The sequence below is a fragment of the Numenius arquata genome, chromosome 4 (genome assembly GCF_964106895.1).
Source record: "Numenius arquata chromosome 4, bNumArq3.hap1.1, whole genome shotgun sequence".
NCBI classification, from domain to species: domain Eukaryota; kingdom Metazoa; phylum Chordata; class Aves; order Charadriiformes; family Scolopacidae; genus Numenius; species Numenius arquata.
Genome location: NC_133579.1, coordinates 62,625,330 through 62,697,418, shown reverse-complemented (window position 1 = coordinate 62,697,418; position 72,089 = coordinate 62,625,330). Strand labels below are relative to the sequence as shown.

General features: G+C 42.4%; 1 protein-coding gene across 1 annotated transcript; it reads left to right on the top strand.

Annotated features, from left to right (window-relative positions):
• Positions 1-29,267: 29,267 nt before the first annotated feature.
• Positions 29,268-68,442, top strand: NEDD9 (neural precursor cell expressed, developmentally down-regulated 9). Its single transcript, XM_074146475.1, has 7 exons — positions 29,268-29,335; positions 45,119-45,559; positions 60,929-61,030; positions 62,234-62,335; positions 62,779-64,002; positions 64,341-64,430; positions 65,829-68,442. The coding sequence occupies exons 1-7, from the start codon at positions 29,324-29,326 to the stop codon at positions 66,336-66,338; spliced, it is 2,481 nt and encodes an 826-aa protein (XP_074002576.1). The 5' UTR covers positions 29,268-29,323; the 3' UTR covers positions 66,339-68,442.
• Positions 68,443-72,089: the final 3,647 nt, after the last annotated feature.

The window sequence follows — 72,089 nt, the reverse complement described above, 5'->3', positions numbered from 1 at the left end:
AGAAAGAAGCCAGGCTGAGCGCGGGGAGGCAGGCCACCCTGGAAGCCACAGGCCCGTGTGAGCAGGCCCAGGCAGGTTAATGGGGCCAGCCACAACACCTGCGGGCCAGGCCCAGACTCAGGGTAAACATTGGCCTTTCAAAACAAAAACAAATGAAAGGCTTTGGGTTGCCCCAAATGAACATAAATATTTACCTCTAGGAATCCTTTTTAGGTGTTGTTTTTTGGGGTTTTGTGTTGTTTTTTTTTTAAGCTAACAAAGAGCAGGCTAGAAGTGAAGGGGCTCTCTGAAAATACCTTAAAGCTTTATTTGATTTAATCCTAAAGCAAGAGGGTCTAGCATCTGCTTAAGTCATATGAATACATGCATTTCTTATCAGCAGCATTAGAATGCCATTAAAGAAGATAGATTGACCCGTCTGCCTACAAATGGTAATATCTTTACTTGCTCATAATGTCTGCTTATTTCTCAGAATAATTTTAAGGAGCCTTATTTAAATTTTATTCTTTTTCTCCCTTCTCTAATTCATGACATTTCCTTATGCTCATGATTATTTATTTGGCATGGCATTTTGTTGTAAGAGAACAGCCAAGCCCTGTGTGCATACATAGCACAGAATTTCCACTGTAAGAAAGCTGGGTTTTATAATTTATAGATGGCATAAAAAAAAAAAAACACATTTAAAAAGTAAATAACCTTAAGCCTAGAAAAGTGGAGAGGTGTTACGCGTGTGATACCATCACCTTCAGCTTTTAACAACTGTTGCACTGGACCCTGATCCCAAGATAATGTCTTGAACCTTTCTCTGCCATTGAGCCTGTAAAAAACCATCTTGACTATATGCAGCTGACCCGCTCGAGGGGACTGTGATGCCACCAGCAGTTGCACCCCAAGCCTGTTTAAGGCGAGATAAGAAACACGTGAGGTGGTTGGTCTCAGGCTCTCTGCCCTAGAGTTTAGACGCAGCCCCAGCACCATAATTTTGCCCCCAGCCACCCAGAACTTCACCCAGACCCTGGCTGACTTTTTTCGTGGTTGAGCCCAAAGCCGTTTGCGATTAGCAGAAAGACTTACTCTTTTCACGGGGTTGCAGGTCCCGTCGCTCTGCTATGAGCACACCATAGCTGTCCAGGCCAAGCAGGAGAGGCACGCGCCCACCCCTCACACCAGCAATAACAACACGGGCCATTCCTGCCTGCCCACAGCTATGCAAACCCTAGCTGTTACTGGCACCTGGAAAGGGAACTGGTGGCCAATTCCCTCTCAGTTAATGAAACATTTGAGCTACAGCCATTGTTTATTCAAGGACCTAATAAGAGCTATCTGTGGCTATTTTCTACTTAACATCATTAGTTAAACAGAAATTGATTGCAGATGGAGAACGGCCATTGTATTTTATTACCAATGACTTGTTTCCTAGCATTTAAGGGCAGGTATAGGTTGGCAGAATCTGTTCCCTCGGGCTGTAGACACTGCAAGGTGTGGCCCCGCTCTGTGTTTACAAGGTATTATCGCAGCTCATCCTTGGCTTTTGCAACTCCAGGCATGTCAGCAAGACTTAAAGGCTCTGTGTGAGGGAAGATGAGAGGAGTTTGGTTTCTCTGCTATCAGCCAAAGATTGCTGACATGCTTTAACTATCTCTTAATAGAAAAGCTATCCACCACAGGCAATTTCACTGAATTTCACTGAATTTTTTTTTTTTAGAGTTGGAAGGGACCATATAGATCATCTAGTCCAACTCCCCTGCTGAAGCAGGATTGCTTAGAGAACGCTACTCAGGACTGCATCCAGGCGGGTCTTGAAAATCTCCAAAGAAGGGGACTCCACAACCTCCCTGGGCAGCCTGTTCCAGGGCTCTGTCACCCTCACCGTGAAGAAATTCTTTCTCATATTCGAGTGGAACCTCCTATGTTCCAATCATTGCTTGCTTTCAACAGAAGACCTCAGCAGCCTTGAACAGAGATGAGTAAAAAAGAACCTAAATGGCCTTTATATGTTTTAAGTCTTTCAAGTGAAACTCAAAAGACATCCCCAGCCTGCAAAGTTTAGTTCAGCTGGGTCTTGCTGCTCCGCCTCTGCTGCGCCAGACCAGGGCCAAGGAATTACGCCTGCAATAACGGGGATGCAAACTTGAACCCTGTCAGGCCCATCTTTCTGCATTAATACTGAAATTCATGTAAGGTCCCACTTAAAATTTTCATCTGTTGCCTATTAAAAATGAGACCAAGCTAATTAAAACAAGCAGTGGGTGTTCTATCAAGCAAATATCTTGAGAAATCTTTACTGGCTCCCAGAACATAGTGGGAAACAGTGCAAAATACTGCTGCTTAAAGTCTTCTCTGATGCCTGTCTCTCAGATTTCTCTGCCATCAGATTTCCCCATTCTCTGGCTTTTCTCCTTTGCTACTCAAATGACAGGTGACTCAGGTTCCCATTCTCCAAGGTTCGGTGTACCCTCTGTTTACAAGGACTTTAGTAAATGACTCCCACTGGTAGGGTCTTGTAGGACCTGATTTTCTGCATTTAACTGTACAGTATATATACAGCTTTTGTAAGAAGTTACTGGCAGATCTCTTGTACAGTGTGCTTTCACCATCTGACAGAGCTTCCCTACCCAGCCTGACAGCTGGAGTACACAGGAACCACCTTATTTAATACAAGTAACTGTTCATCTAATCCATGTCCTGGTTTTGATGTAAAACCAGCTGCCTTGCTAAAATACAAATAACCCAGCAGTTTCCCCAAAGGGGAAGCTCATCCCTAACCTGCATCATTTACAGGTCAGTTCATGCCTCAAGTCTGAAAATTTATATCCCTTTCAGTGGCTTGTAGCCCACGCTTACCATAAAGCCATCAAATACCTGCTGGTACCCAGATTACCACGGGGACAGACAGACTCTCCTTCTGGACTTCCCATAGTCCACTACCCTGAACCTTTCCATCCTCGCTGCCCATGACCATCCATGAAGCCTGGAGGTGGCAAAAGTGCACTTATTTCTTTCTTTACCTTTTTTTCTTCAAACAGAAAGTTTCAGGGAAAATGTTTTCAGAGAGCTTTCCATACTGCCATATATAACAACTGATGTAGTTAATGCCTGACATAGGTTGTAGTATTTTAAATACAAAGCTCAATGTTCTCCTGACCCTCCCTAATGTTATACTACATTTCAGTCCAACAACTGATTGATGACCCAAATTCAGATCAAATTTGCAGCAGGTGATATGCAGGATGTGCTTTCCAGAAAATCCATTTAGCCTAATTAAATCCCCTGGATTTTTCTTTAAACATGGCTACCATCCAGTACAATGGCAAATACCAAGTGCCATAATCAAAACTTTTTTTTCATGTGAACGATTTTGTATTATTTCTCAGTAAAAAGCAGCATAAATAAATTCTTATTTCTCAAGACTAAAAAGTATATCTGACATCACAGTCTACACATTAACAAATGTGTTAGCACTGCCTCCTGTGTGAACTTGTACAATGGTATGCAATTTGTTAGCTTGTTCAATACCATTATGATCGACTTGTGAATTCAGATTTCATGAGAGACAGTTTTTGTTTGTAAGCAGCAGGACTGCTGGCAGCGTTGTGTATGTTGTTTGTGCAACTGTGTGTGGTGTTTTGTGCAATATCATCTGCAAGATTTTATTTTAGGACATCCCCCCTTCTGCCCCAAAATGTGACTAGACTCTCTAAGGGTGAGAATAGATTTTACAGTAGATGATCGTGACCTAAAACTTCATGGGGCCTCAAAATAAAATTCCATCTGTAGAGAACGAATAAAGAATCAGCTGCAAATACAGTAAGATTAATGTATTAATCACCTGCTGGCATGGCACACTCTGGGAAAGAGGCTAATTAAAAGGGATTTGTGGAAGGTCATCTAGGATTGCCTTCAACTAAGAGCAGTGGCAAGATATCTGGGTTATCAGGGATTTTTAAAACTTTTAATTAAGGTTCTAGAAAACAGAAGTTGTAACAAGAAACTGAGTCCTCCAACTTCATCTACACTGGAAATATGCTCTTCATATTAGTTCTGCAAGCATTTATGGCTTTAGGAAACTTGGAGGATCAAAGACTGGGGCTCTATCCTCTATAACCTAAATCCTCTTCCCATAAACTATCAGTGTAATGACTTCCATTTACATCACTGACAGGTGGAATGTGGCCTGATGAGGGAAGGTAGAAAAGTCCTGCTGATATTATCAGCTGAAAAATCTGATACACAGGACTTGTTTCTCAACCAAAACTCATACCTGCCCTTTTGATGGCAGCAGTTATGAATTTTGCCCAAAACACATGGTCTCAAGTTTTTCAAAAGAAAACTAGAGAATGAATCTGGAGGCACGTCCTTTTCCACCTCTTGTCCATTTGGAGACATGACTGTGCACTTCAGAAGGTGCTTCATATGCTTGATTTTACCTGCTACCAAAAAAAGCTAGCTCTGTCCTTGCATGCAGGGAAGGAAAGAGTGCACTTAAAAACATTTCTACTTGTGATCAAAACTGCATCTAACAACAAAGAGATGCAGTTGCAGATATAACTGTTTTCAGAAGTAGGTGTCCTTCAGAATGCCATTTGTAAGAAGAGATACAGACTGGGTCACTGAGGGGGGAGCCTCCTGTGAAAAGAGCTCTGGTGCTCCCTCGAGCCAATCTCAGTCAACCTCAAGTGACAGTGTCCACGTAGGAAAGCTGCGTTCCCACACTTTGGACCATCACTGGACCTCCCGCCTTGGCTCAAAGCCAAAGAAGCTGCATTGTCAGGGCAACCCCAGCCCACATTTCAGCTGAGAAGGAACAAGGGGTGGTACAGAAGAGTAAATTCAACAGCTAAGCCTTACTCAAAATACAACCTGTCATGACAGAGCCTCCTGGCTGGAAATGGAAATGTCTTACGCCCCCGAGCCAGAAAAAGTAGAAAACCTTCCTTACAGAAGCAGCAAGAAACAAGACAAAGAACCTTTTTTCTTTGCTCAGTAACAGCCAGGAGTAGAGATACTTCATGGTTTTGTAATGCCCTGAGAGAGCAAAAGTAGCTTCATGCACAGATGTGGTTTGGTGGGATGAATGATGATGTGCATTTAATTTATATTTTGAATTACTGAAGGATGATGACTAGAGAGGGTCATCAGCCATGAAGTTCAGATTCAGGTCTGAAACAGCTCCAAGCATTTCAGAGCACAGAGTCATGGGCATGGGGCTTGGGTTTTGCTTCAGGTCACTGGAGAGAAAATGGTCAGCTACACAATTTAGCTCTGGAACCATCCCCGAATTTGTCTAGATTCATGGTCTTGGCTCATACCCATTAGTGGTAACAACTGCGAAAGAAAGCGCAAGGGAGAAAGAAAAGATAAAATAATGGCATAAATTCCAGTAGCTCCTGGAAAAAAATACATTTGACCTTTATTATCTACTAACTTCTAACTCTGACACTTAGCTCTGGTTTTTGCTTTTAAAATATTGTCCCTGGCAGAATGAAGTCCGAAGAGAAAATAGACTCTGGAAAAAGTGTGAGACTCTGGGGAGACAGTTATTTACTGGCAGTTTCACAACCACCCCTGCACTTCTAATGAAATTTCATTTGTCAAATTCAGTGCAACTTGGTGACAAGCCAAGCTTATTCTGCCTGCCTTTTAGCTTAGAAACATCCTTTTGGTCTCCTGCTCCCAAGCAGTGCCTTTATTTCATTTAAGAAAAAAAAGAGCTGCAGCCTGTAGTTAAAAAGCCAGTCTCAAGCTCTCATGGACACAATTTCTGATTTTAATATGAAAAAGGAGTTAAAATTTTGAACTGGTATTAACACCATGCATAATAAAGCACGCTTCTCACCAACAGTACTTCAAAGGGAAATATATTCAGCTTTGGCAAAAAAAAACCCCACAACTGGTTGTGATTTTATATGGACTCCCACTGTCTGGGATGAGGCCATCTAACAGGAGTCTGGACCAAGCATCCTTCCAACGTAGGATGAAATCCACAGCTTCTAAAGGAGGAATGGATCTTACTTCTTATTGATGTTTTTTAATATGTGAGGCCTGGTTTGTGTACGTAGCTTGTGTTACATTCCAGTGGTGGGTAAAACAGCTAAGCTATTTTGATTTCTCTTGGTTAAAATACTCCTTTAAGCCTGTTGAAAGTTTTTGCATGTTTAGGTCTTAGGGTAGAATTGTCAGCAGAAACAGTCACAGGTTTTGTTTGGTTTTATGGAAAGGGAGAATTTAAAAAAAAAAAAGAGCTAGCACAAACATGAGAAACAAATTGATCACACTTCCCCCATTGTTCAGGAAAAAAAAACCGAAGCAAAAAAAGACAGTGATTTATTTCAGACAGCCTGAATAGCTGGAGACAGAGAGCTGAAAAATGGCAAGGAAATTGCCACCCTAAACAAGTTCGTTTGAGCAACTTGATGATTTTTTTTTTTCTTTCTGCCTGAGTTATGAGTCCTTGGAATGCACATACCATTGATTTGCTTGGTAATTTGCACACACAGCTCTTCCTGAGGTCCTAAAGCCACTGTATATCCTAGAGTTGAAACATTAACATGTTACAGAGAAATAGAGTCCAATTGTTTGCCACAGTCAGGATACCTAACCTTGCATATCCATCCTGCAACTAAAATACGTGTGCTGTCATGCACACAACAGTGAACATGAGGATAAATCCGCCCACCTGCCCTTTGCTGAAGCTTGAAACTTCTGTACTAAACTACCCAAATTCCCATGGAAGCATCATCACTGTGGTATCAAACACCTCCTGGTTGCACATTAGGTGGTGGGACCATCCTCTATCACATGGGGCCCCTTCTTCTTCCTGACAGAAATGTTGTTTGTGCAATGTGCTATTTTCTTTCAATAAGGAGGTTTGTTTGCATTTCCCTCTAAAATACAAACATAAACAATATAAACATAAACAAACATCAATTTGGGTGGATGGCTTAGGTGCGAAATTGCCATGTTCTGCACAAAGCCAATGGTTTGCACCCTGAGAACTCAGACCTGAGCCTGGAGACACTGAACCCCATTTTCTTGTTCATTCATCTCCAAACTGCTTTGTGCCTAGCGCATGTTAAATACTGGTCCTACAGCAGACTTGTTCATCACAACCACCCAGAACCCAGGCCCAAGAGGAGGCTATGAGGACTATGCCTCTCTTTTATCAAGAGGCCCATTGGCTAAAGCTGATTGCTGGGACACCAGAAACCAGAGCTAAAACTTTCTTTGTCTGATGTGAAACAGGTGCTTGATGCTGGTTTCCCAAACTCAGGCTGCCTTAGTCACTATGTTACACTCTGATCTAATTGGATCAGAGACACCCACCAAGTTCCAACAGGTAATCAGAGATTACCTTGGCCTTAGGACCACTCTTTTTTCAGCTAGTTCTTCATCCACCCTAGGAAGTGGGCAAACTCCCTTTGAACTCTTCCTCAAATACCTTACCAGTCTCAGAGGCCAGGGGAGTGACCCACTGTAACTGGCGTTACTCACAGCCTCCATCCTGTACCACCAGTGTCCTCTCATCTCCACGCCTACCTCCTCCTACAGCAGCACAGTTCTCAAATGGAGGGTCTGCTCTTACCTTTCAGGGTGCATGGTGGGCACCCTGATTTCTAGCAGTAGTGGATTAGGTCCAGCAACTTGCACAGCTCAGCCTCCTGTCCAGTTGAATTTAATCTTAGCAAACTAGGGCTGAAAGAGACCTCATGAGGTCATCTAATACCATTTTTTGCCCAGAGGCAGGGTCAGATATTCCTAGGCTAACCCCATACATGTTCATCTAACATGGTTTGGAAAGCGTTTGAGAAAGGAGAGCCCATAGCCTCATTCAGATACCTGGTTCAGTACTTTATATTCCCAGAATTATTTTTTTTTGTCTTATAGTCAACTAACTAACCTTTGCTTCAAATTTGTTTTCTTCCTCTCCCACCATGTATGAAAGGAAATATTAACCTGGTCTAGAAATACTGAAATTGAATTTCAAAGTTAAATTTTCCCATTGAGGCCAGGAGTTAGTAGCCAGCTTTGCAAAACAAAATAAAAGAGAATTGTTTTAAAAAAAGTCATTTCTTAATGCTGTGCCACCGTGTATGGGGCCTCCTTTTGGAGCTTTGCTGTGGATGTGGCAGGTCTTTGTTTGTTTTGAAGGCATAAATTAGGCAGTCGGTCAAAGATGGGTAGGAAAAGCCTGAGGCTGGAGATTACTATGTAGCTTTCTAATTAGACTGGAATGAAAATAGGTCTAAATCCATTGAGTATACAAAATACGTTTACATACTTAGTAATTGATAATAATTATGGTTCCCTAAAACAACAGTAAATGCCTAGTTGTTATTTTGTAACCTAAGGCAAATGAGCAGGGTATTTGTTTTACTTAAACTGACAAAACTTGTAAAACAGGACACCACAAAGACATTCCAGAGCACAGGGAAAGCTGTCATTCTATCTGCTGGCTAGTAAAAAAAAAGAAAAAACAACCAGGAAAAAAAAGAGATTCCATAATGTTATCCTACTTAATAGTTGAGGAACTGCACATATCACTTGCTGGAAGGATCCAAGGAACTAAACATGAGCTGAACAGTCTAACTCAGTTCTACCCCAGTGCAGTATAAATAGTCACGTACACCAGCAGCAACAGAAGAACGAGCTTATTCTTGAGAAACCGATGGAAAAGTCTGACCCTCATTTCCTTATACAGAAGAAATCACATAAAAGCAATCAAGCTGAGATTCAAAATATCTGAATACGGACACAAACTATATGATGAACATGTGTTAACTGTCAGCCAAAAAGTACCTAAAAATCCATCCTAGTTATCTAGGGAGGGAATAGGAAACAACATGTGGACATTTTATATAATGGATGATTGTTAAACGCTGACCTTATTGTTGAGTTCTGATTTTAAAAAAGAACTCAATTATACAGGAAGAGGAGAGATTTTCAGCTGCAGGAATAGAAGCTATGCAAAAGCATTACCAAACCCACAAGTCTGGTTAACATGTAGAGAAGTAGAGATTTGCAATAACACATATGTTGAAAGCATGACAACAACCGCATGTATCGCCTTGCATTTAGTTCCGAAAGTCAGCTGCCAATGCAGCCTATGTAAATGTGCAGCAGGAAAAAATAACACTTGAGGGAGTAGTACAGTTTGGTAAATTTGTCAAATTGATTCTTAAATAAATCTACAAAATGTCTACCTGTATGTGTGTGCACCTGTGTGGGGTGTGTGGTTTCCTAAGGCAATGAAAGCTTAAGGGATAACACTGTGTGTGTGTGTGCGTGTATGTATTTCTAAGGAAACTTCACCATGTGCGTTGATGACCATTTATCTGAACTTTAGAAACTCACAACTCTTGACTTCCAGGGAGCCAAGGCTGGTAGCTCATCCACAGTCTAGCCCAGTGGGATGAAATTACAAATTGCCCGTGAAGTCCTTGATGTACATAAAGCAATACCACCAAGAAAACAATCTCTTTGCAATGCAGAAATCCTCTTTGTAGCAGTTATGCAGCTGCGAGTTGATTTTGCATATTGAAAATGTTGGGGATTTGTCGGGGACTTTGCAAAAGGAGATGATCTGTCTGCACAGTGGAGTACCCCTGCATGCTTTATGAGCCAGCTTCTTTCTGCGCTTTTTGTATTTGGGATTAAAGCTTGGCAACAGATGTGGTTTGTAAGTCTGGGAGATATTTAATTTATGGGCATTCTCAAAGCAAACCGCTCAGATTTCCAAAGATTTGGAAGATTCATATGCATTTAAAAACACTTTATTGCATTTCTGTGGATGAGTTCCAGATATTATGATGTCCTGCAAATGCTTCTAGCTACCTCCTTTATGGTAGCCTGGATTTTAGATGAGGTCTTATTCACAACAGGCATAGGTCCTTTACAGCACTACCTGAGAGAACAAGAACTCTTCTGCTGGGTAGTGGGACAGAGCCGTAATCTTGTTTTGCTAATGTGAATTAATTAACTGTTTCAGCTGTAAGCAAAGCTATGATGAGTAATAAATACGAACTTCTTAGTCTTCTAGTGATTGGTGTTTACAGCGATGGACACTCGTAAAAAGACTGGCCTAGAGGAATGAGAAGTGCTAGCAGTACAAGCACTCCCTGGAAGAGGGAGATGTAGATCAAGAGCTTACATTTCTTTACATGTTTAAAAAAAAAAAAAAAAAAAAAAAAAACAGAAGAAGAAGAAAGAGGAAAGCCCCCAGTTGTTATAGAGGTTTTATTCTCTATCATTTAAAAATGCAGGAAAATATGTTTAAAATCTTGGAAGACAAAGTGAATAAAACACTTTCACACAATATCTGTGCTCTTTTCACAACTGGAAATGGGGTACTTCCTCAGACTTAGAAATCCCACAGTTTCACCCTCCTTTTGTGCATGAGAGAAAAATGAAAGAAATCAGGTAAAAATACCCTAAAATACAAGCATGTTGTTTCTCTTCCTAGAAACTAAATAATTACATTGAAATAAAGGTCACCTGGCTTTGCTTTAAAATCTCAGCCAGCAAAACTTAAAACAATTTCAAGTAGAAAAACATGAGGGTTTTTTCAGTCTGCCTCAGTATCGTTACCTGCAGTGTACAGATCATTTTAAATACGCAGAACTTATTTGCCATTGTGTCACTATCCTCAGGATACTATGTTCCTTTGATTTCATACACCAAAAATCTGATACACTGCAGTCAGTAGTGAGGCTCCCATAAAGAGCTGCATGAATGCTATTTCCCATCCCATCTGCCTGCCTTTTCAATATAATGGTACATTAGTAGGAAATACAATATTCATAGATATAGCATGGAGCAGAACGAAAAAGGGAAACATTTTTCTCCATTGTCTTAAAGGCTTCTTTCACTAGTAAAGTAGGAAATAGGTAATTTCTATAATAAGGTTAATTTACCTCATAGATAAATATCTTAAGATATACAAGATTAAACAGTTTTGTGTCCTAAAGTAGCAATAGAATCATAGAATCATAGAATGGCTAGAGTTGGAAAGGACCTTAAAGATCATCTAGTTCCAACCCCCCTGCCATGGGCAGGGACACCTCTCACTAGAGCAGGTTGCTCAAAGCCGCATCCAGCCTGGCCTTGAACACTTCCAGGGATGGGGCATCCACAACTTCCCTGGGCAACCCGTTCCAGTGCCTCACCACCCTCACTGTAAAGAATTTCTTCCTTATATCTAATCTAAATCTCTTCTCTTCCAATTTAAAACCATTGCCCCTTGTCCTGTCACCACTCTTCCTGACAAAGAGTCCCTCTTCAGCTCTTCTGTAGGCTCCCTTCAGGTATTGATAGGCTGTTATAAGGTCTCCCCGGAGCCTTCTCTTCTCCAGGCTGAACAACCCCAGCTCTTTCAGTCTGTCAATCATTTATAAATTTGCAGAGAGGAACAACACAATATAGATATATTCCCAAAACTATGTAGAAGTTGGATATGAGTGGTTCGTATTCCAGGAGAAACGAAGGCTTGCCATTCTACAAACACCTGCAAGAGGCAAGGGGAAATTCTTAAGTTCCTTAATACTTAGGTTTTGCTAGGTAAGTTGCATTTCTAAAACAGTTTTGGAAGAAGTGGGAGAAGGTAGGGAACAATGACTTTCAGCAAACAAATCCTTAGCTTTAAAGAAAACCTACACAGGAAAAATGGTGACCATCTTGAAGTTTCTAGATCTTCCTTTGTTCTGTCACCCAGAAGGGGATCAGGTTAAATGTCTCCACATCCGTTTACTGCCTTTTAAATGCTGAACTAGAATGATGGAAAGATTCATAGGTGCAACTTTTGGAAAAGGGGCAAGGGGGACAACTTTTTCTCAGGAGCCACCCAGAAGCCCATCCTATCAAGGACTACAGAGAGCTTCTGACCACAAACAGCTGTGTAAACTCCATCTGATTTTTGTCTTTTTGCAGAGGACTAGCAACAACTGCAGAAGCCAAAGATCTAAATGGAAGTAGAAAGGAAAAGAAAGAGACAGTTTTTGCTTGAATCTCTAAGTAGAGGCAATTGAAAGGTGGGAAGCAGCATGCACTATAGGTCTGGTATCTACTGCAGTCTAGTAGCAAGACACTGGACCTTAATCCAGTTCAAATGAACAGAAGTCAGTCATGGATACTGTGAAAGTAGAAGCCCTTTCACACAGCCATTTCTAAAGTCCAGATCCTTGGCTAGTGAAGATGTGTGTTGATTCGTTCAAATCGGCAGAAGTAGGATGATTTGCACTAAGGCAAAGGACAAACCTCAATTTTTGCACCCACCCTTCAGTCTGCACTCCACATCAAGTGAGGCTTTATTTATATTTCAGATAAATTAAGTTTTAGGGGTTGTTGTTGAAAAAAAACCCAAGCATTTGTGGCCGTTGTTTTTTTGCACTCAGGAGGATAGTTTTTAATTTGGAATCTCCAACTCAACCTTTCAGTAATCAATATAATATGGCATAAAATAGGAAATAAATCTGTCAAATTGATTTCACATTCTTTGAGATGTTTGCTGCAAGATTACATACCATATTAATCAGCACAGGTGCTTGAGTAAGACTTGGTCACTCTTTCTCAACCAGAATATTTACCTCTCAGTTGGACTTACAAAAGAAGACAGACAATTTAAGATGAATGATGATTACCCAGCATGAGTAAAGAAAGGAAATACCGGTGCTTTGTATGAAGCATGCAGTCAGTACTTACTGACTGTGTTAAGGTACGTTTATTGTATTTAAAAAGCAGGGGGATGTTTTACCATATTAGTTGTAAATGGGATAAACTGTAAAATTAGTATTTTTACATGTGGATATACATTGCCCATGTGCAGACATTTTAATATTCATTATCAATTAGAAACTAGATTACTGAAAGCAGGAATCCTTTTCAGAACGTACAGAATCCAATATTCTGTTATTCTGACTGAAAACACCTCAGTTGATGAGTGTTGAATGATCACTGATGATCATTGAAATCAGCTATGACACTTCAAAAATAAAGTAGAATCTCCATCTAGAGAGAGTTTTAGCAATCTGGCCTAAGGACTTCCATAAGACTTCTGTAAGAGCTGCTGCACTCATTAGCATTTAGATATTTACACGCCAGACTAGTAGGAACAATTTGAAATGTAACTGCTCAGAAAATATTCAGAGACAAGAATGACCTTGAAGCAGATTCTGAGAGTACTAATCAAGGGGAAGAGCACCCAGTTCCCTTAGTAGCCTTAGGTCCACATGAAATTAATTACACTATTCATTACACTATTAGCAGAACAAACCAGTTAAATGTATCTAGAATCAGGTGGGCTTCAAACTGTCAGAACCGTTTATTAGAGCACAAAAATGGAACAACACTGCTGACTTGGTGGAAAGGTCAGGGTGATTTTCATCTGTGTTTGATATTCTTTGAACTTAGAGAATGATATTAGAGAGAAAAGAGATGCTCACATGCTAGCACATCAAACTGCCTTGCTGTTGAACTGAGGGCCTGGCACATTAACCACAAGATCCACCCATGAGTGGGAGTGCCCTTGAAGCTCTTTCACTGTTCCAGGAAGAAGCTGCGCAGTTGAAGATTGGGGCTGTAAATTTTAGATTAGATATAAATGTTGCAAACTGCCGTGGGTAGTTTTGGAAGATGCACTGTGAAAATTCACCTAATGCAAGATTTTAGAAACTTTCCAGTGTTCAAGGTTATAAATGATTCAGCAGACCTGAGGTTATGATTGAATAAAAAAAGAGCTGGAGAATGTATCTTGTTCCTTTGGGTTAGTGCAGACATGCCCTGAGCTAGCCCTTTGCTTTTGCAGTCCCCACGCTACCATGTCTGTCAACTTGGGGTTTTTTTCAGTACAAGCTGAAATTTTCCAGAAATATATTCTGTACGTAAAAAGTTACCTTCTGTTAGAAGAATGAGATGATACCTGAGATCCATCAACAACTACTGTCTCTTAAGTCACCACATGTGGTCTCCAACCATATCAGGAGAATAATGAGCTGTTTAGGTCAGAAGCCATTTTGACATCGTTGTGCAACCCATTAAAAATCCAGATGAAATCAAGACCAAAAGCAAATTGTTGTGAAGCCCATGCTTCACACTCAAAACTTTTATGGGAAAAAGAACCCCATTTATGTATGATGATTATGCTCTACACATTTTCTTTTGAGAAAAAGAGAAGCCACTCTAGCAAAGTCTAGTTAGGTACCTGCCACAGAGGATTAAAGAGTTGAGATTTATTGAGGCGGCACCTTTAATATAAGCAGAAGTCAAAGCAAAAGGTAAGGGCCAGTTTTACTAAGCACTTGGGTGAGAATCATTGTGATGCATGTCTCCATTTGTCTCTCTGTCCTTGTAGTTATTGCCCTGTTATCCCACTGTGCAAGTTAAACCTGAGTCTAGCCTTCCTGGTGGGCTAACTGCAGATCAGAAGACTAAAACAGTGGGTTTCACCCTTTTGTGAAGAGTAATGGTGAAGCATTTCTCACAGCTGGCACTACACAGCAACTCATGTCCATGTTAGTGCAGCTCTTCATCGCAACTTACAGAACAGGAAAACCACATCCTTTCTGAATGTGAGCATATGACCTAGAAACTCCCAGTGTGAGGTGTGATTTTGCTCTAAAAAAACAGAAAGACACATTTAGTAGTGGCAGCTAAGCAAGGTAGCTAAATTGCTGCTGCAGAGTGGGATATTGATGCAGAGGTTACTGAATCACTAATGAAATTTAGGTGTATTTTGTTTTTAAGTACAGCAGAAATCAGAAGAAACAGAAAACAACTGAAAAGAGTACTTTCCCTCTACCATATCTTTGCTTTCTGTGTGCATTCCTTCAAATGAACGGGCCTTTGAGAAGTCCTGGGAAAAACTTACTGGCTACTTTGAGCATTGAGATGCTTGACTGCAATGAATCAATTTCTGTTCCTTGCTGGACCAGGGAAGAGGCCACTTTGTATTTACAGGATGAAAGTGGCAGAGGTCGTGGCCGCCTAAGCAAGCAGGCTGTGACAATTTCACAATGGATGAATTTTCACTTGGCTGAACCTTAGGGACCGGAAACTGACCTAGATTTCCCTACTACTATTACCGCTCCCAGAATTCCTGGACCAAAATTTTACCTGGAAACAGCTCAAACATATTTTGAAGATGTGATGATTATTATTTTATGTGTTTTCTCCCCGGCATGTCTGTTTTCTGAGAGAAGAAATGGATTTGTGGATAGGGGAGACGCAGGTCTCAAAATTCAGCTCAGCTTTGCTGAGCCAGGACATTCAGGTATCTTGCCCACAATCCAAACAAATGTTCAGGGTTGGATTCAAAAGGCTCAGGCACACAACCCTCAGCCACCCATGCAAGGGTAGGCATAATGTAATATGAACTATTGGATAACCCTGCCTTCCTGGAGTAGCAGCTATATGTCAGCTGGGATACCCTAAGATAGCTGTCCACAGACTCCACGATCAGGCAACCCAGTTCCATCCCTAGCAGACCTACATTTACTTTGGAAAATCTACCCCTCAGACATTGACATGCTTAAGTGAACCGAACCTCCAAACCAATTTGACTTTTTAGAAGCACAACACAGACCCAAGAGCAAGGGAAATTCCAGCTAGGTGCTATTTGTAGCATTACAACACAGCCAAGGATATAATGAGGGAGGTTCAGTGAAGATACAGTAGCCCCATCGAGTGATGCTTGTGCTCCCCTATTAAGCAGTGTTGTCACAGCCGAGTAGCCAATTCTCCCTGCCATTCAGCTCCCCACTGCCTGTACTTCAGCTGCTTTGCACTTCTTGTGTGATCATGAGCAAATCACCAAGTGCCTCATTTTTCCTTCCTGCAAAATACTGATGATGCTACTACTCTGTCTCAAAGAACAGCCAGCAGTTCAGAGAATGCTGACCTACCACATACACCAGGGAAAAACCCGTAGTAGAGGATGCAGTAAATTTTGTAAAATGCAAAGGACTACATGATCAAATCAGTGTATTACATCTCTGCCATATATAGTTCTGGGTCCATATATAATTAAACACTGGAAGATGTTCTTTTAACCAAAATTCAACCAGTGTGGTCAATAAACCATTGACAGGCTATAATGTATGTAATCCTTCCCTTATTTTCCTCTGCTAAAGAACACAGCTAAATGAACTAACTTCTGCAGTACTCCTTTTCTCATGTCAGTTGTGGTTGCTGTCCAGAGATGGGTTTATATTAGCATCTCAGCACTTGTTTGCTAACCTCATCTGGTGCAAAAGTTGCACTCTCTGCAATCAATTCATTTTCAAAACCTTGAAGGAGAATGGATCATAGAGTCATGAATAACAGGAAAAAAATTCAAGGGATGACTTCAAATGAAATGGAGCCATGATATGAGTAAAAAAGCCCCAGATTGTTTTGAAAAGTAATCACCCAACCTAAGAAATAGCACAAATTGCTTGTAAATAGGTAATGGAGAGAGAAGAAAGTAAAATTCATCCAGCTCATATTAGCTGTTGGGCTCTGAACTTTGGAACTTATTATGGCTATAAAAAGACAGGAGACAGTTGCTGCTTTGAAGGCTGGATTCACTTTTAAGTTAGATCTTTTCATGCCATGTCAAATTTTTCTGTATCTAACTACATCATTCATTGTGAGGATTTAGAATTCATCTATATGTAGCAAGTCAGAATTATTACCCTACACATACAAATACAACTGTCACCTACTTCAACATAAGCTTTATCAGCTGGATTGGTCCCAAGAGGCAATAATCACTCATAAAACTGAGCAGCTTCAGTATAGCTTGCGGGTTCTCAAGACCACTGAGATCTTGCACGAATCAAAGACAGATGCAGTCTTTAGCATGTATGGCAAGTTTAATTAAGTGATTACATCATATATAGCTATATGTATATGTCATGTATAGCTATAAAAATAGCATGCCTGATACATTTTAGATTATCTGGGGACACCTGCTTACATACAACACACCAGAAATCTAGAACCATGACTATATAAACGTCACATGCATGTTTGTTTTTGTTTTCTGAAATGCAGAACAAACCCTGCAAGAGAAAACAACAACGACAAAGCTACACAGAGCTGCAGGTAGAAAAATTCCTCTTTGCATCAGGTGTCTTTCATTGTATCACTGTGCAAAGAAAAAGCTGAAAGATACAGATGCACTTTTTATTTATCCATATATTTGGGTGAAGTAGTGATAAATAGCAAGAGGGGATATAAATTCACAGGATTTTAAGCAACTCTTATAATGAAATAATGAAATAACCACTGTCAACCTTAAAGAAGAGAACTGAGGTCAGGGAACAGAGCAGCCTCAAAGCCGGAGGGAAAGAGGCAGGAGGAGCACTTGCTACTCACCATATGAATGGCAAGCAAAGAGAAAAGCAGACCTGACCTTTCAGGGAGACCTGGAAACAGCCCCAAGAGCACTGGTCATTAAAACAAAACAAAACACACAAAAAGGCATTAAGAAAACCTCACTCCAATGGGAAGAGGAAGTGGTTTAAGGGGATTAGCTCCCAAAAAACAAAGCTCCACTCTTCCTCAGACTGCTGAGGAGTCCCAGAAATATTCTCCTATAGCATTGATGGGGCTGTGAAAATGGACAAATGTTGGCAACCACTCAACAAATGATAGTAATAGAAGGTGACATCTCTGGACCTGAACCAGCTAGCACACAATTGTCTCATTTCCATGGTGTGTCAGATTAGATTTAGACTTTAGCACTTTGCTTGTCTTGTGCCGCTATCTCCTTTCCAGAGCAGAACACAGAAGAACATTTACAACTTTACACTGACTTTGACCTGCAAACTCAAATGCCAGCCTGCAAAAACTGGTGCTGAAACATTTCTTTTCCCAGCTGTGACCTTTTTGCCGTCCTTCTCTTTCATGTCAGTCCATTTCTTCATGAGTGGCTCTCATGCATCTGTATCAGAAGCATTTGAGAAGATTCAGTGGATTTGTACTTGATGAGCGGCAGGGAAATTTTCTCAGCCAGGAGCTTTTCATACTGGGCAAGAAACACAGTTCTCCTCTTCCAACAGTCCTTCTTCCACAACTGTAACAACTACAAAACCCACAACAGTCTAGTAACCTGCTTCACCAAACTGAAACCGAAATGCCCTAAAACGGTGGGATGTTACAAGCAGACATAGTGGCAGAGCATTCATGGATACAAAACAGACATCGGTTTTGCCTTGGCACTGTAAGACTGGGATAGCTGACTAAGTCTTCTCTGTCTTCAGACTAAATAGATGATACCGTGGAGCCACAGCCACACTCGAGTCAGCTTTGCTAGGATCGGGATTACACCCTCTCATTCTTTTACTGAAGTAACAGCTGTGCCAACCCAACCCGTCTGGAAGTACTGGAATTGAAACCAGACCCTTTAAAACCATTGATGCTTTTTTTGAAGCTGGCACTAAAAGTCCAATGTCTTGCTACTTCGAGGCAAAACTTATCAATTCCTTGAGCTTCAAAATTACTCAGAGAGTTGGGCTTTAAAATGGGAGAGAGTTTATGGACCTACAACAGGACTGAAGTTAGTCCCTTAAATTGGGTAGTTGGTTGTGTGACTTCAGGAGACTCTGAATTTGAATCTAAGATTCAACCGAGACTAGTTGTAGAAATGGACAAGGGAAAGGAGGTACCAAAAGCAGGCAATACAAATTCCAGGTAATTGCATGGGGTTTTTTGGAGAAGAGGTATTGGTACGACTGCTAGGTTAGATATGAATTAGTCTGAATTTACCACAGAAGAAGAGAGGATGTCTAATACCACCTACTCCTGCTCAATCTGGAAATACCAGAAGAATTCCCTCTGCTTGTCATATTTTGGCATTTCTGGGTTTAGAAGATCAGTATACAGAGACGAATAAAAATCAGGGAAAGGCCTGAACCAGAGCTCCACCCAATATCGATAAATTTGAGAACTCACTGCATCTGGTGCAAACTTTGCAGACGAGTTCAATGGGAGATGGATGCAGGAGGGAAAAAAAAGCTACCATGATTTCTCTAAACCTTCAAAATCATAACTCTTCTGAACCACGGTTTTGTTGCACAAGCAGACAAAGACTCATCAAGAACGCAGTTCAGTAAAGCACATACATATAAATGAATAAGGAGGGACTTGAGCATGTATGTAAAGTTGAGCATGTGTTCAATCGCTCTGCTGAACACCGGGCACAGGTTCTACTCCCTAGCAGTCACTTCCCACTTGGAAACCCTTGTCAGGGAGAGAAAGGGGAAGAAGGAGGGTTGTTTAGCATGACATTTTTAGATAGATTTTTAATGGAATATTGTTAAGCTTTCTTCCACCCCGACTCCCTCCTGCCCTGTCTGGGTTTTGTGTGTGTGTTTTTTAATGGTTAGCAATGCATCATAGTACGGCTGCTGTTTAAATATTTGCCTGAAAAAAAAATGTAGTCTGTGCTTAAGAAAAGTGGTTTGGCACAAACTGGACATTTTCAAACATCCATTTACCAGATGGATCACTTTGTTCAATTACAAAGAAAAAAAAAGATGGTGAAGGAGTTGAAAATCGAGTGGAATGTTCCTAAGCACACAGCATTGTTTACTATCTGCATGTCTCCTGGCATCCTGTGAGAAACTATCAATAAGCTCTTCAAAAATGTTCCTTTTCTTTAAAGAAGTCTGCGTTTTTAACAATAATAAAAAGGCAGTAAATATACTCTACAATAGCCTGATGGAAAAATGTGCTAAAGTATTTCTATAAATCAAATGTAGCAGTTTGGCATTAGCTCTGAGGCAGTAAATTTAGTAAATTAGGACCAGATGATTTTAAAATAGAATCTTACATAACTTTCTAGCGTGATATATACATTTTTTAATTTAACACAAGTTTGTCTGTCTTCATAAAGTTATCTTGGCTGCTACCAGAATGTGGTTTCGTCTTCAAGAACCATATTTTTTGTTATTTATCAAGTGCAGAATGTTTTAAATATCAAAGTAAGGAGGGGAACAGATTTCTCAGAAGACAGAAAAGGCTATTATAATCTCTACTGATCCACATAAGGTGTGGGGTGCTTTGTATCCCTAATGCCCCTGACTATTTCTCTCTCATTATTTTGATTAATAATAGACTATTTCTCTATCCATCTTCCTTTCCTTGCCCTCTTTCCCTTTTTCCACAAATTCAAAGAAATGCCTCCCTCCTACAAATGCAACTTTTTTTCACCCATGTGCTTAGGTCAGGAACCAGCATTTGGGACTGTGCATTTCTTATGCTTTCCCACTTTTGATCTCTGCGCCAGTAGATCCATCTCTGTGAAATAAGGAAAACGATGTGACAACACCAGTCTAAGGAGCCTATCCCACCAGCTTTTGTCCAAACCTTTTCACCCTATCTACACATATATACCTGAAATCTGCTCTCCTAGCACATCTTCTAAGCCAGCATTTACACCACTAGATAGTCATGTCAGACCACTGACATGTTCTGCGGAGAGGAGATTGCATACGTACAGCCTTCACGGTCTTTTTGGGCAAACACTCATCCATACCATGGTCTTTCACTGGAAGCAACAACTTCTGGAATAGCTACTGTGAACCCATTCCATGGTAGCTGGGCTCACTACAGCACGCTACAGTGCCTTACTTTTGAAAGCATGACTAAGGTCCTTTCACAGTGCCTATTCAGTGTCTGGAGAGCCAGAGCCAACACACTGTCCCAAAACTTTAAAGGAGAGCCTCTCCAGTACCCTGACACTCCTAGGGCTTTTTAGCAATGGCTTCCAGATGTACATTTTCCAGGACCTTATGGCACAACAACTGAGCTAAGCCCCTCCTCAAAGGCCATGAGCACACGTTGAGACAGATCTTTTCAGCTCCCAGACAGGGCTGAACTCTGAGGAGGTGAGTAGTCAAACCCTTGTGTCAACCCTTATGACTCAAGCCCTCATCAGAATTCAGGAGCAAACATCATGAGTCAATTGGGATGTGAGGGAAAGGGCAGACAGAGAAGAGAAGAGAACATAGGTGTTGAAGGAGAGACCAGCAAAGTGTTGCGTGCAGCCTTCCTCTTATGTGATGCCAAGACTGGTGCTTCTATCAGCTGTGCAAGTGAAAGTATTCAGTCTGAAGCAAGCAGAATAACTGCCACAGATACTCATGAGAGCCGAGTTATCAGCAGCGCTGCCTCCTTCAGCAGAGACAGTCTACTAAGAGGAGCCAATTAAGTCAAAGCCAAGGCTCGGGATGCTGTGCAGCGTGGGCCAAATACTGGTCACAGTGAAGTCGAGGGAAGCTTTGCCAATGGGAACATGTTCTGTCCTTTTCACCCCGTCTTTGGCTACCCCGTTGCTGGAAGCATTCAGAGTTCGCAAATGATAGCAATGGAAAAGGGAGGGAACAGAGTTCCCACGTTCCTTCTCTTCTAGTATTGTTTCCTGAGAGTCCTGCAACACGCAGTAACGCAATGATCTTTTCTTTAAATGACATTGGACTGAATTGCTTGTTAAAAATAACAGAAAAGTAGGAGGGCTTTGGAAATCAGTCATTTTCCTTTAAAGAATGATTTGGGGAGAGCAGACCATAAACAGATTTAGATGGCAGCGGAGATAACCATTTTTGGCAGTTTTATGGAGATGCAAATTTACACTGCGTATTAGATGAGAGTTTAAACACCAACATCCAAAGAAGAGAAAAATAAGTGAGACAGTGTGAGACATTTCACATGCTGTTCTCTGTTGTTATGGATGTCAACTGACATCCACAGATCTGGTTGAGGCGAAAAAGAGAAAAGATGATCGCTTTCCTATCATATATCCTTCCTCCAAACACCTCCAAAAGAAGCAAATTACCCTGAAATTCCTCAAGCCCCAAAACATCCCCAAGCTGAGACTTCATGGGAAGCTTGGTGGTAAAGGCAAAACAGGAGTTTCCCCTTTGGACTAATTTTTTTTTTTTAAATTTCTAATTTGCATTTTACTAAATTTTCATTTTTGCTTCCCCTCTTCTCACTGGAAAGAACTGGTTGCTGTCTACTGGACAACAACCGAGCTGCTGGCCCTACCTGGGAGATACACTTTTAGTGCGAAGAAAGAGTTGCTGGTGAGAGCTGGGGAGAGGCAAAATAGGAGGATATAAAATATAACAACAGCAGATTACTTTTGCTAAAAGAAGTGTGGGAGATACTCAACAAAAGGTCCCTAAAAGTAGACAAAAAAAAAAACCAGGCTTTGCAAACAAAACGGACACAGTTGGCTATTCCAGTCACAGGACATTTCCTTGGATGATACGTAAAATTATCGATGGACAATTTATAGTCAGGAGAGACTGTATTTTAGGGGCAGTTTTGAGTTTTTGCCAAGTTAAAGTACTATATATTTTGAAAATCAGGGGGAAGGGGAGAATATTTCTTGGTTCTTTGGTCCTGGTTCCCTGAGATGGGGCTAAGACACAGAAATGCTCTGCATAGAGGATTCATGGGTTTGCAGGGATTTTGTTGCAGTATTTTAAATCTTTGTAATACCCTTCTTTATACACCATTTTCTTTCATCATGTTCCTATACAACCTCCTTCCATATGAATTCAGGGGAACGCGCTGGCGCATGTGTGTTTGGAAGTGTGCCTCTCCACCCTGTTGACTGCAGGAGTGGGAGGGAAGGAGGAGGGAACGGAGAGGCAGGCTGGAAAAGTATGCAGGAGCAGGACGCCAGAGACTGGAAAGAGCAGACCCGTACGCTACTGCCTTCAAGACAAAAGCTTCTGGCTGCACATTACTCGGTGCATACGTGTGGTGAGGTGAGAGAGAAGGCACCTGCTGAGAAAAAAGCTTACTGATACTACTCTACAAAACCACGAAACCTTATTTTCCTAGATATCAAACAGGATATCACAGGAAAGTAAAACTTTTTACTCCAGACAACTGTTTCCTACTTAGTTGTCCACGATCCCATGCTGGCTTTCATAAAGAGCTCCTTTGCAGGTGGGTTTTGTGCTATTTGAGTCAGGACTTCATTCTTTCAAGCCTAGTATGCCTGATTCAAAAGAGGCTGGCGTATTTCCAAACTGGGAACATAGTGCTGTGGTGGGCTGGCTGGCCTCCATCAAAAAACCCAACCCAAACCAACCCAAAACCAAAAACAAAACCTTGCTCAATTCACTCCTATTTTAACAAATTTAATACCTGGTGGAATAATGTAACATGATTCATATTGATAAAATCTCAGCTCCAGAGTTTCGCCCAAACTAGGGAAAGTTCAAGTAGAAAGTTCAGGTAACGATCTGAGCTTTTGGGTGCCAGCACTATGACTTCTCACAACTGCATGAAGAGCTTAACATGCCTAAGCTTTGTGCCTAAGTTTCTCGTCTGAGGCAATTCCGGTTCCAATTTTGGACTCCTTTCATCTTAAACGAGCTGTGATGCCTAAACATACATTTCCTCTTGAGCAACCACCCTGTACTACATTTGTCATATTTCATACACACAATGGTGAACCAAAGAGAACAGCCTTTTGCAGTCTCCATAGTCGCACTATTTCTGAGCTTAAGAAAAACAAAAAAAAAACCTCTTTTGGCATCAGTAGGTTGAATGGCATGCACGCCACACGTCTGGAAGCAAGCCTGTATTTTTTAACCCATGTATTAAAAATATTCAGTGCTGGAGGGGAAAATAAAGGAGTGTATTCTGCGAGCATGACTATTAGACTGGTTGGTTTGTTTGGGAAATGAATAAGCCTTTGACAGTATCTCTGGAAGGAATAGGCCAGTGCGTGCTCCCTCCTGACATTCTTTTCCCTCTCCAGTCTTCCCTGCATACCTTACATTCTTCTTGCCCTCCCAACACCACCAGTTCCTGGGCAGGCAGGCACTGGGGACCCAGCCTGCCACATCTGTACCCATCTTGAAGCCACCGGCTTCTGCCATCTCTCCTACCCAATGCACAGTGCAAATATCAAGGTTCGCAGAGCTCTTACTTTCCTTGGCGTTGCAAAGTGCAAGTGGCAGCGATGATTGCTGCCATCTTCCACCAATTCCCGCCAAAGCTGCTGAGAACATGAAGTCACCCACGTGCTCTACACCATCCAGACGGCTGGGCGGCTGCTGTGCTGCACAGACCTGGAAAAGCTATTCTTTTCCATCCTCACCTGCGGTTAGTACACAGCGTCGGACTAGAGATAAATTTGCTTCATCTTGATTCTACATTCTCTCCTTTCCTTTCCCCAGCGTGAGATGGGTCCCTCATGCTGGCTTAATAGTGATTCCACCGTTTCCCTTCCCGCGTTCATTTTCCCCTGAGAAGGTGACCACCTGCTTCTCATAACAAGTCAAAATTGTGGCAATATATATTTTCCTCTTTTTTTTTTTTTTCTTTCAAACTGAACAGACTTTTCAGTTTTTATTCACTGGGTCAGGCTGATGGCTTAGTGATAGCCAGTGCCAGAATATCTAAACTCCAACTGCCTTCCATGATTTCTGAAGCTAACAAAGGCTGGATTCACTTCCAAAACCTTTTGGGTGGGAGGACACCAGTATGTTTCTTTCTGGCTGGCATTTGAAGCAAAAGAGAGAGAACAGAGTGAGCTGCATTTATTCTCTTTATCTGAAGGAGGGTCACTAAACAGGGCCTTGATGGTCGACTTACAAAGTTAAATGAGCAATTCCTGAAGAAACACTGCATAAAACGCCCTTCTTGAGAATGTGAACAGCTTTTGTGCTTTATTCTGAAAGGAGGTGGGATGCCTGTAAGATTAGTTCATATCTATTAAAGGAAATTTAGAATTCTAGAGCAAGGCAAGTGAACTAGCTCTGTGGTTAAAAGGCATCTTAGGTAGAATGGCAAAGGACAGTCAAAATGAAAAAGATATGTCTGTTAACAATTTTTATTCACACGATTTGACCCTTACATTTAAACCTGATCAATACAGTGCTAGCTACCCACCTCATCTCTCTTTCTGTCAGATCAGACTTCTGGTACTGTTAAATGGACTGCTTGCTTGAAAAGATTTCCATCACTGGTGAAGGAAAAACAGAGCAGACTTTGTTTTGGTTTGCTGCAATGCAAAATATTCCCTTCTTTGGGTGAGAATGAAATCTTTTTCTTATTATCTCCTAGTGAGGTGGGAGAGGGGGCCTTTCTGTGCAGTCAGACACAGAAGCCTGCCCACATCAGTGGTGAATTTTTGTTAACGTTCTTTTCAGGAAACAGCAGCGTTTCATCTTTTTTAACAAAAGCAAGCAAATTCCACCACTCTATAAAACCATTCTATACTGAAGAAATTCCATCCACTGCATACCCGCTGAACCCATCTGGGGAGTGTTACAGAGGCAGCAGAACCAAGGCTAATTACGAGCAAAGGAGAGTCCTGGTAAAGTGCAGTGGCGATATAACTAGATTAATTTTAATCCCCATCCCCTAGCCAAGTATCACAGCAAGAAGTGATGCAGATGCCGCACAACATTATCCAAAGGATAGTTAGGGCTTTGTGCAGGGAAAAAAAAGAAAGGGGAAAAAAAAAAAAAAAGATAGCTCAGTGTTTCCCAAACACAGAGCTCACAGACCCTTCCTGAAAAGACTCTCTCATCTGTGAGGGAGACACTCTGCTGTGTCTCTCCTTTCTCAGGTTGTGTCATGGGGAAATAGGAACAAGGGATTTTTGTTTGAGTAACCTTTCAGAGCAGGATATCTGTCTCGTGTTCTTCTATCAATTGTCACAGGGCGATAGCTGGCTGATTTACTTCAATGGGTATTCCCTTCCCAGCCTGGCTGACAGCTCCGTTTCATGTTGTGTGCGGAGGGTTGTGGCAGGCAAGTCGCAGAGCCTGGCTGACGAGCAGTCCCCTTGGCTGCTCCACCATTTCACCTGCTGCTGTCCCCCAGATACCCCAGAACACCACCTGGCGATCAGGAGGGCACTGGGAGGACACAGACCAGTGGTGTAGTGAGAAACAAAGAAAGTGCTAAGCTCACCAGGATGGTGTATGAGAGTAGGAGACAAGCAGTAGTTTGCCCAGATGAGCAGAGAGTAATATTAATTGCCCTCAGCAAAAGCAAAGAAACAAACAAAAGCCATTGATGCAGGCACAAGACAAAGTCAAGGAACCTATTTGCTACTCTGCTGGAATTGCAGCAGCATAAAATATGAGGCGGTGAATCAAGCCATTGCTGTGCTGTGAAGCAAAAAGACACATTACATGAATTGCCCTCCTGAGAACTTCAATAGGGCCCTGTAGTTATAAATCCTGGCAATATAGCTCAAGTTGCCTCTACAACACAGACATCAGTAACACAAGGTCTTGGCTTCCTCATCAGCATGTTCCATTGTATAATTGAGCTGATTATCCAAGGCGACCAACTCAAAACTTTCCTAGACTATGCCTGAAATACAATATTACATAGTAAAGGCACAGCAGTCGACAAGGTCATCAAGAAAATCAAAGTGCTTGCACTAAACACAAATGTGTGCTTGCCACAATCCTGACTTCTTCTAGTAATGTGTCAAGGTTAGAGGGTCATATTTACAAATCTCTCTTTCAAGGTGTATCTAATTCCTGATATTCATGATAGTTCGGGGAGCTCTGCCACACTGCTGGCCCTGCTAGAAGTGTTGCACTAAGCAGGAGTATTTCGCCCTAGGGGAAATTAAAAACCCCCTCAAAGTGCAAAGAAAACCTAAGATGGTAAATGGAGTAGGTGAGAGAGGGGAAGGAAGGGTGTATGAATTAAATGAGCAGTGGGACTTCACTGAGGAGGTGGTGTGCAATGGCAATCTCTCTCCCTGTAAAATACCAATTCTTGTATCTGCTTCTTCAGAATTGTAAAGTATAGCTATCAACGCTGACAGACTCTGTGTTTTCATGCCCAAAGTATCATTCCAGTGGCATCTAATTAAAGTTTTTAATATGACTTACGGAGAGCCATAAAGGCAAAACAATACACACAAGGGAACAAACCAACTATAATTTTACATTAAAACATCTCTTACCTCATATTAAGATCAGTCAGGGACATTTTACATACATTAAAAGCAACGCAAGCTAAAAGAAAAGCAGAAGGCACAGCTTCTCAAATGTGCTTAGGTTTTATAATAATGCAATTGTAAAGCATTCTGGAAAAGTAAAAACACCAATTACCTGAAAAGTGTCGCTGTTTGTGGGATGACTGGTAACCACACGGACCCTGCATTTAAATATAGATGAAGTCAGAAATATGATTCTACTTTTCTTATTTTTGTCTCTGCTATTTATCCAGTTCATATTAATGTTTTACAATCTTTAATGCATTTATCTTAATGATAATGGTGCCACATAAAGAAATTATACAGAGCTTTTTCAGGCAATGGGATTTGGATGCTAGTCCAAAACCATGCTAACACCTTAGCCGTTGCATCCTCTGTACTTAGGAGAAATCTTCTCATCCCAGAAGAAGTTTTTATCCTTCGAGTATGAAGGGCAAAAACATGCAAAAAGAAAATCAAAGGTCAAACTCTACAGTTAAGAAACACTCCAAAGAGATTTGCACTCTCCTGATAGTAAGCTGGTTATGCATAATCACTAGAGGAATTCTTTTTTAAATAAAGTGTCTAAGGACCCAGCATACAAATGAGCTTTATTCGCTTGAAACTACACAAATTTATTTTGATTTTACAATTAAAAGAATGCTGCCCCAAACTCAGCACATATAAAATATTATCTACTTCAAGTATCTTTTTGGAAAATCAGAAGAACCAACAGCAACAAAAATGGAAAGAAAAACCCAGGAAAGAACCACAAGGCCAAGCAGACCGTGAGGCTATAGCACTGCATAGGGAGCCCAGTCACAGAAAGCAGCTCTGCAGTTCAGAAAGCAGCAGCTCACTTTTCTCACTAATAACTGGGACATCTTTTGTACTGACAGGGACTCATACCAATGAACTATTAGGGCATGTACAGTCAAGAACATGGTATAGAAAAAAAATACTTTTGCATGCATTTAGTAAATCTGTATAATACAACCACGTATTTTATGCTGGAACTAGAGAACGAAGGAGATTATGGATAAAAGTATGACATTCTTTAGAAGCCACAAAGCCATTTTAGCAATAGGATCCCTCTCTAGAGGATTAGTCACATGACAATTTAAGGATATTGCTGTACTATGGAATGAAGTTGTGTTTGTAATCTGGTAGTACAAGCTTATTCTTTGCTGTTTTTCCTTAAGCCACTAGAAATAGTCTTGAGTCCATCCATGACCTAGAAATGTTGGGCAAGATCCAACTGGGGCAAAAAGGACAGGATTTATTTCCTGTTCATCTAAACAAGCTGGAGTATGTCCCATACACAAAGAGTCCTATTGTGTGCACCATATTAATCATGCGTGATTAAGGGACCTGACTTAAAAAGCATGGAGGATCACCACATTTCTTTTCCCTGCGCTTTCCTGCCCCCAAGATACCAGAGTTAATTATTACTCTCTTCCAAATAATCCTTGTTCTCCATGGTCACTCTTTAGAATGGACATCGCTGCATCATTAAAGCCATCTTGGCATCTGGTGTCTAGTCTGTGTTTAAACAGCAGGCTTTTCCAGGCAAAGTTAACACTTAGTAGCAGCTAAAAGACTGCCTTTTGGGGACAAATGAGAACAAAAATTGATACAAAAGATGGAATGGAGCAGCATAAAACGCTCAGCCCCTTCTAAAGCTGTACAAGAAAAAGGTGATTACAGAAGGGATGGATGGAAGTGGTTCAGCAGGTGGGTTTGGCAGCATGCAGAGGCCTCTGTGCAGCCCCGCTGGTGGGGCAGGTTCCAGCCCTGCAGGCCCCAGAGGTGGCCAGGCTTCGAGGGGCGTTTTTGGTTCCTCGCCCCTTCTGTCGCTTCAGAGCCACTCTTCCCAGGGCTGCCTCCACCGATATCCTGGGCGCTTTGTACCTTGACAGGCCCAGAGGGGAGGCAGCAAGCCGGGGCGGACAGAAGGCCTTTTGTTCCAAGCGTCTGTTTCATACGGAGAACTCGAGGTGAGCGCCTTTGAAACGGCACGGGCGGAGTCGTCGGGTCACAGAAAGCAGGGCCATCAGCCCATCGCTCTGTGCGTGGAGGCTTACCTTCCCTCTCCCCGAAGGGACACGGGGTACAGCTCACCCCACAAAGCCCTCACCTCACCCCGGCCCAGCCCGCCCCGCTCCCCTCAGCGCCGCCGCGCTAACTTCCCCTGCGCACGACCAGGGGGCGGGACCACCGAGGCCCCACCTCCTCTCTCCCCGAGCGTAGCCAATAGGGAGGGCGCTATGCAAATGAGCGGGGTAGCCTGGCGGCGGGTCTGGCGGCCGGGCGCGGAGAAGCGGCGGTGATGCGGTGTCGGTACCTCCCGCGCCCCCTCAGCAGCGCTCCGCAGCCATGAAGTACAAGGTGAGCCACCCTCCCAAGGGCTGGGGTAGGGGCGGGCGATCAGAGTTTCACGGGCTTGTCAGCGGCTCCCCCCGGGGCGGCCCTCGGTGACAGGACGGGAAGGGGACGGCCGTGCTCCCCTCGGCACCCACCTTCCCTCAGGGCAAGCGGGTGCAGCCGTTGGCCCCGGGGGAACGGCCAAGCCTCCCCTCGCCCCTTGCTCCGTGCTGTCTCCAGGCGCAGAGCCCCAAGGGAGGTGCCCGGGGAAGGGTGAGGGGGGCAGCAAGCCGGAGGAGACACCCCCTTCGAGTGCTTCGGTGGCGGGGAGAAGGGGTTCTCCCCTCCGCGCCGGGGGTGCCCAGCCGGTGGCTCGGCTCCTCTCCGGCTAACGGTATCTGGGGAAAGGCGGGTTCGTACGCCGTGCCCGGCCTCGGTTTGGGACGGGTATCTATCGCCGCTTCTCCCCGCCAGGTAATTGTAATTCACCCGGTTTTCCAGCCCTTTGGGAATGTTTCGTTATGGCAGCGTGGTTTTTCGGGGTGGTCTGCTGGGAGGGTCACAAGGAAGGAAAAAAAAAAATAAAATAATACAACCATATATCTAAAAAAAAAAAAAAGGTAGCCTAACCCCCCCTTCCCATGTTAAATAAAATAAGTGATTTAGCTTAGTCTTTTACCAGAGTTTTTTTTTTTTTCAGAAGACACAAATGTGGAGGCTCTCATAGTAATAATTACTTAAGAAACATCTGGGCAAGGTACTGAATTGCCCACGAGGCATTAGATTACTGTACAGACATACCGTAATCTTATGTGATTGGAAAAAAAGGGGGAGGGAAGGAAAAATTTTTCCTTCCTCTGCCAAAAATAACTTCAGCATCAATAAAAAGGTGATTTGGAAATGTCATGTGTTATGTACTTACTTGGAGACTAACTTGCTTTGGAGGTGAAGTCCATATTCTTACTGAATTTAGGCAGTGTGGTGGAAAAGAGCCCTGATGCTGTAACATTGTATAAGGCTTATAAACATGGGCAGAATGAGACGTGCAAGTGATTCCTTGGTAAACATAAACAGATTTTCATGCTTTTCCATATATCTCTGAGCTCAGCCCAAGCTGTCAGGATCTCCAATGCACAAACTTTGGGAAAGGTCAGAGTTAAGCTTTCGAAGCTGCTGCCGATTTCTCCATCCCATGGTGGTTAAAAATAACCAGGAAAAAGAAATTATATAATATAGCCAAAGATACTCTGTGACTTTGAAAATTTTGATCTGTATCTGATAGGGACTTTGGGGAGTTGTTGGGTTGGTTTTTTTAAGTCTTTCTCGAACAGCTGACTGACTTGAAGTCCAAGATCAGATTAATCTCCTGTCCCTTTCTACTCCCTTTAGATCAGTTCAGGTAGACTTTATGCCTGCTTAGAAAAGCTGTGACTCTTACCACGAAATATCAGGTACTTGGGGGTAGAAGAGCGATGTCACTGTTAGTCCAGATCTTATGAACTGCTTTCCAACTGCCCATCCCAGTGGCAAAATAATGGTCCTGCATAGCTATACAGCTTCCTGACTTTTAGTGTCACCATCCATCTGTACTCTGCTGCAAGGAGGTCATGCTTCATATGTAGCCCAGTGGCCCTGCAAGAATAGGGACTGATAAGGTGGCTCAAAAGGGGTAACTCTTCCCTGCTCTGTAGTGTTTCTTTTGCCCTGTCTGGTTGGAATGAGCATTTTTGTTTGGGTTTGTGATTACGTAATTCTAGACAAAGAAAGAACAAGCCATTAAAAAAAAAAAAAAAAAAGAAAAGAGACTGAGGGTTTTGGCCTCAAAAACCTTCTTGTCAGACTAGGGTGTTTACTTTCCCTGGGAAATGTGAAGTAGTTACTTACACTGTTTAACTAGGACAAACATCCTTAGATCTATTCCTTATAGGTGGAGTAACATCTAAAGAAAATACCTGCTTGTTCAGTCTCTGTTTCTTTCTTTCTTTCATTTTTGTATAGGAAAACAAAATTCCTGTAGTTTTTATCACATACACAAAATAAAAGAACAGAGCATGTTCATGGCCTGCATGGGGACATACAAATGACACCACATTCAAAGGTGGCTTATCTTCCAGGTGCAGAGTTGGGTCTGCTTAACTGTTCCAGATGTTATATTGGGGCCTGTCATTCTTAGTTTCATTGTGGTAGCCCATAAGGTAACACCTCATTTAACGATCGAGATGCTTGTTATATTTTAATTAGAATATAAACAGTTGGACAGAACAGGAACTTGACTCACATGTGAGATCCTGAGTACGTGTCTCCATCAGTCCTAGCTTCACTTTCAGTGTGACTAAACCCGAGGTAATTTCTGATCTGGAAATCCTTTCTGCTACTCAGTCTGCACTTTTTTTGTTCATAAAGGTTTTGAAAACCTGTTGCCTCTCTTCTTTCACCTAGATTTCTTTTATTGTCTATCCCACTCTAAACATTCTTCCAACATAATACTCAAGTCCGAGTCCTCTGAAAGGCAGTGGGGAAAATCCCTGTGGATTTCAGCAAGTTCAGAATTTTACCTTAGACAGAAATTTAAAGACATGTATATCTTTTGTGCACTGTATGTGATTCAGTGAAGATGTGACTGTTTAAAGCAAAGACAAACTTGACCCCAGGTTAGGTCCCGTTCTACCATTCATGTACTCATTAAATATTAGAGAACACAAAAGTTACTCTGAGCCATGGGAAATGTTAACCATAACAAAAACTTTTATATTGGTTGTGAGCATTTCTTAGTCCTACTTGTCTGAAAGCGACTTTCAGAAACTAATTCCTGTAGGGTGCAGTTATACTATGGCAATACCCCAGTTCATCATGGGATAACAACAGCAGCATCCTTTTGCCCTAAATCTCCATGTACCGCAAAACTCTGTCGCATCAAGTTCTCACAGGATGTCGTTTCAGTGTTCTGTAGATCTGGAAGGTAGGATCAACCCTTTCTGAAAGCAAACTCAAGACTATGATTCCAAGGATGAAGCAGTTACAGCTAAAATGTACTATGTAGGAACAGAAATACCAGTGGGTTATCGTGATCAGAAAAGAACATGGATGGGAGAGGATATATCTGGCCAGCAATTCCAGCACCCTTATCTCAGGCAGTAGAAGCGCGACAGAAGCAAAAGAGCAAAGACATTATAACAAGGCTTTTGCAGCTTGTTGGCTGATCAGGAGCAAGACAAAAAAAGCAGGGGAAGGAGAAAGGGGGACTTATCTGTTTACTAAAAGATCCAAACTGTTAGTGAAAGAGGAGAGGAAAAGAAAACTACATTCCTTACCTCATTTAAGCCAAAAGGAATGACGTAGATGTAAAGTATGAGGTCTTGATTATCTATTTTTAGACAATTTGTTGGGCAAGGAAGAAACCTAAGTAAATAGGGTTTGAAATGCCTGCCATTTGTGCTAAGGCACAGATCTGTAATATATAGACTTGATTACAATGCCTGCACGCCAAGACAAACAAAATAGTGTCACTAGGAAGAAATACTATATTCCCAACCAGAAATGCTTGTGAAAAGCTGCTTGTAACCCTGGCAATGAAAGACTTTAAGTGTCGGGCCATGTCAAGGGAAAAGAACTGCCTGTAGTCTACTAACCAAATCTTCTCTGTTTCTTTTATTCCTCACACTCCCCTTTGTTTTCCCTTTTTTTTTTTTTTTTTTTTTGGGTATCTCAGCAATCACAGGGTGACAGTCAAACTTAAAAGTAAATATGAGCTGTAAAACCTTGTAAAAGGTAACACTAGAGGAACAAACCAACAAAGGGAAAAACTGTCCAAGTTTGTGCTGTTTTACCGTCATGAATTTCCACTAGAAGTTTTGTGGTGGTTCTCTCCTCTGTGCGTGTACAGAGGGAGGTGGCAGAAGTCTTACCAGAGTCAGCAGCAGCACTAGTGAGATGTAGCAGTAGCACTGGCTGCTTCCCAAAGCTTAGAGGGCCACTGTCATTTTCAGATTCCCACTCTTCCCCACTGTGGCCTCTGTGTGCCCCCCCCGTCCCCCAACTTACGTACTGCTTATGAGCCTCCAATTTTGGGTCAAGTATGTATTTGTATACTTAGAGGTAACTGCCTCAGTACCTCAGGGTATTTGAGAAATTCCCATGATAGAATTTGTCCTCCCAAAGACTTGGTAGGATAGCAAGGTGCTGTTAATTCTGTTTTACGGATGGAGGTGCTGAGGCTTAGGTATGTTACAGGACTTATTTCAGAGGAAGAGGAGCCATCATAAAGCATTACAGCTAACAGCATGCAGGGTTTTTTGCATGATTTCTAAAATTCTATGGTTTTCTTCTAACGGCTCATGAGTAATGTAGCTGTAAGTCTATTTCATCAAGAAACTGGTAGTCTAATCTCTCTCTGTCCAGTAATTCCTAGTATATGATGGGGAAACAGAACTGCCACATGAACAGTTGTCTTTATGTTTTTGATAATTCCAATTCAGTTTGACCCTAGATACTACAAGGGGCGTTGGATACTGATCTAGGGGTTTTGCTTGTGCTTTTAAGATCCTGCTAGAGGTGGCAGTCACATTAAACTATTACTTTGCCTTAAGTTACCTTGACCCAGCATTAGTCATTTCAAACAGTGCCATACTATCAGAAGACCCAATCAGTGGAGGTCCTACCAGATGAGAGAGCGTAGAACTGCCTGATAGTAAGACTTTATGGAAACATCTTCTACAAAGGAAAAATCAAGGTATATTTCAGGAGAGTCCGGTACCCTTCGAAGCCGATAACCACCATATTGCAGAATATAGGCTAGACTTTGGAGAAGTCTCATGAAACATTATTGTAAACTCATTAAGTGTTGGACTACAATTAGTAAGACCACGCACAAACTCACCTTTGGAATCTTATGAACTCAAGCAGAGCAACAAGCAAGGTTAGAAAAGATTAGACTTGCACTGATACCTTATCACTGAACATTGAACTCCTACATGCGGTGGCACAGAAGTTTATATTACTGAACTGCTTGTACTGCATTACAAATACCAGAGTCATTGCAGCAAGGCCAGGTGCATCTAGTGACCTGAGTAAAAGTTTGAATGAGGCAATTCTCCCAAGTCACACACCTCCATGCAGCACTGCTGGAATGGGTGTACTTACTGGCTGCTTTGGCCAGCTTTAGAAATGGTAGGAGACAAGAAACCTATTTGTCTTCTTGCAAAGAGCTTGCACTTGTAGTAGCCCTTGGGGAAGCATGAAGTCCTGCTCTTGCACAGCAGTGCAGGAGAAGAGGATGTACCATCAGCATATGGAAATAGTAAAGAGCCTTGTGTCTCTATGCAGAGTAGAAAAGCATGACTGGAGCTTAGGGCTTCCTTCCTTGTCGTATTGCTATTACCAAAGATGGTGGGGGTATGGGAATGGCACTTGCGTGCAGTAGATGGGCTTAGGTCACTTAAAGGCCTAGCTAAAGTCACTTTTGTTTTACTTATTTTCTTTGGACCAGCTTATCACAGACGTTTAAGTACTTAAAGCCCATTCATACCAACAGGAGTTAGGAACCTGCTTGTCTCCAAGATCTAGAGTTTAGTTTCATTCATAAAGCAACATAAGCACTTAAGAGGAGCATGCATAGATGTCTGCCTGAGCAGCAGCGATTGTGGAGAACCCTTATCTTCTACCGTTCCCATTTCTGGCTGCCTTTGACAAGTAGCTGAACTTCTTGAGACATTGAAGTCTGCACACCTGTGTAGGAGCCCACATTCAGTGACATTTGGAATTGTAAATGTACAAGTCGCTTCCAAAGATGCTTCTTTATGTATAGGTGCTCTCTGAGCATCCATGAAAGCAGTGGACATTTACTTGTTGAAAGACACTTTATGCTAGGTCTTCAGTAAGATTGATCAGACAGTCCTCCGGGACTGTACTACCAAAGAATACTTATGGCATGTATTCAGCAATATTTGTTAAGTCAGGATACTGATGAGTAAAGCTGCATTTATAGGTACTCCTTGCTGCCTGAGAATGGCTGCAGCTCTCTGTATCAGTGAAGCTGGGTCACTTCATAGCAACTAAGGGTACAGCCCATGAATACTGCTGCCTGTCTATCACAGGCTGCTCTTGGCAAGTGACCTTTTTCTTTTGCCTTTTGGTCTAGACATTACAGTAGTGGAAACTGTCTTAATTTTAAGGAGTTCATTTTTCCACAGCAGATTTGGACGTAGCTTGCATTTGACAAGAAACAGGACTGCTAAAGCTATAGTTAGTAGTCCTAGAAACACAAGTGCATAACATGACAAAAAATGTGTATTTTTTTTCTCTATAGGAATGAGGCCCATTCTCGCCTTTCTATTTTTGTGTTTGTTTTAAAAACACTTCATTCACAGAGTGGATTAGCCTGCTTGGAAAAGGAAGCGTAATAAGAATGGATTTACTCTACAGGAATGCAGTCAGCACATCAGAAGCCCATTCTTAAGCAGGCCTCATTCACAGCAAAGTTGAACATATTAGCAGGAGCAATACTATGGATCATTTGGTGACAAAAATGCTGAAGGATCCTAGGAGTAGATCTCACTTCCTTCAATGATTCTCTTTCAAAGGAATTTTTTGATCCAAAGGGTTAAGTACAAAACAACTGGAAGTGTGCGCTCTCTGTTTAACTTACAGCCTGCAGTAGGTAGGGTCATGAATGCCCTTGTCCTATGGACTTTACATACAGTTAAAATGCTTAGAGTAATAAAGCAATTTTTAGTGTTACAGAAGGGCCCAGTTTACAAGCAGATGTCTTCTCTTTTTTTTCTCTCTCCTTGCTTATACTGCTTTATCTTGTTTGCAGCCCAGAAGCTGCACAAACCAATCTCTCACGCGATCAAGAATAGTTAAAGTTGTAGTTCAATCTGAGACTAAGCACAGTAACTGGTTAAAACACACCCACACACTCTCCCTCCGCCTTCTCCAGGGATACGATTCCTTAGAAAATGTCAGCTTGCCAAAAGCCAGCTCGTATAGGGGGGGGCTTGTTGACTTTTGGCTGGTGCCCTGTGGTATGGAGAAGACCCTGACCAAACCTGGCAAACCTCATCTGCCAGCCAGGCCCTGCTCCCCTGGAACTGTGTCTGATTCACGGGCAGCTTGCTGCCTGCACACACACCCCCTCAGCGTGCTGAGGGCTGCCAGGAGCCCCAAAACATGAGCTCCCAAGCTTGTTTTGCATCAATAAGCTGGACTCTCAGGGCATCCCAAGTTGAGGCTGCTGTGTAGTATCCCAGATGGTAACACTGAAGTGAGAGAAAAGGGTGACTTTCCCTTCTATGGCAAATTTTTGGAGAGACTTGGGGGAAGAAGAACGTGTCCCAGTTCAGCTAAGTTCTAGATTTTAAAAAAAAATTTAAAACCCCATACTTTCCAAAGATGAAAACATCAGACAGAAATAAATTGGTGACAACACCGAGGTCCTATGTCTACACAGCTATGGTTTCTTGACAATTGAGTTGTGATTATTTCCCCACAGCTGCACAGAGAAGGGTTAAATTCAGGAGGAGGGTGGTTTTTTTTTTTTTAAGGAAACTTTGTCTGGGAGAAGACTGCTCACAAATGCCAGAAAATGGAAAACTGAGAACTCAAAACACACGTTTCAGGATTCTTTCTTTCCATCCCTTTTTTTTTTTCCTTCTGCTCTGCTCCTTCAATTCTTAAGCATTCAACATCCGATCTCCTTTCATTAAGTTTTTAATTGCTTGCCTGAGGGAAAGAGGTTAGGTTTTCCATCTGCTTTTTGATTTTGATGTACTGTGGTTTAATCACAGTGAGATCATATTTACTCTAAGGCTATTGTTTGCATGCTTTATTTTTTCCCCCCTGTTGATGTCACAGAAGGCACACAGCCCTCAGACAGATTTGAAAAGGCCTTTTAAAGTCATGGAACTAGATCACACCCTTCCTTGGGTGGGGGGAAAGGAAACTGGTTACGAGGGTAAAACATACACAGAAAGCTTTGCAAGTTAGGTGTGGTGGAATTTCCCAAAATATTAATAGATCTTGAAGGTAAGTCAGGGGATGTGGTTTGTGTTCCCAGAAAGAGCAAAGAAAATGGTATTTCAGCAATTGTATAAAACCCCAGAAGCTCAGAGCGCAGGAGAATAAGATCAGGATATGTGATCAGTGGATTCCTGGTCTGCTTCACTGTAAATGTTACTGTCGCTAACCATATCTGCCTTCTATGATAGCTCCAGAACAGGGTGGGTGGTCTCACAACACAGAAGCAGTGTCCATTAATCTCAGGGGTATTCCCCAGGGATGAGCGAAACAGCATTACCTCAGATATGCCCTTTTTTTTGCATAGCTATGACCTGTTGCGTCTCACTGCACAGACTCCAAACAGAAGGTTGCTATGTAGTAAAAGGGAGTTGCCACTTCTATTAAGCTCTCCCTACAAGTTCACTGAGCACTTCAGAAGTTTTGTGTGATTTAAACAGTGTTTGTGACACAATACATTCATCCTTCACTGCATCAGAAACAGAAGGGGTGAATCAACTCCTTATTTAACATCTGACCTCAAATCATATTTCTATGATTACCTTTGTAATGCCCAGGAAATCAGAGCAGCACCCCCATACCTCACATCCCCTCTAACTAAACTTAAATAAAACCAGCTGAGCCAAAACACAGAACTCAAGAGACAAAAGAGTATCATCCAGACGCACAAATTGAAGCCTAGCGTACTGTCCTTCTGGCCAATGTAGAGCTATCATTTCATTGCTTTTAATGGACAGAGAGCCAAAAAACTCTCTTTTCAACTCACTTCTCCAGTTTGAAGCGTCAAGCACAGCAGTAAGCTGATGCACTCACTGCAGAACACAATGAAGTATTTTATTCACACAGGCTAAAGCTTCAGTTAGGATCTCTTGCTCTAACCTTCATTTTGGCATTTTTTCCTTTTTTTTTTTATTTCCCTTCCAGGTTTTCTACCTTCCTAATTCTTTTAGATTCAGGCGTTTAGATTCCTTCTCAAGTTGCAGGTTCACCACCGTGCCTCAGTTTCACAAAGCATTTTGCGGGCTGCCTACAAAAATACGGATACACAAATACCTCCTATTTGCTTAAAACGGAACAGCTATGCTGAAACAAAGAATGTTCTCAGGCTGGAGAGCCTTCAGTCTCTTACATGTTTACACTGCATTCAAATCCCAGGTTTGGGTGAACTGGTGGACCACATCAGCATCTTGAGCTGGAGTGTGAAATGCCTGAGTCCTAGTCAGTCCGCTCACTGCCTGCCCGCCACCCCTGCTCAGTTACTCTAGTGTGCCTGCAAAAACTATGGTGAACATATCCAGAGCATGACAGCCATAATGCCTACTTTGGCTTAACTAAGTGTGAACCAGTAAGGAGGGGACATTCCCATTTTTCTCCCTAATTTCTGCGTAACCGTTCACACTATAAAAGTCAAACCCATCCAGAACAAACTTTGAAATTCAGGCCAGACAGAGGGGCTGGGACAGCTCGGTGGAACACTGAAATAAGACACTTGCCTTTCTCCCCTGCAGACCAAGGTTTTCCACATCACAACCTCCAGGTAGCTTGGCGTACTTTAGCATGACTGACAGCCTCTGTTCCAGAGATGCATGGGACTAGACCACAAGGATACTAAGCATGAAGATGTGTCCTCCTTTAAGCTGTGCTCAGGCTGTTAACATCATGGTTCATTCTCTCATTAGCTGTAAAATCAGCCTTCCAAGTCTGTGCATGGAAAACTGCCTTAATTTCCATCCAGAAGGATTTGCAGTTATTTGGGCTAGCAACACTTGGCCAGAAAATTGTCTGCGCTGAAACAAAACTTGGGGTTTGGTGGAAGAAAGCAAGAGAGTACCTTAAAAGTAGAACTGTGGGGTTTGCCTGTAAGAGTCAACTGAAACATTACTAAGCTGAGCTTTTGCAACCAGGCTCCCTCTTTTGTCCTTATCTGTGAGCCAAGGAAGCTAGCAGTTCCCTGAGCCAGCAGGCAGACCCACACTCTGAACTCCATGCTGAGGGCCTTCAGAGTCCTCTTGCTGAAGTTGTGGTAACTGCAACACTCTGGTAGCACAGCATGCTCTTTTGTACATGTGGTGATGGTACTTCCTGCCCTCCTCTATGTAGCTATCGACTTCAGATAAAAGTAAGTACCTGCACATAGCTTATTGCTGGCAATTAGCTATTACAGGTCTGCACACGCGTGGGGGCTGTCGCAGCCAAGCAGCAAGGTGCCACTTTGCATTCTGTTCCCCGTGTCAGGGCCTACAGGGTTATGTCTAAGAACGTGCCAGTGCAGCTTTGCGCGGACTAAATACTGCCTCTGCTTTTCACACTGCCTTCTTCCAGGCTCGAGAGACCAGCAACAGACATTTTTCAAGTCTGCATGTCTTAGTCAGTGACCTCTTTCAATTTGTATTAAGTAGCCTTCACGAAAAGTTGCTTATTATAGATAGACCTGTTACCTACTGTGCCACAATAGTTTTTTTCCTTGCAAAGACAGCACAATAAATTCTTTAAGGGGCAGTGACAGTGAGAAACAGAAAAGGAGATGGGAGCTAAAAAGCACCAATGTTAAACTGTCCAATGACTCTTGCGCTGAAGAAGCCCTTCCATCAGAAAGGAAACCAGAGCCTGAACTTCCCTCTCTTCTACCAGTACTGCTTGTAGTCAAACTTCCTCTCTCGAAATACAACTCAAGTCTTCACTGGATTTTTCAGGTCAGTTCTTCTGTCTCATAGGCAAATCATTACTATTAGACCTATTGCAACCACAAGGGTACATAAATGCTTCAGCTTACTTTGGAACCGCAGTGATTCATTTTAAAGAAACCTAAAGTAGAAAAAAAAAAAGTAGTGTAATGAAAACCAAAAGGAGAAAGGGGAATCTTTATGAAGAATGTTGCGCGATGGATAATTAAAAGAAATCCAGCCAAAGTGAAGCTAGTAGTTTGTACATAGACACTCCTTTGGGGTGTCTCCCCCCCACCTTTCCTTCTTTTGTTCCTTTCTTCCTTCCTTCCCCTAAGCTAGCTAAAGTTAGAAGAGAAGCCATTTTACGTTTCAAGAAACCGTTTGTCCAGTAGTAGAAAGAAGTCTAAGGGCAGAGGAAATTTCCCCGGTTCTATTTTCACATAAACTTTACGCATAGGAAGCAATATTTAAAAACAAGGCAATGCAGAACAAAACAACACTCCTGGCCAGCCAAGCACAGAGCAGGGATCAGTATCCACAAGGCTGCGTGCTGGGGAACATCCTCATATTGCACTTCTGAGGGAAGCAACTGAAATTCTTCGAGCTTATGGTTGGTTGAACCTTTTCCTCGAGTGTTCATTCATTGCAGAGCTGGCTGAGGAGTCCCGTCGGCAGCACTGCCCAAGGAGCTTGGCACCGTGACACTCAGCCCTTAAAAAGTGCATTGTATTTAATCTCGTAGCATGTCATTTATTATTCCTGTGTTTGCTTCCATGGCTGTGGGCACCTCACACTCTCTTGTTACCCACGTCACTGGATGTGTTTACTCTAACAGAAAGAGTAGATGTTTCCACCACTCTCTTTAACTCCTGCCACTCAGCCTCATCAACAAACAGCCTTTTCATCCTCCAAGCCACAAATTACAGAATTCTGTCAGTTCCCTTAGCTTCAAGGAGAAGCTGCTGCCTGAGCATTCACATGCCGTTCAAGGATTCGTGCACACACACCAGCCAAGTCTTTAATTTCTAGGACCATCGTCCCTTTGCAGTGGGCAGTCCCAGTGGTCTGATGGGTGCCCCTTTCGAATCCTCACACACACACACACTCTGGGGTGGATTTCCTCCTTCTTTGGGCTTGACCCTAGGTTTCCCACAGCAGAGTCTTGGGCGTCAGATTTTATAAAAAGAATTAATTTAATTGGGCTAGGTGCCTCTGGAAGGGGAGGGACCTCAAACAAAGAAATCCCTGGGCAGCTATACCCTTGCGATTTATACACCCACCCCTCACGTGCTGTTCACCTGTCTTTTAATCCAATGGTGATTTTTGGTCTGGGGGCTTCTAACACTTTATTGGATTCTTTTTTCTGTGTCCAGCCAGGCAGGGCACTGACTGCTCTTATCTTGTTGACTTGGCAGTCTCTGCTGACAGTAGCCTCCTTATCTTCTGGTTTATTCTTCTTGTGCACCTGTGCTCACTGGCAGAACATGGGGAACTGAAAAATCCCAGACTTAGGGAAAACACTACAAAAACATCAGTGTATTATCAACATTTTTCTTATACTAAAATACTAAACACAGCACTGTACCAGCTGCTAGGAAAGTTACTAAGAAAATTCAGTCTATTGCAACCTAAAGGCTTCAGCAAATCTAGCTACTCATGCTAAGTGAAGCTAAGCAAAAAGCATAAATCACACCATATTATAACCCTAAGTAATTTATTCTAATTAAAACTTACTTATTTAAGCTAAACAACTAATATCTCTCAACAGCTGCAGGGAAGGTCAACCAAAACAGATCATGTTTTTCAAAGTATTTTCATGCATCTTTATTCAGCTGCAGGCATGTTAACTGTCATTTGCGGTTGGTTAAGGAGAGAGGAGACACCTTTACCTGTTCTGTAATAGACCTCATTTATAGCCTATAATCCCTTCAGCATCTGAGAAGACAAATAGTTTACAGAGTCTTATTTTTTTTGCCTCAGGTTGTCCAAGTGGAACAGCTGGCAGCTTTCAGAGCAGCATCTTTTGCTTTTAGTCAGATTTTACTAGGACATGCATCCTGGACACAAAAGAGAGAAAAATCTAAGGTGTGCAGAGAATATGAATTACTCCTTTCCAGGGTCTATCTAATAGACTTGCAGCTGGCATTAATGAAAAATTCAGATAGAATTTTCAAATCCCAGTTCACTTTACCTTGAGAGTGCTTGAAAGCTTTATTTTTGTCTCAACCAATATAGGAAGTTTGGACCATGGGCACTGTAATCTGCATTTAATCTAGAGAGTATCCATTTCAGTTTTAGTTCTTTTAGACAGTTTCTGACACAAGGCATCAGTGAAGTCTGCTGAGCCTTTTCCTGCAGCATGTTCCAGCTGAAATCCCCAGGCAGCAGTCATTAGGGTCAGGCTCCCTTTCTCTTTGACCTGCTGATGACTGGGGTAGCACTTTATTTAACAGAAGCCTGAAAAACTTCCTTTTTTAAATGTGATTTTTACAGAAGATGCTTTCTACTGCACTCAAGAGTCCAAGGTTAAGAGGAATTTAAGCTTCTTGAGAACAAACGGGATTTTTTGTTTTGCCTGTACAGAGTGTTAACACAGTGGGGACCTGACCCTGGCTTCAACTTCCAAACATCCCAATGTTACTAGCAAGGCTTGAGGTTACAAAAGCTGAACTGAATCCTTCCAGTCAACGATTAGTTGTGGAGAAGCACTCATTAACTGAACTACTGCCAATTTGTTTAGGAAATAGACGAGGGTTTTTTTAGCACTCAGTGATAGAAGGTCACTGCTGTACCTCTGCCTTCTCATATCAGATGTTAGTGCTTCTTTGGTGCCTGTTTCACAGACAGATGAGTGACAGAACCATGCCTCCGAGAGCAAGTCCAGTTAATTCCCAGCAACCCTCCCCAGCTGATGAGACCAATGAGAGTGAGTGTTGAGAGATGTGAGCTATGATGCCCACAGTATCTAAAAGCTATTAGAATTTGTCAAATCAATCGAGATAAAGCCCAGAAGTGTTGGGGGATGTCTTTGATCAGGAGTTCTTTCTGTGTGTGGAAAAGTAGAGACTACCACTTTGATCAAAAGCAGGTTAGGGGTACCTCTGTGGTTTTCAAAAGTTTTCCTGATGACCTTCTGTGGTGACAGTTTCATTTTTCTCAAGACTGACTCAGCTGACTAATGAAAGCAACGTGACACTGTTCTTGAAGCTCATATTAAGAAATCCTGTGAAGGAAGAATGAAGTCAGGGAAATACTCAAAACGCGGAAGGTTTGCTTAGCAGGAACAGTGCCTATATTGCTGGCAACAAGCAACAGGGTTAGTGTTTCTGGTCCCAGTGCTTATTTGGAGGAATATTTTGCTTGCTTCACTGCTCCATCGGTGACTGATGGTGGTGGCATGGCTCTGGGCTATTTGTAAGGCCTAGGGGAAATTGCTGTGAAACAAGCGGCAACCAATTAGTATAATTCACATGCTGGTGCCTGAGTTAACACTGACAATGAGAATCTGAAGCTATTTGCAGCAAAGAAGTTCTTGAAGCACATCCAGTTAACACGCTGCACGCCAGGTGGTGAGAAGGTCACTGGGACAGAGATAATGAGCAACTGGGGGAAAAAAAAAAAAAAAAAAATCACATGGGAATTTTTATCTGCTCTAATTCTACCGCCATTCCAGCTTTGCTCTGAGAATTGCTTTGCTGTAGAAGCTAATCAGACTTTTCAAATACCTTTGATCACCAAGTATAGAAGAATAAGCATTTATCATGATTACCTGCTTGTTTTGTGCCCTCCCCCCCACCCCATCTTCCTCCTTCTTTAAACAACATTGTCTGCAAAAGTCTACTTTAAATAGTCAGTTGCACAGGCTGAGCTATCACATTCATAGATTCGCCTGTGAAAGACTCATTAGAAAGAAATGTAGATTAATTTGAATATTCAGACTAAACAGGATCTTTTCAGAGCTCCTTGGGCTCAGCTGAGCAGCCAGGTCAACGCGACAAGAGCATAGACGTAGTGCTTACGAAGAGACCACTGTTTTTGACCGTGCTAAAGAATAGTTTTACAGTTCTGCCAAGGCATGGACAGGATTGTTGCCTGCTTGCTTTATCTCTGTTAGCATTTCTTAATATTGTTGGCTGATGAGCTGGGTAGATGTACATCAGAGAGAATGATGGGCCTTAGTGCTACTCTTTACATGGGAGTTCAAAATGTCAGTCCTGCTTTTCCAAACCGAAGCATCATTAGCGAGGTCAGTATAAATTAAGCTGATGAAAATGAAAGCCAGCGTTCTCATACATTTGTAACCTGATTCCCTATTCAGAGAAAACTGATCTCATACACCCTGTTTTGTTGGTGATAGTGGTTTTGAGGAAACGGGGAGGAACCTTTTTAGTCAATAAGCTAGTGCTATGTTGCACTGTGCCACTGAGGAAGTTTACAGATAGAATGAGAAGGCAGAGCTACATACCAACGTGAAGATCATAGTTTAAAAAATGTGACGTTTTGTCAATTTGTGTTTTAGGCCAGTTTTTCTCACCAGGTGGTCTACAGATCCCTGCCTTTAAGGAGCCTGCAGGCGGCAGCTAAGAAAAGCCAGCCCTCTGTCTTTACACTAAAGGGATCTGCACCTCTACTGGAAAGTCTTTTGGGACACTGCAAATGTAAAAGTGTTTGGAAACAACTGCCCTGGATTATGCCCCTAAGAGTCTTGTTCAAGTTTCATTTCAAATATCAGCTAGCTAGCTGTAGCAGTACACAGAGCACATTAAGAGGGAAATCAACATCAAAAGATTAAGGTACAAGTCCCCAGTCACAGAAAAAGCATCTCAGTGCCAAGAACAGAACTCTCCTGACATCTGTCCAGATGAACAGATCATATAAAGAGCTTCTATCTGACCTAGTATTATTAGAAAAGTTCTCACTAGCATTGCTGCTAATGCATCAGCCTCTCATTTCTCCAAACTGGGACAGAGGAATCCTGTGCTGCAATATTTCCTGTGTTATTTTAATTTCCTTCATGCTTCTTTTTAAAATTCAGTTCTTACTTCCTTCCATCTAGAATGTTCTTGAAGTTTTAGAAAAATTCTAGCTTGATTGTTCATTTGTTTCTCTTGCCCTTCTTTCTCCACAGAATCTTATGGCAAGAGCCCTGTATGATAATGTCCCTGAATGTGCAGAAGAGTTGGCCTTCCGCAAAGGAGACATTTTGACGGTGATAGAACAGAATACTGAAGGTCTTGAAGGATGGTGGCTCTGCTCCTTACACGGCCGGCAAGGCATTGTTCCAGGCAACCGTGTGAAACTCCTGATAGGTCCAGTGGTACAGGACAGTCCTCCTGGCCAAGATATGTCCAATTCAGGATTGATGCATCAGTCCTTCAACCAGCAAAAGATCTACCAAGTGCCAAGCTCACATGCCTCAGCACGAGACCCTGTCTACCAAGTGCCACCTTCCCATCTGAATCAGGGAATTTACCAAATACCCACTGGTCACGGTCTAGTGGGACAAGATATTTACCAGGTGCCACCCTCCATGCAGAGATGTATTGACGGTTCAGCTTTGACTAACAAGGTGCGTGCCTTTTTGCTTTCATGTCATAGCTCCCAGGCAGGTCACTTGTGTTGACCACCAATGAAGTGGTTAATGTCTAGTGATAGCCTGTGGACTATATATATAGATATATACTTCCTGTATCTTAACTATATAAAGTTACAGCAGTAAGTTTACTGCTGTGGGAGGAAAAGAAATGTCTGGTTCTTAACAGCTTGCTTAATTCGTAACTGAGATACAGCTGCTAAAGGTGCAGGGAAGTATGTGATCTCGTGTCCTCACAGGCTCCCCAGGGAGGCTGAAGCACATCTGGCCTATGGCAGTCTTGCATTATATGCTCAAAAGAGAGCTGCTGTGGTAAGATTAACTCTCCCACAAATTAATGAACAGTTACATCATCTGCCCAAGTAATTTTTGTTTAATTAAAAATCATGTACTGCCTTGCAGCAGAAGTCCCAATGGGTCTGAACTACAAAGAGAAAGCAATGATTGATGAGACAAGGGCCATATTTGGAAGAGTGAGAGAACAAGATGATGATGATAATAAGGGATGTTTTGATACTGAACCTAAAGTTTATAAGAGTGCACTTGATGTTTATCTACAGCTAAATTTCTTGATTGAAAGTAGGAGCTGCAACAGCTCCATGGTGCAGCCATTGTTGCAGCAGCTTAGAGCTCCCAAAGCTCCAGTGAGAGGAATTGTGTTATGTGGGTCCCCCATATTCCTACTGTCGCTCTCAGGCTCTTCCCATCTCCTTTTACTCCCTTATTTTGCTTTCACAGGGTACCTGCCAGCTACCCTGGTGGCACACAGTGCCTTGGTGGCTAAAAAGAGTTAGGAAAGGTACCTGAAGTAGGAAGTAGATTATCCTGGCCTTCCAGACCCCTTATTGTGAGGCCAAAAAGAAGTTCCTACGGTCCCTCCATTCCCAGCTCAACAGCTCCAGCTATTAGCATCCACCTTATCTTTAGAGCTTAGAGCATAGTATTTATATCCAAGTTATGTGAGCAGATGATGTTTCTGTCAGGAAGTTCCTGACTTTTAAAGTTTCATCTCCTAATTTAGATTGGCAAGACGGTCTGTTTCAGGCTTTTTCCCCGCCTCACCCCCAACTCAGCCTTTTTCATATCAGGCTTTGGAAGTCATCTTCTAATGCTTTTATTTCCTTGTTATAATTTCATTTTCCTTCATAAGAATAAGTGGATTTTTTTTTTTTTCCTTCTGAGCAAAAGATCTGTGAAATCATTCCAAGTCAAGTTATAAAGAGGTTGGTTTGCTCAGCTTTTCCACAATTATGCTTTGTAGGGTGTGCAGAATGATAAAATGAGAAAATTGCACTTGCTGCACAAGTAGAGATAGGATCTTTGTTGGAGCAATTATGTGGGTTTTCTTGAGAAATCTCCCATCTTTTCTCTCCTTTTCTCCTTTCCCTATACTCTACATAGAGTGAACTTTTCAGGGGCAGTACAGTTTACCTTTCCACAGTAGCATTTAGATACCCTCCAAGGCAGTTAGTGAACACCTGATAAATAGCCGATTGATGTGACAGCACAGAGGAAGTCACATTTTAGTATATGTCTGCATGAAACATTACAGCGCCACGCAGAGATGCCTCAGCTATCTGGCTCGAGCCACAGGAGATGCACCACACTGCAGAGCTGCGCTGAAGGCTGTTGGAAAGCCCAAGATACTAGGTCAGAATAAGTGCTATGTACTTTAATTGTAGGACCTGACCTGCCTAAATGACCATTAGCATAATTTACTTAGCATAATGTGTGTGTTTGTGCTCTGCACAGTGTAAGCCTGAAAGGAGAAAATTTCTCCAATAGTATGCAAAGTCTCTTCTCCCTCCCCACACCCCCTCCAACTCCACTGAAAGTAAAAGGACATTCTGCATAAACCTGGTTGCTACAAGGAGTATGTTAAAACTCTAGTTACACTGAAAAATTTAAAACAAAGATTTCAGTTAAGTGCGAGCTTATTGATGAGATGCAAAAACCAGAGGCACCCGTTTTCTCTAAGTTTCTGCCTAGAAATTTTTCAGCAAGTTTGATTATGCATTTTTCTGAATTCAGGTCACCTTCTTTAGAAAATTAAGGCCATTTATTAGGCTGACTTATAACTTGCTTCATTTAATTCCTTGCAACCTACGAAAGGTCAGCTATGCTGCGTTAAGATCAATGGCTATGCTGCCAACTGTAGAATAAACTAAACATGCACATTTATAAAGCATTTTACCCTCAGCAAAGTAGCTACCAACCTTCTCAGCACTAACCAATCCTTATTACTTAGGACAGAATCACTTTAATCCTGACTTGAAATTTATTTAGCATAAAAGCCCTGAGACTCAGTATTCACTGTGTATTAGTGGCTGGCTTGCTGGATGGCAAACCTTATGGCACTGTCCTGCTTTGATCAGAGGCAGACATGTCTCTGGTCCCTTGGAATTGCCCAGTTCTACCCTAAAAAGATCCCAATGGGATTGACACGATAATAGACAAGAGAGTACTGTAGGGTTATTAGTAACAGAAGAGTCTGAGGTAAAACTACTCCCTTCTTTATCATCCTAACCTTGCCAAAATTGATTTTTACTGCTACAGCTGCAACTATTTGATAATGCCTTTGGGAAAGAAAAACATAATTAAGGGGAAGCACTTTAGCAGTTCTCTCCTTTGTCTGAGGAAACTGTCCTCCAAATCCTCCTCCCTCCTCTTTTAGGGATCAGTAAAAACAGTCCTTAGTATTAAGGAAAGCTGGAAATATCGAAGACTTGATTTTGGGAATCTTTGCTTTGACTTCCAAAACTATGAATCTCTTTTCTCAGACGTGACACCTGCCCCAATGGCTTAAGTGAGCCACTCTGCCTTCTTCCAGCAGCTGAAACAGCTGGTTAGCAAGCTGGGCATTTTGGCAGTTTTGAGGACGTTGGAGGGTTTTGCTGTGTGGTCGTCCTATATGTAAGCCTTCTCCCTTCCCATAGCAGTAGCTAGAGAAGACCATGTCTTCTAGACACGACTCTAAGCAGGACCAGCAGCAGTTTCTATCCTATCCGTTTCTGGGCATGTTTTCTCTGTGCAAACGTGTGGTTTGGCTGCCATACAAGTTTTACAGGCAAAGCTTAGGAACTGCTGTCAGGCAGGAATTGTCTAGCCTCAAGCAACTGTAAATCAACAGCGGGCATGTTACAGAGCTGTGCTGAGGTAACACATCTCATTAGCCAGAAAGGCAAAGCAAGTTAAAAAGGAGTCCTGAGGCAGGTAATTATAATGCGGAATTCATTCTGGCCAAGCTAGTTGCTAACAGAGGTGTATCGCCTCCTTCTACCAAATAAATATAGCACCTTCTAAAACTCACCATACAAGTGACAGAGATAATGAGGGATGGTTTAAAATTAGCCTTTCTTAGTCCGAAGCTTGCTGTGCTGCAAGTTTAGTCACAAAATGTGTGACCTAAGTGTGAAGAATGTCCAGGGAGCATAAAGATACAAAAGCTGCATCTTTATTTGTTCCTTCTTTCTGTGCTCTGCCTTCAAGTTTACTCTCTTGCTGCAACCAGCAAAGAGAAGGAACTTTCAGACAAATCTTACATTGAGGAAACCTGGGTTTTATCCTTGCCACAGACTTCTGTGTAGTCTTGAGTGGTGTTTTTGCACCTTAGCAATCTCATCTGCAAAATATGTGGGGTAATTATGAAGGAACTCATTCTGTACTGACTGCTTTGGGAACATCCTTTGGGAAAGGTGCTGTCAAAGCACAAAGTCTCCTTTGCATCTGTGATTAATCATCAGTTCACACATGAGCTTTAAACTAGGGAGAGCTAAATAAAAAAAAAAAAAAATCACCACCATAATTTAAACACACTTTTTCTGGTTCAGTGTTTCCCATAACTGGTCTGTTGTGCTGTCCCTGCCGTACTGAAAATAGCATTAGCCAAAAAATATAAGGGAAACATTTCCTTGTTGGAAAACAGTTCTGACAAATTCTGAAGGCTTTCTGTAGGAATCAGTAGGTTTCAGGAGTCTTTTTGATCAAGGAAAATCAGCACAGAGCAGAATATGAGGTTGATGCACCACAGCTGTTCGACCAGGGAAGAGGCTGCACTGCAGGGATTATTACTGAACTACACCTCCCACAAGGCATGGACTAACTCAGGCAAATAGAGATTAATGCCAACTTGGAACACATCAGTTTTTTTGTTTGCTGGTCTGTTTGAACTAGAACTTTACAGTTCAGGAAACACTCAGATTTATCCACCTTTTAAAAATGGATAAAGCAGAACAGGAAAGGAACTCGCATTCACACCCAAACATCCCTGGCCTATTTCCAAGTATAAACATGCCCTTGACATATCAAGGGTTTCACACCCTGCTATCCTGCAACCTCCACCTTTTTCAAGAGTTCGCTGCCTTCAGAAGGACTTTTAAGGTAGACCATGGCTAAGGGAACCGACCTTGTTCCCTAGTCTTTATTTATGTTAGAGTCAGGTTGGTTGAATCAATGAGAAAGTGGAAACACCACCCCACAAGAAGCACCACCCTGACAGTTCTGGCACAGACTTCAGCAGCAGAAGCCAGTTAGCCACATCATGATGTTTTTCCTTCCAATTAAACAAGTACTGTCTTAGCTGCGAGGAAACAAATGGCCACATATAATGCTTGTTCCAGAAATAAGCCTGTCTTTACATTATCATCTTTTTTCTTGCCTATTTTCACATTGATGAAGTAAGAAGAGACGTAAACATTAAGCATAAAAAGAGTTGTGTGGCAGATATATTTTGTCATCAGCAAGAACAGGAGCATATCTAGTATTTTGTAGTTTGTTGGCAAAATGTATTTACGTTCCAAGACAGAATAATGTCCCCATTTACCCTCAAGTCTGAAATACTGTGGCTTCCTGTGATATAGTTTACTTAAATGGCCCAAACAGTCATCTTATAGTCCCTCTTTTCTTCTGCTTTCACATTACAAATTCTACTTTGGGGATTTATATCCCTCGTAACAAAATATTGCTTCAGTGTTAGAAGTGCTGAACACAGCAAATTTGCTGACTGCAGCAGGAATGGTAACACATACCTCAACACTCAGTGCTCTGTTTCACAAAGTGCACTCTAAAGGATGAAATTCTCTCAAATTAAATGCAATCTCAATGGTAAAACCAGCACACAGCCTTTTCCTTGGACTCGAGAGTTTACGTGTAACTTTCTATGTGACATTAGATGGAGAAAAGCCATTTTACTGATCAAAACTCTGTGCAGTTAGTCTAGCCTCAGCAGTGTCCATGAAAACCACCGACTCAAGAAACCCTCATCCACAAGTCCGAGTAAGCAGTAGTTCGTCACTGATGTGATTTGAAGAAAAGCCTTTTAAGAAAAAAACCTGCATTTTATTAGGCTGAGCAAATGTATGAGCTCAACACTACTCCCTGTTTCTCCCTAAGTGCAGGGCTCTTTTTAATCAGTTCTATTTGTAGACCAGAAGCGTGCATTTTTTCCCCGTAGTATCAGAAAAAAGGCCAGTCCTGCAGTCTCATCCAAAAACTGAGATCCTCAGGGACACAAATCTGCCTGCACAGGCACAAGTGCAGGATGAAACCTTAGCTAAAAATAGAATAATAATAAAAAGAAAAATGCAAGCTTATGGGCTCTTTCTCGGTGGTTAGAAACCTAACTGGATCTTTGGTTACATCTATGTAATAACACACTAACCAAACACTAAGTTTGGGTAATCTTGATTTCCCTGTAAGTACTAAAACCCAAGCACAGCAGTGGAGCATTCTACAAAAATGTGAGTGGAAAACTGATTATTCAAGGAGCGAATCTCATCATAAGGAGGAAGTGGGGTTTCTGGAGATAGCAAATTCATAGATGAAGATGGGTTGCTGACAGTCAGAAAACATAGTTTTATTGAAATCTAAAAGCTTTGCAGGCATTCAATGATTTTTGTACATGTTTTGTTTTAGAGGAAGACTAATTAACATCAGAATATCAGCATTCTACCTATCTGGCATGAAACATTTCCATTTTTCTTTCTTAAATAGCAGTGGTAATATTGCATGTTTGATTGTTTTTTTTTTTTAAATAATTAAATTAAGCTTTCTCCCCCACAAAAAATGGTAGAACGGAATCAAAGTGAAATTAACGTAGTTAAGTTCTTAGGAGACAGAAACCTTCCATAAGACAGTCCATCCCTAATCCTTAAAAGACACTAACATATTCCCATTGGGTCTTACCATCACAAATTTTTTATATGGACAATCAGTTCTGACTGAGGTCTGGTATAATTATCATACAGATGCAACAGACAATTAAGGATGGAGTTTATATTTGTTTAAAAGGTGTCTATAGCTTCAATAAACATGCCAAAGCAAGCTATGCTAATCTAAACACTAGTTAATAGAGCACTTGTCTGTATAGCTGCCTTGAGAAGCCCGTACAGAAATGGAGCCAGAATACAGAATGGAGCTTGAGCCAGAGAACTTGTACAAATCAAATTAGCTTCTTCCTAATGGAAGGTTTTCTTTGCCTACTTATCTCAGAGCAATATAGTTCCCAACCTAAATGATTTAGGGGCACTTCCATTCTTTCTGTCCACGTGTACTTCTGAGAGCACTCTAGGGGAATTGAAACCCTGGAACAATGCTTTATCTCAACCATTTTTTTGCCCACTGGGAAATGCCAGTTCACCAAAACTGAAACTGGTGACCAGGGAAGGATCTGTTCTGAGAAATGTCTTAAAGGAAGAAAGAAAATATTTTAAGGGAAAAAGGAAGGGAAACAGGAAGGCATGGAAATACCCTACTTCAACAATTCCCAAATGAAGCTGCTTTCCACCCTCTAATTTTCCATCTAGAAATTCAATACAGGAGGGAAGAAGTAATAGAAGTAAGATGAAGCTCCTCAAAAGAATTAAAATTAGTTGTTTGAACTGAACCAAACTGGTGTATTGTTTGTGTGCCTTTAGGATTTCATGTCATTCATAACAGCAAGACTGCTTTCTGCCTTACCCGTCCCAGCACCTCATCTTCTCATCTTTTTTTTTTTTTTTCCCCCCCAATTTCCTCTCCTCCTCTAGTTATCTTCCCTAAATTTAGGCTTCTGTCATTGAGACAAGACAGTCATAGTATTACCAGAATAGAAAATACATGCATGTTTGCCAACTGGTTCTTCATGTGGCAACTGTTTTAAAATGAGAAGACTAGACAGAGTGGGATGGCCAAAGCAAAATGCTGCTTTAAATATTTATCATGGGCAAGATACCAAAATGCTGAGGTGCTGAGTTTTGCCACACGCTTCTCATTAATCAAAACTCTGGCTCAAATTTAATCACAGGTTTACAGAGAATGCTTTATCAGATAAACCTATTTCTCCACTAGAAGAACTTACCACACAATAATTTGGGGATTTTGTTTCTCCATAAGATCCATCCACAGACATTTATTTCAGAGTGCATGCCTGTTCTATCACCAGTATTGTAACACGTCAGCTCATTAGTCCTTTTGGCCAACACATGCAGAAATGGTGATGTCACTGTCTATCTAAAAATGAATAATTGTTCTGTCTAAAAATGAGTAATTGTCACGGGGATGGCACTGGTAAAACTCCTAGCAAGAGTATTGGACATCCTCAGAAGTGTTGATTTGACTTTTTTTAATCACATTTTGTAAGCTAGAATGACTCCACCAGAAGCTAGGAAATACCCTGTCCCAGTCAGCCTTGCAATTCAAGGCCAGCCAGCACCAAGCAGAAATGTTGCTCGCAACAAAACTGGCAGAAAGCCCTAGAGTTGGTGTGAGTGAGAGCAGGACCAGGTCACGAAGGCATCAATAAAGGAAAGAAAGAAAGAAAAGAAAAAAACAGCAGTAAAATCTTGTCAGTGACAAAACTGTTGAGCTTTTTTGTGCTTTGTATTGCTCATTCAGTAAGGTCTGCAGAGAGGTAGATCTTTGTATCTGCATTTCGCGTGATCGTGAGCACCAGCAGCAAGCAAAAAATTCAATGCTGTAATCCAAAGCTACAGCTGATGCAAGTCAGCACCATTCCACTACACTTACTTAATACAGCCCTGTCATTTCATGCTAATTGGAGCTTAGGTCATTTATGTAACTCCATAGAATATTTAAAAAAAAAAAAAAAGAAGTTGTTTGGAAAGACAATAAACCTGCACTTTAGATTTAGGAAAAACACAAAACTGAAAAATAGTGTGATGAACCTTCTTTTGTGTGGTAGTTAATGGAAAAGGTCACACCAGAAGTTGGAAAGTCAGCATTAGGCTAATTGCAAAGCAGTTGGCTATACCCGTATCACCAGCAGCTGAGGGTTTGAATCAATGCCAGCTTGTGATTTTACATTTTCACAACTTCTGCTCTACATCTTCAAGACTCACAACCCAAAACTTGCATAAATCTGGTTGAAATAATACAACCTCAAAAGGAGAAACATGTAACATCCATTTTCATTACTTGTTATTTGCATTATAATACCATGGGTGCATTTTTTAAGACTGGGTATCTACTGGTGAGGCACTTCATAGCCACATTTAAAAGTTTATGTTTAAATCCCTGAGCCTGCAAAGTCATGCATTTTTAATTTAACACACCATGAATCAGTGACATCTGGACATGCTTTAGCCCTTAGAGCATGTACAGTTAGAGCAGAAAATCAGATCTTCTTAGGTAGAGGTGTTAGACAACAAATGGACATAAAGCATAGGAGAAAATAAGCAGGTATTTTGAAGATGGGAACAACACAAGAACCCTAAGTCAGTTTGGTATCAGGGTTGTATTTGTCATGTATCCTTATCTTCACCCAATCAAAGACAAGTGGCAATGTCACCATGTGTGTTGGTACCGTGTTTCTTTCCGCCACACAGTAGAGCTGATAACTCACTCGGCCCAGGAGAGAAAATACAGTCATTTCTGCTGCTTTCTTGCAGAAACTTTTGGGCTCATAGCACTAGAAACAACTCATGGGTGCAGCTACAAGCCTGGTGCATTAGAATAAATACTTCTATAGGCTTCCTTCCTCTCCTCAGCTTGTGAACCTTGATCCAAAGCTCTCCAATGGTTCAGTCTTGGCAGAAAATACTCTACTACAGCATTTTATAGTGGCCCAATGTTCATACATGATTTACATTAAAATAAAGTGTTATGATTTGATAATGCTAGCAACTTTGAAAAACAAACGTTTATCAGAGTGAGTATCCTTAACACATGTGAGAATGACACCCCAACCTTTACTCACTGACAGCTGGGAAACACACTGTATGTCATCGTATATAGTAAAGAAGTAAATCAAGGCTACTGCTTTATAAAATCATTTTCACTTTTTTTTTTTTTCAGCAGGTGAAACTAGGTGATACAATAGTTATTACTGTCAGAAAATCCGTTATCAGTCACTGGAAATCTTGATGCAGCTTGCGAAAGACAGGAGAGGAAACACTATGTGCTTTCTGTAAAAAGGAGAGAGTTTTACCCAGCTAACCGGGTTATTTCAAATACCCAGATTACCTTAGAGACTGTTTTCTTTAACACAACCTTCCTGCAGTTCAATTTAGCCACAGGCCTTTTCCCAGGAAAAAAACATTTAAGGAGATGCACCTAACTTCCTAAGTACATGCAGCAAACGGAAAGAAGGGCCAAGGGGTGGCTCACTGCCTGATCCAGCATCATTCAACAGCTCCTGCCACTGCCTTCCAAAAGACTAGGAGTCCAAGAGAACAGGGATTAGGGGCTTTTTTCCCCCCAATTCTCTCTTTCTCTTACAATTTCCCGATATTCTCTTTAGCTATTTCATTCTACTTACAAGCCTGAGAGAGCCCAGGTAGCTGTTATATATCTACCTAAGAGGCTTAGGAACAGAATTTCAACAACTAGAATTTTGTATTAAACTTACAGAAATGCTTCACAACAAACACGCTCATTTTCCTGTACTTACATTTTGATTCATTTTTTTCCCACGTCCAAGCTTTGTAACAGCCCCATTTTATGCACCTCCAGTCAGTCTGCTCCAGGGCAGGACTCTTCCTAGGGTAAGCTACAGCTGATTTCAATAGATACAGGATGGACAGCTGAGATTAGCAGCAGTTGATGGCACTAGCTCAGCAACTGCTGAGAGTTACCCATGGGGTGAAGAAGAGAGCATCATGGCAGGAAATATATTTTAATACAATTTTTATCCAGATTTAAATTAAATATATAAAATTTACCCTACATGCCTCTTCTTTTCCACCTCCAAAAAGCACTGATCTATGTTAAAAGCAGTCAGCAGGCATCAGTAGGTTCTTGGGGGTAAGAGGCCATACTGGGAAATGGCAAGCAGCCCTTTTCAGCTCCTGTGGTTTGGGGTGAGGTGTTGCAGAGGTGCAGCACACCTCTGCTTCAGTTCTCTCACCCGTAAAACTCGGCAAAGCTTGTTTCCCATCAGTCTGCATATCAGGAATTGCTGTTCATGGGAACAGGCTGAACTCTGCCTTCCACAGTGTTGCTGTAAATTCAGAGTAATTCTGTTGGCTTCAGTAGGTTTATTCACTCTTTGTCCTTGTTAAACAATGTAAAGTACAGTGTTGTGCATCTGCCATAAGCACAAGAACTGTCTTGTTGCTGCCTTTGTTAGGAATGTTCTCTGTTGCAACCTAACATCCATTTTAATCCTGGAAGAAATAGAATGGTGTTTTTTTCCACATATTTAAGGAAGAGGGATTTAATGAACCACAGGACTGGATATTTTGGAAAGTACATGCATATTCAGCTCTTTTTCTTGGTTAGGAACATGCCATTGGCATGGAAAAGACCCAAGTAATTGCTGTTGGAAGAGCATGGTCTTCAGCAAGAGCAGAACAAACTTTCTGCTCAATTGTCTTTGTTTTGCAGTACTGAAAGCCTGAAGTAGGCTCATTACATGTTTCACCAAAGCCAAAACTGGTCCCTGTTAGTTGCTCTGCATGGATTAAGTGGTTAACAATGTTTTGAGAATGTTGGGCTAGATAGTTTGTGGGAACACCATCTATTTCCTTTAACACATAAACAAGGAAAATTGCTGGTTTGAAATGCAGGATTACTTAAAGATGCATGACCACAGGCATTCTTAAAAGAGAAGAGGTAAATGAAAAAAGAATCCTCAAGAGGTCTAAAGTTCAATGACATCTGTTAGGAAATAAATTCCTAAGTACCAGATGGGGCTGATATCCCTGTTAGAGAAGTGGGAGAAAGGGAACTTTTCCTTTGCAGCCACCTTCTTCCTGCTGAAGTCCATCTTCAAAAGTAAATTGCCATCAAACATTCAAAACCATAAAAAATGGTTCAACAATGCATTGAAAGGGCTGAGCATCCCATTGAGAAGCAGCAAGTTCATTTAATATATTTATGGCTGAATATTCAAAATCAAGCGTTATCTCTGAAAACACTGGGTTTGGTACCTTTCTTAGTTCACCTACCCAGCTACCTCCCTCTTCCTCATACAGAAGCAGCACTGTGACCACATGTCCTGGCTTTCTGTGTGAAATCCTGTCTTGGGGATGTAAGAGTCAGAACAAATGCTTCACATTTTCCCTTTGTCAGGTCGCCTGGGCATTCTTTTAATTACTGTTACAAAATGTTCACTCGAGATACGTTTTGTTGATGAGCTGCTTCTGCTCTGGATTGACTAGGAGCAAGCAGTCCAGAGACACATTTAGCCTTATGAAAAGTGTTGGAAGGGGAGTGTAGCTACAACAGGAAATGTTCTTGTACTCAGTACAGACCAGATCAGCATTTGTAGAGGATTTTATAATGAAATCACTCAGAACATGTTGTTACTGGATAATAATCCTCCACACAGGAAAATACACCTGAGTCACTGGGAGAAAAAAGTTGTCTTTCATGTTATCAACAAAGCTTGGTTGTTGCTGGGTTTCATTTTCTGTCTTTCATATAGCTTCTTCAGAAGCCTGAAAAGGAGCAGATATAAAAGCCTCTGATGCATTTTTATTTGGAAAATAAATGCCACCTTAAGTAGAGTGCACTGCTAAGCACAGCCCTGCAGGCACCTGGCGTCTTCTGTCCGAGGGCACCTATGTAGGCAGGCAGTACTCATGAATATCCAGAATCAGGCACTTCGTGTTTTAACCTCTCACTTCCTTTGACAACATCTGGATGCACCCAGAGCGGGGATTTGTTTCACCTAAATAAAGGAGTGACCTTGCTTGACCACTGCTTTGGATTAGTCAAGTCTGGGAAAGAGCAAAAGTAACCAAGATACATGGTTAAAAAAGTCCTGCAGTGCTGGGTGAAACTGGCTTCCTTCATCTGGCCAGTCCAGCTTTAGTGTAGTTATTTAGGATTGTATCACAGCACAGTAAATAAAAACAGCAGCCTTGTAGTGCTTTCAGCATTTCATATTTTACTTGTGTGTGCTTAGGAACATGGTTTCATGGTGCATTTGGCAGCGCTAGGTTTACAGTTGGACTTGGTGATCTTTAAGGTCTTTTCCAACCTTCTGTGATTCTATGCCTTATTACCTGGGCTGCTTGGATCAGCTGCTTTTTTTATATTAGAGGCCTGGGACTTTGAGTTTGCTCATGGAAATTAATTCTCTGAGCAAGGAGAGAGTGGTGGTGTCTTGTATCCTGAAAAAGTTTAAGCATGAGATGGGTAGGGCAGTTAGTGATGAGCCTGTGTAAAGGCGCTTCTCTGAAGTGCTGGGCAAACCTTGGAGAACTGAGGTGTCATAAAGCTTCTGCAGAGGTGCCATGCATTGCCTCCATGGGCATGAGTCTTAAGAAGCATCACACATCTGATGCCTTGAGGAGACCTGGTCAAATTTTACTCCTGCTCTTGTTCTAGAATAGACTTCAGTTTCTGGAATAGACCACAACTGAGCAAGGGTTTATAAAAATTGCAGGCTGAGGGACTAGTACCTGCCGCTCAGGTACTCCTTTTTGGAGCCTGATGCAGCCCGACTCCCACCTTGTCCAGGTGGGCAGCAGTCAGCAGGTAAAGCAGAGCCGAACTGCAGCAGCGCACCAGTCCTCCTTGCCTCCAGGGCTGCTTTGGGACTTCTGGCTGACCACCATGATCAGTCTGGGATTTTTACTGTGCATGGTCAAACAGTTTCCCAGCATATTAGAAAACACCTAATGCCTCAGTGTTCACAGCAGCAGAAGGGTTCATGGAGATGGGCTACCCAGGAAACAACCCCTTGTTTTTACTGTGCATTGTCTGTTCTCCCATCGTTTTTAAACACCCAGTGACTCATTATTGAAGCAATGCCATGGTTGTAATTTTGGAGCCCCTGGAAAGAACCTCTGAGTAAATATTGCTTAAAACCAAATCCTTCTGTTCCTAACTTGAGTGGAAAGCATTTGACTGACAGCACCCAACTGAAAAAAAAAAAAAAGGCTGCAAAAAATATATGGGAAACTATGGTAGTCTGCCCACTAGCCCTCACTGGCACAAAACGCATGAGGAAGCGATGTTAATTCAAGTGAAAAGTTTCTCAGGCAAACAAAATAAGCCCAGTATTGCATGTGAGTGTCCTGGGATTTGTCTAAACAGAATCAAGAATCTGTCCTTGATTCTGGGAGGGATAATGTCTGGAGTGGTCCATTATGGGAAGCTTCTAGTAATTTAAGGGAGATCTTCCTTAAAAGTTTTGTCTGTAGACACCTTTTACAGTGCAGTAGGTGACTCTGTGGGAGAGGAATGACCTGTCATAAATTCCATACTTCAATTTAGATTCTTTTTAAAAACCTCTTATGTATGTAAGCCCTATTAACCCCACGCCCGAGGAGTTTTCTCCCGAGCAGCAAACTGGCACAGCGCTCCGGAGACTCTATCGCTTCCAGCTCCTGTCCTCTGATGCTAATTCAAGGAAAAGCAGCTGCAAAAACTGCTTTCTTCCATCTGCCCCCCCGCCCCCCCCACCTGCCAGGCACGGATATTCCTCCCTCACCTAAGGCACAGGCAGTCAGCGCAGTGGCTGGCACTACCAGGCGCACTGCCTTGGGATATTCGCATTGAATCAGACCTCTACTGTGTACTGGTATGGCAGTCACCTCAGGGGGAAAATCCAGTGGTCGTTTCGTGGTACAGGGCCCAGAGCAGCAGCAAGTAGAAAGTAGCAAGTAGATTGGGCAGCAAGTAGAAAGAAGAATAGCCTGGGTTGTTCACATAGGAGAGAGGAGGTAGCAGGTTAGCGTCAGGGACTTTCCCTGCAGAGCTCAGTCAAGCAAAACGCGCTGTGAAGTCTGGCCAGGCCGCTAGGATTCCTTACAGCAAAACCTGTTATAGGATTTGTACTGAGCATTTGGGCAGAAACGCTGTTGTATGTCTTGCATACATTTCTGGAGACTGTTAGGCAGCTCTGGTACAGAATTCTCCCTAGCTGAGTACAAAGCCACATCTTGTACAGGCCTATGTAATTTGCCATTTTATGCCTTTGGTTTACAGCTTTTATACTTTTTGTTCGAGCTAAATAGCACCAGCAGAGGTTAAGATGTCAGCATTTCCACTATAAACCCAGCTCTTTCTTGGGGTTAAGTAACATTTCTTTTATACTACGCTATACTGAAATTCTGCCATGCACATGCTGTCCAAGACATAGGCATTTATTTTTCACCAAATTTTATTTGAAGTCATTATAGTAGTTAATGGTTTAGAAAATGTCAAAAAATGTAAATTCTAAGCTTTTTTTTTTTTTTCCCCAGAGGCTGTTCTTGCATTATATACTTCAAGAATGGCTTAACTTTTCCTATCTCTTAGCTGCTAATATAGACAAACCAAGTGGAGACAGCCAAATTGAATGTCCCACTTTGGAAGGTTTAAGCATAGCCTTTCTATGTAAAGAATTTCCAAAGCCACAGCTCACACCCAGTTATCCGGGATGTTGTGCTATGGAGTGCAGTAACACAAGGTGTCCTGCCAGAGTAGGTGGGAAATATTTACACAAGCAAAGGGGTGGACTCCCAGGACCTGAACGTAGTATTTTAAGCCTCTGTCAGTAAGCGGGGACACTCAGCCCCTCGGTAGGATCAGCATGTGTGTAGCCCTGATCTCAGTGAGTGGATGGTGTAACCATCACCTCGTGTGGTCCGTGCTACTGGGCAGTCAATGGGAAGAAGGGACCAAGATTTCTTAGATGTGCTGGAGAATCTGTGCTTGACAAAAAGAAGATACTGTAGCACTAGCAAGCAGCCATGTCACAGCTGGTCTGGAAAGAAAAGATGGTGTGTTTGTAGCTACTAACAGTCATTTTGCAGTGTTCAACTCTCAGAATTATATGAAGACTTACGTTACTAACATTGCCACATAAAGCATGAATGTTAATAGTACTGGATTGTTTATACCCTGTGCAGTTACACAGAGAACATGCCAAGATCCTCAGAGACTTATGTTTCCTCTTTTTCTTTTATCCCACAGGTAATAATTCCAGTCAGGTCAGGACAAGGTTATGTTTATGAATTCCCTTCCAAATACCAGAAGGATACCTACGATATCCCTCCTGTTCGCCCTCTCCAAGGGGTAGGTACCAATAAAACTGCCAACAGCACTGACAGAGCACAAAAGGTGGTGAATTCCTACCAGAAGTTTACGAGCAAAGCAAGTTCTCTCATTTCAGAGAGAAAATATGTTTTAATTAGATGCTGTGGCTTATTCACAGAGCGCAGAAGTATTTCAAAGTTGTATTTGATGTTGACTAAGATTTGGCAGCACACCAGACACAAAAGTCCCATTTGTTTTCTGTGTTTTGATCAAAGAGTGTATCTAAACAGAATAAACTAGCTGCCTGGGAACAATTTTTTCCCCTTACTTTGTTGTTGCATAGTTGACAGTAATTCACTCAGTAAGGGTAAAATTATTGCCTAGATGAACAGCTACTATGCAGGGAGTTGTTTTCACTACATATCTACTGCACCACGTCACTGAACTTGAAATATATCATTGTTCTGGGGAACACCCTTGGCATTCAGTCCTCAAGACCACAGACATCTAGAGTGGATGCTTGCAGGACCTGTAATTCATCAACCCTGCATCTCTCCATGGCTCTTTGACAGAGCAGCTCCTCCAGGGAACAACATCGAAGCTCAGTAGTACATAGCAGACTGTCAGGGAATGGCTGCAATTCTTGGGAAGTCTGGGTTAAGAGACATTCAGACAGTGGCCCTAGACCACACGCAGAGCCCACTATAATGTAGGACATGCCACCAAGTGGGACACTTGAAACATCTGACAGCTGTACTCTCTGCTAGTAAGACAACTCACACTGCTCCTGAAAAAGCAGATAGCTGATGCTGACAGGGGCAGCCTCAGTCTCAGAGAGTTTAGTGCGTACTAGTACAAGCTTATTCCTCAACCCCTCTGATCTCTATCAGTAAAGTTGTTATCAGTTCTGGTCACATGAATATACTTCTCCCTGGTTCACCTCAACAGGCATCTGTAATAGACTGGCCTTGATTTAACTCGGCATGGAAATCAGCCATGACTTCATCTCTCTAACCTGCTGTCCACAGGTTGCTCAGAGGGGACTTAGCAAAGTGCATTTCCTCCTAACAGTCAAAAATACCAGGCAAATCCAAGCAGCTCTGCCATATGAAACAGGGTTGAAGAGCTCACTCTGATCATCTTCAGGCTGTTTGAGAGGAAACACAGAAACCAAGAAAAATCACCTGAGATCAGAGCTTTCCTGAGATGACTTGTTCTATAACCAGTTTATTCTTTCTTTAGATATATGACATTCCCCCCACATCAGTTAAGGGGCCTGTGCTTCCAGTTCCCATGGGAGAAGCAAAAGCTTTAGGAGTCTATGACATACCACCTGCCAAAGGGGTAAGTATTACCCTCTTTCCACAAGATCCTGTATTTTCATGTCTGACCAAAGACATGTTTAAACAAGTTCATGTATGATACTGAAGGAAAAGGAAATCCAGTACTTTAAAGATTTCCTTAGGTTTTTAAACTGTTAAAACTGGTAAAGTGATGCACTGCATCAAAATTACTGATGTTATGGAGTGTGAATTGATAATTAGACCTACATTATCTTTGTGGCAGCACGCTGCCTTTTTGGATTTTACTGCTTATGAGAATTTGCATCGAGATGACTGTTAAAAAGTGAGATATTAAAACTGAGTCAGTCAAACTCAGGGTAAGTAGCTGACTCCATGAAAGTCAATGGCAGATCTTCCATCCCAGCATTTTATAGGTCATATAGAAGATGTAAAATATTTTGCTATTCTAGCCAAAGGTTTCATGGTTTGCTTTCTGTGATTCAGGTCTATGCTACGCCTCCGTCTGCATGCCGTGATGATACAGGCCTGAGGGAAAATTTGCAGGATTTTTCATTTCCAGTGGGCCACTGTGTAAGACCAGACGGAGTATATGATATTCCTCCTCCTATCACCAAAGCAACTGGGAAAGAACTTAATAAATTTCCTCCTGAGAGCCTTTTATTGCCGGATGGAGCGCTACAGAAACAGAATGTCTATGACATCCCTATGAATCATCAAAACCATTTTCTTGGACAGCAAATTGCACCTCAAAAAGATGTTTATGATACCCCAAGGGGACTTGCATTCCCAGGACAACAGACAGGACTCAGCGAAAATCTCATCCCAGAAGGAAGAGAAGGTGTATATGATGTGCCACCACCAGTCCCCCAAGACACTAAAGGCTTACAGGATGTGACTGATGGGATAAATAGGTTGTCTTTCTCCAGCACAGGAAGCACAAGGAGTAACATGTCCACATCTTCAACAACGTCAAAAGACTCTTCTTTATCAGCATCAACTGCACAGGACAAAAGACTAATGCTTGATCCAGACACTGCTATAGAGAGGCTTTATCGCCTCCAGCAGATGGTGGAGACAGCTGTCAATAACCTCATGGCCTTCATTACAGCTGACTGGCGGTCTTATGGATATATGGAGAAACACATCAATGAAATTCACACTGCTGTGGATAAGGTAGAGCAGTCGCTGTTAGAGTACCTCCAGTTTGCAAAAGGATCAGCAGCCAATGCTTCCTGCCTACATGAGTTCAGCCTCCTTAACAAAATGAGGAGGGAGGTGCAAAGGCTGGAAGACTCTCACCAGATCCTCACCCAAACCAGTCATGACTTGAGCAGCTACAACTGGTCTTTGAATGTTCTAGCTGTCAACAGGCTGCAGAACAAGTGTGATGACCTGGATCGGTTTGTTATGGTGGCAAGGACAGTCCCAGACGATGCCAAGCAACTGACCACTACCATCAGCGTCAACGCAGAGGTGCTCTTCAAACAGGCGCTGAGCAGCTCACGTTTCAAAAATGTACCAGAGAATATCATGAACGCTCCTGACTATGTATATGACAATCCCCATATGCAGCATCATGGAGAAAAAGCACAGAACCACTGCAGTTCCCTTCCTCCGCTCCTGAGTAAAGGTCAGCACCCTCACAATACCACCAGTGAGAGCTCAGAAAAGAGCTGGATGGATGACTACGATTATGTTCACCTGCAGGTACGTAAACCCAACACCTTGTTGTGCACAAGGCCAAATAAGAGTTATCTGTGGGTTTTGCAGAAGCTGTTTGCAGGGAAGTAGCAATCAGATTGTCACACTAATAAATACTCGAGTAATTTCACCAGGGTGATTACTTCCTCTCAAATAGGACTGTTGCATACATAATAGCGATAACCTTTTGCCCTGCCACACTATCCTTTTCTTCTCCGTACTCTTAGTGGTGCACTACCAGTGAAAAAGCCAGTACAAAGCAGCCTGTTAGTTGACCTATGAGTTGTCATTTAGCTCAACAGCGGTTTTGATTTAACCCAGTGTCTTTATGTTATGCAAAACAGGGGAAAGAAGAATTTGAAAGGCAACAGAAAGAGCTGCTGGAAAAAGAAAATATCATCAAGCAGAGCAAAACGGAGCTAGAGCGCCATCAGGTATGTTCGCTCAGGTGCAGTAATCATATTGAAATGCAGTGTTCCTTGCACATAAAGAGTACTAGTTAAATAAAGCAGGAGGGCCCCTTCCCTTAGTAGTGTGCAGCTGCTAGCGTCATGGCTGTGAGGCGTGCATGAGTGCCAGTACACACAGTTGGAAAGTCCCAGGTGCTAGATGGTGAAGACGGGAACAGCAGGTTCTAGGTGTTGGCTAATCAGCAGCCCCAGGCTAGTTTCTTTCCAAGCGGGATTTGTGCCAGTCAGGCTCCACCATTAATGGATTTATCAACGCAAAGGACAAGGACGTGCTCCAAATGGGAAATGGTGAGCATCAAGATTTTAGCACCTTCCTGGCCTTGTGCATATTTGTCGGTGATTGCTTATGCCAAAGAAATCTTAAGTATTTACCGCAGAGCAGCTATTCTGCTGAAGATCAGCATCTCTGCCCTGTTCATTTCCTTGTTGCCACTTTGTAATTGAGTGGAAGCACAGCCACAGCTCTCAGTGTTTAGAACAACATTTCTTGTGGCAGGAAAAAGCCTTTCCCTGGGAAACAATTTCCAGCCATCTCAATTTAAAAGACTAATTATTTTTTTTATACAATGCACCACTGTGGTGTGCCCAGTGCATACATATAATAAAAAGCGGTCTCTGTCTCCAAAAGTTCACCACAGAGGAGAAACAGACTTCTGCAGCGTCTCACAGTGGGTCAGTCACAAAGCCAGCTTGAGAACTTGGCTTTCCTGACCTGTAATGCAGTGTCTTAATCACTGGGACCACACTGAATACACTACACGTGTCGCCTGCACTTCTGTTCAGTGAACATCAATACCGTTAACTTAAATACTGTGCTTAACATCACTTTAAATGCTAAAAAAGTAGGTCATATAAGATTGAGGGCTGTCTCTTTGCCCTCATGTTAATTGTTCAATAAGTTGTTGCCATATCATATTGCAGAAAATTGTACAAGCTATGCAGAGATGAGAGTTAAAGGTTTGTCATCTTAAAATCCCAGACATGGCAGCTTTTTAAAGATTGTGTAGGAGTCATTGCTACTTGGATCCATCGCTCTCACTTGTGATTTCAGAATATGCCAAATGAGCAACAGCCTGTAAATTCAGGAGTGGGCTGGGTTGTTTTTTTTTAATGCAAATAAAGTATTTCAGAAGTTTTTCCTCTTCTGAACTCTGTGTATTTGGATTTGTGGTAACCAAAGCTCTTGATTACGCCTCACTCTCCAAAATGAAGGACCTTAGAAAACATATATACTGCTTTTCATGTAGCATAAGTTCAGTCTAGGATACCCAGGGGTGTCCTGAAGCATAAGGTGAAACTGTAATACATAACAATGTCTTATGAGGATATTCTTTCAAGAGAGCCTTTTTATTTGCCTTTCAGATCAACCAGTTTCAACGTCTGGAGCAAGAGATCACAAAGCCAGTAGAGAATGACATCTCCAAATGGAAGCCACCTCAAGCTCTCCAGACTGCAAACAGCACTGCCACCTCCCGTGACAGCCAGCTGCTTCTATTCTATTCTGACCAGTGTGAGACTCACTTCAACTTCCTCCTAAATGCCATCGATGCCTTCTTCAGTTGCGTCAACGCTTCTCAGCCCCCCCGAATCTTTGTGGCTCACAGCAAATTTGTCATTTTGAGCGCTCACAAACTTGTGTTCATTGGGGACATGCTGACGAGGCAAGTGATGACTCAGGACATATGCAACAAAGTGATGAACTCCAGCAACCAGTTGTGCGAACTGCTGAAGAGTGTTGTTCTGGCTACCAAGGCGGCTGCCGTGCATTACCCCAGCACAGCGGCCCTGCAGAAGATGGTGGACCGAGTGACGGAGCTGTCTCGTCACGCACAGTTGTTCAAACTCTCGCTGGTCCAAATGGCATCCTTATGAAACCCAGCAGAAGCCAATGCGTGAGCAGCAAAACAGAAAAGCAAACAAACTGGAGCTATTTTTATGTAAATGCTATCTTTTTTTTTTTTAGATATTTTTTATGAAATATTTTAAATACATTCTTATGCGCTAGAGAATCTAATGAAATCAGGGATTTGGGAATATATGTGGTTCTGTATTATGTTTCTAATACACATTTAGATTTGTATACACTGCATATATGTATATGTTGCTACATTCCCTAAAACGTCAATTAAGCACCTTAAAAATTATGCATCGGGTAAGCAGTGCCTATCTTATGTATATACTGCCCGTTTCCTCAGAATATTTGTTAACTGGATGCTGCACTCTTCTTGTTTCATTCCACCTTGATTTTGGCACATGGACTTGGTTGTGGAACCTACTTGTAGCAATCCACGAAGCAAGTGTAATGGTTCTCATAGAACTCCATTCCCTTCTTAGAAATTACTTTCTATAGGTTAATCGCGTGAAATTTAAGTCTCCTCTTGATGTTACTTCGTTATGTACAGCATTCGATCATTCTGACTAGCGTATGTGCGCAACCGCAACAAGCAACACGTCAAGCAAGGCGTACAGCATTTGGGAGAAATGCATTTTTAGGTTGTATAAGAAACAGAACTTTCTAAGGAGGAAGGCAGAATTGTATATATTTAGTATCTTATGGCATTCAAATTTCGCGGTTTCTAGTAACTGTGCAACATGGGATTTCAAAACATGGATGGATTCCGAGCAATGTAAATTCATACATGTTTACCTTGAATGTCCTTGCTTTGGCAATTAAATTTAACAGTCAGGCTCGAAAGCCTTAGTGTTCATGGACTCAGAGTTATCCCGAGAGCATCCCAGGATCCGCTGGGCTCATCTTTGGGGCTGCAGATGAGTAGTGGCTGAGAATAACATACAAATTTTAATTTGTATGGAAAGAAAACAGCTTAATTGGAAATAACAGATACTTAAACATCTCTTCAGCACATACACAATTTCACGAAGAAATAGCACTTATTTTTCTAGGACATATTCTTGACAATTAATTGCACCTATTGCAATTCTGGCTGCCATTCAACTATTGGACTTTTTTTCTAAATTCTGTCGTATGGGTGCTGGTCCTTCTGCACTACACTGTTGCCAAAACCAACCTGTTTTAATGGGGCCATTCCATCCGTAAGTACACTCAATCCCACTCAGCAATTTTCAATTCAGATCCTTAAAAATTGTTAGCAGAGTGGTGGACTTCTTCAGAAATTTCATGTATGCTGGCTGCTCCAAAACACATATAAGCTTATTTGTTTTCATTGCCTTTCATGAAGCCCCTAAAAATAAGTCACAGAACCCCATTTACCTGTGGTCACCAGCCTAAAAGCCATGCTTCAAAGCGAGTAATAGCTCAGGTAAATTCAGGTGATTTCGGTGTTTTTAAAGCAGAAACGCTACTGTCCTTGCATAATTCAAGGTAGTTCCACGTTGATGTGTTCTGAGTGTTTGCCTCAGCAGATTGCTGGTAAATACACAGCCGTGAGACAGTAGCTCCTAGAAAACAGGCACTTCTGCCCAACTTCCCGCTTCCCCAGTTTGTATCCAAACATGTGCCTTATTGAAATGGGATTTGTTGTCTTGGATAACAAAACCACTTCAGCAGCGTGTGAAAACCTCACAGCCTTGATGTATATTGTCTCAGAGTGAAGACCGCTCTTTGCTACCCGTCGCTTCCAGGGTGTGCGGAACGTTCCTGGAAGGGCAGCGGGAGCCAGCGCAACCTCAACGGACCCAGGATCGGCTGCAGGGCTTGGCTCTGGCATAACGTCCAGAAAGAGCAGTTCTGCTATTGTAACCTATAGCCTGTTGCCAAAAAGCAATCCACGTGCACCTGTTTTGTACTAGAGTTTGGGATTATATTTTTTTTGGACTTCCTTGTCCATTTTTTTCCACTGTATATTCTTAGAAAGTGAAAAAGCGTTTTGAAGCTTAGTGGTTACGTTGATAGTTTGTGCTTTCAAAAGCAGAACCTTTACTGCAAGCCTGTATTACAGTTTGTTATCTTGTAGAGAGTCATGTAAAAATTATTAAATGACGAGCTTTTTTATATAAGAAAAAGCAACGCTTGGTCTTTATTTTTTCTTGTTTTCAGAGTCCTCTAAGTATATTAAAAGGAAATACTCTGCTCGCTAATACTATCAAAGCCATTCTAAAATGAGGAGTTCACTTCCCATCTTTGCACCGAAGTGAGGAGAGAACTCGAGGGTGTAAGAGGAAGGGACAGTTTCTCTGCTTGTCCAGAAGCAGCAGGTGAAGCATTTATGCAGCTCAGCTACATAAGGCATCAAGTCCAAATTACAGCCAACAGGGTCTTAAAGTGCACAGGGCCATGCTCCCACCCCATTCCTGGTGTCCATTCCTGCTGTGCGAGCTGCATCCTGAACCACCTCAGCCCAGCACAGGCGCTGGTCCTTGAGGTGATCAGGGTAGCTCCTCTCAACACAATCCCATGGTAAGGTGGGGTGGCAGGACGCAGATGTGACTGTCCATCCATTCTGGCCTGGCCTGTCCCCCCCTCCAGCACTTACTGGTGAAGCTGTGATCCTCACAGGAACTGGAAGAGCAGCTTTGCTCAGTGTAGCCATGCTTCCCCGCCAGCCCAATGGTAAGAGCACCCCTCTCCTGCTCCATGTCAAGCAGAGCATTATCTGGGTGTGGGTTCCAGCTGAAACAACCACAGAATCACAGAATCTTCATGGTTGGAAAGGACCTCTGAGGTCACAGAGTCCAACCATACACACACAAAAGACCCCCCACAATCTCGGGCAGTAGAGCATGACCTGAAGTGCCATGTCTACACGTTTCTTAAATACCTCCAGGGATGGTGACTCAACACCTCCCTGGGCAGGCTGTTCCAGTGCCTGACCACTCTCTCAGTAAAGTAATTCTTCCTCATCTCTAATCTAAATCTCCCCTGCTGCAACTTCAGACCATTTCTTCTGGTCCTGTCATTATTCCCTTGGGAGAAGAGGCCAACACCCACCTCTCTACACCCTCCTTTCAGGTAGTTGTAGAGGGCAATGAGGTCTCCCCTCAGCCTCCTCTTCTCCAAACTAAACATGCCTAGTTCCCTCAGCCTCTCCTCCTATGACTTGTTCTCTAGACCCCTCACCAGCTTCGTAGCTCTAAAACACATGGCTTTAAGGATCACGGAGTCTTTTCCAAAAGTTACTTCCCCATTTCACTGTTGCCGAGGCACTGTCCTACCTCCTGTCAAACACCCTGTGTGTGCAGGGAGGAGAGAAGAATCCTGGGACTGGCTCTGTGCTTACACCACTTCTCAGCTCTTAAAGAAAGATGTTCCTGCTGGGGAGTGTAAGAGCAGTGAAAGCCTCCAGAGCAAAGTGCCTGGTCTGGCGCGCTGTGTCCTCGCAAGGGGACAGCCAAGTGATGCAGGGTTACTTCCCAAGAGTGCTCCCTTTTCCTCCTCTGCTGAATTTAAAAAGGTCAACTAACAACAAAGGAGGAACTGGACAACCAAAATGGTTCAGAATAGAAACCAGAGCCTCTTTGCTCTCCTCCCTGAGCCACTGTGTCCCCACCCAGTTGCCAGGAAACCGCTGCTCTTTGGCAACCAAGTTGATGGCCAGTGCCAAATGACTGACTGATGGCCAGTGTGGAAAAAAGTCTGCTTTTTTTGCCACCCTAGTAGAAAATGTAGAACACACTTGGCTCCTCACTCCGGGCATTAATTAAATACTAATTCATATTAATTAGAAAAACGCTTCCTTTCTCCTCCAGGATGATGAGCAAGGGAGAAAGAGCAGAGACAAAAGCCACCCTTGATATTTTTTTTTTATTTTTCAGAGGTTTTAGAGAAATTCTCAATTCATACTGACCAATGACACGGGACATACTTCATTGCTCCCCACACTGCACAACCCCCTGCTGCTGCCTCCACCGTTTCTTGCAAGCCAGGGCTGCTCCATTTTCATCAGCTGCCAGTTGCTGCAACCTTGGCAAACCCACCCTCTGCCGCTCCAGCAAAGGCAACAAGGGTGAAGGAAACCAAGTTCCCACAGCACCACCTGACACTAGATTACACCCCAGCATCTACACATCCCCCAATAACTTCTAGACCCTGGAGCTTTTAACACTCTCCGACACGTACATCTGGGCTGTGTTTCCGAAATGTCCCTCCCACATCTACTGCCAGTGCTCTTCAGAGTGTTGCTGCACCGCTAACACCTTCCCCCTGCCCAGGAGCCAAGCATCTGTAGCTGTTCTGCCTCCAATACAGCTTTTCCTTGTTGAACCCCGCTTCCAGGCTGCCTGCTCCATCTTAACGTGCCTCAGTTGCAATCAAAAGGTTTTCGAAACCCACAGGATTTACTCCAAAGGTAGTTCTTAACCCTCCCTTGCCCCTTTCTCCTCTCACAATGCTCACGGAATTAGTCCACATTTAGACAGGAATACTTCCAGGGCAACGTGATTCCGTGAACAAGAGGACAACACCGAGTGTTCCTCCCAACTCTGAAACGTGCCTGTTCATTTCTTCATTTCATCTTAACCTGTTACACTGACAGTTTCAAAAACAACATACACACATCACTCCTAAATCAAAGGAGCCCTTTTTCTGCCAGAAGATTTTCCCATCTCAAAGATGGACTGGCCAGATAATGTAGACTTTTTTTTTTTTGCTATTTGCACCCAATTTCCACCTAAGACAGCAGTTTTCCCGGTCTGGGGAGCCCTGGATATAGCCATGTGGCTTTTCAACCTCAGAGATAATCTACAGTTACATCTACTGCTGCAAAGCCCTCCCAGAAGTTCTTCCGTCCCAAAGAGGCCGTTGAATCCAGGCTTGAGAGTACCTGGATAAAGCAAACGGCAGCAGGAGAAATATCTAACCCAGCCTTAGCATAAACCTGCTGACTTCAGGGGGTGCCGGAGTGATGGGAAGCTTAACTAGCATGGGGGCCAGCACAGCCTCTTAGAAACTCATACCACCCCTGTTTCCCTCCAATGAATGGCCCAGGGGCAATTTTACTTTGTTTAAATTGGAGCTAACTTTCGAGTGCAGCTCACATCATTAGCAAGGCCTGATCATGCTGGACATGCTGCCGGCCATTGGAATCACAAGTATGTCCTTCTGCTTTGAAAAATCAAATATTTAGTCTTTGGTGCTTGTGAGTTACACAGGACATGAAATAGTTGGTCAGTAGCCAAATGTCGGAGCAGATGCCTTCCCCAGGGCATTGCTGTGTGCCTCTGGAAAACTGCTGGGTTCAGAGCAGGGTGCTCTTCATCCCACCACCTCCCAGGGCAATGGCTAGGACCACTTAGGGATGACGTCCCAGAATGAAGGGGTGGCAAAGAATTTCAGGTCAAAATGTCGGGGCACGCACGCTGCCGGCAGTTGCAGAGCCCTTTCTTCTCTTCAGCCTCACAGGGCAGCAGAAAATCCTGAGTCGTCAGTTCTGTGGCAAGAAGCAAGTAGACAAAAGCTCCTCATGCCTCCTGTATCTCTATGGTGAGATAGTCTTGGCTCGTGGTTGCTGTGGATTTCTGAGCAGAAGCAGCTGAAATGCTCTGAGGGAGAGGAAATGCTGAGCAGAACATGACTCTTCCCACCTCTCCTGGGGTTTAATTTGCAACAGTAGCCTCCTCACAGGAGTTTGTGCTTCAATTTTGTCTTTTCAGCCAGGCTCAACCCAGAATGGATCTGCAGTTTGCTTTCTTCTTTCTGCATCTCCC

Bases quoted from the DNA above. Each gene is read 5' to 3' on its own strand.
- NEDD9 (XM_074146475.1), top strand. The intron at 61,031-62,233 runs GTAGGTACCAAT...TTCTTTCTTTAG, and splicing joins CTGTTCGCCCTCTCCAAGGG to ATATATGACATTCCCCCCAC. The intron at 64,431-65,828 runs GTATGTTCGCTC...TTTGCCTTTCAG, and splicing joins CGGAGCTAGAGCGCCATCAG to ATCAACCAGTTTCAACGTCT.